Consider the following 72089-nt stretch of genomic DNA (forward strand, 5'->3'; position numbering starts at 1 on the left):
TTCCAGGAATGTTAAACACGGATCTCTAAAACCGACTGGAGTATATATGTAGTTCTAAAATGTCCAGAAATTTTCAGTAGAGATGCAAGAAGATGCAAAATTAAATTCAACAAGAGAAAACTTTGAAAAGTAAACAGATTCTATCAGTGTGTAGATGTTAGATTTTGAAGCTAAAATGTTTCAAATTAACTAATATGAGATTTTTAGACAATTAAAGAAAATTTATCCAAACGAGTAAATGAAAATATGATAACATTGACAAAACATGCAATTTCAATAAAGAAAAAGAGAGTAAAACAAAAATTCAAAATGGCATTGTAGCATTGTCAAAACAACATTCTAAATAATGTTTTCACTTGTAGACTCAGTAGACAAGAAGATGGAAAGTTGAATCTGTGAACTAGGAGAGAGATCAATGAAAAAATATCTAAAGCAGATAAGGTAAAAGTTGATAGCCACAAACTTGTGGGATAAAAAACAAGTTTGCTAACATACATCACAGAGGTCCTAAAAAGGAAAGAGAAAAGAGAAAAAAAGAAAAACTATTTGAAAGAACAATGGCTGAACATTTCAAATTTGATTAATAATGTTAATCGGCAAACTCAAGATCTCATGAACATGGCACAAGAAAAACACAGAGATAAACACTTAGCATTCTCTATGTAGCCACAAGCCATTGCAAAAGAAAGAAACATTTTAAATACAGGGAACATCATATTTATTATAAACAGAACAATAGAACATTTATATCAATGATGGCCAGAAATCAGTATGAAATCAGCTTTAAATATAGAAGGAAAGAAAGAAAAGAAGCAAAGGAAACAAACTATCTAACATGTGAAATAAAACATTGATATCAAGCAAAAAGCTGCCTTTAATGTTTATTTTTCAAGCTGACCTGCCTTTAAGAAAATCTGCAGGAAGTACTTTAGACTAAGGGGAAACGATTTCTGGTTGTCCCTCAAATCTGAGGAGTACTGGATATGATAAATATGCAGGCAAATATAAAAAGTCATGTAAGTCTGAATATGTCTCCTTGTTTTTTTGCTTTTTAAAAAATGTGGCGTTGTCTGGAGTGGTGACACAGTATTTTGGAGTATATGACATTAATATGTAATGTATGTGTGACTGTGTTACAAATGTTTTGTACATGACAATAGTATCATGAAAGGAAAGAAAAATGTAAATAGAACACATTTACTATCATTTTCTAGAATTAAATACCCTCTTGTTGATGAAGATTGTTATTGTAATCACTACACTATGGAAATAATATCTAATTGTGTTTAAAATGTCTTAAGAAACGAATAGTTGAGCCAGGAGTGGCGGCACACACCTTTAATCCCAGCTCTTGGTTGGGAGGCAGAGGCAGGCGAATCTCTCTGAATTCCAGGCCAGCCTGATCTACAAACTGAGTCTAGGACAGCCAAGGCTACACAGAGAAATTCAGTTTAGGGAAGGGGGGCGGAAATGGGAGACATGTGAAAGAAAACCAAAATGGTGGTTAATACAGAAATTCATGGTTTATCATAGTGGAGAGAAAGGGCGAGAATAAGGGTCAGTGACATGCTAGTCATATAGACATCTACTTTATTCCCTTTCCCAGAGGCCCAAGGGACTACTGGGAAAGAGGGAAAGTCAGAAGGAACCAGAGGTCTAGGAGGACTAGAACAAAACAGTGTCTTGTCTACATGGCTGATGGCTGCACTCACAAACTCATCCCCCCTTAAGATCTACACAAGACCAAGCCAGTCAGGGTTTCAACACAGAGAGCGTAGGTGCTCGGAAGTCCTCACAACTGAGGAGTCATTGACAGGTGATGGCTTCTAGTAGAGACAGAGGCAGTTCTCCTCAAGGGTGTGGTCTTGGTGGGTACACTGTGCTCCAGCATATAACATCACATTCAGGAGTATAGAGGCAGCACAAGTTGATTTAGATCCATTGTTTTTAAGAAAGTGGGAGGTGGGAGAGGTGGCTCGGCATTTGAGAGAACTTTATGTTCTTGCAGAGAACATGAGTTCAGTTCTCCGCACCAACATGATGGCTCACAAACATCTGTAACTTCAGTTCCAGGGTGTCTAACCCTCTTCTGGTCCATGGACACCAGGCACATGTGAGGTATACTCATGCAGGAAAACACTCGCTGACACTAAATAAAAATACATAAATCTACAAAAAGAGGACATGAATTTGAGCAGTGGGGAAGAGATGGATTGGGTCATGGAGGAGTTCAGGGGAAGAGTGAGGGGTATATATGATCATAATTGTATTAAACACTTAAAGAATTATAAGACTATTATATATAAAGAATAAAAGCTAGATGAACGATTCATAGACAGAGTCAGTTCTGGCCTCCGCAGGCATCTGTACACCCATGCACATACACATGAATAAATAGTAAAAGACCTTCCTGAAAAACAAAGTGAAGAAATGAAAATGAAACTAGCATGCAAACAGTACACATGAAAAATCTGCAGAGAATGGAGCTAAGAGTGGCCTGGAAGTGGAGTCAATACTGACAAACTAAAGAAAGAGCCATCGTGAAAATTTGAGTAACTGAGTGCAATCGTAGAAAATGACCAGGAATATAGAAAACCTGCACACTGTCAGTCAACTGCACCTGACTAATGTGTTCAGAGCCTTCCCAAAAAAACAGCAGAACACATATTCTTTTCAAATACAAATTGACTAACCTTTAGGACAAACCACAAGCTAACCGTAAAACACACTTTTGAGTCAACAGTTAAGTTAATGTCAATTTAAATTATGTTAAGTATATTCTCTGACCGAAATAAGATTAGACTGGAAATTAACAACAGAAAGAAATTTGGGGGAACCTTACTTGGAAATTAAACAACACACTTCAAATGATAATTTATGAGTCAATGAAGAAACCACAAATGAAAGCAGACCAGGCAAGATTTATGGCTGTATGCATGCAATGCTTAGCCATTGTTTTGTATGTGGTTTTTCTTCGTCCAGGACCTCATGTATGTCAGGCAAGTAGTCTAAGGGTGAGCTACATTCACAGATGGTATTGTATGATTATGTTGTTATACATCTGAAAGAAAATCAGAAAGGAAAAACTCTAAAAACAATAAACACAAAGTAGGAAAATAGTATAGAGAAAAAAAAACTCAGTAACCTGTTCTTTGATAAGATGAATAAAAATGATGGTTAGCTAGAAAAGAGAGGATACAATCATTTTTTAAAAGAAATGCAACAAAAGACATTATTACAGAACTTAGACTCTACAGAATGTTGTGAAGAGGTTGATGTCAACAAATAGACAAATTTCTCAAACAATATGTATTAACAAACTTTACACCAACATAAATTATACTAATTCTCTAAAAGTTAGGAAAATTAAATTTGTGATTGTATGAATTACTTTTCTTATTGCTGTGGACAAATAGCAGACAAGAGGCAAGGGAAGACAGTTTGTTTTGAGGGGACTTAGTATCACAGTGGGGAGAGTGCTGTAACAGAAACTTGATGTGGGACCGGTCACATTGCATGTGTAGTCAGGAAGCAGGAAGAGACCGGAAGGGCTGCTTGCTGGGTGAGGAAATTTCAGAGGGGTTGCCCTCTTGGTGCATGTGAGTCTCACAAAACCTCAACGCTCAGACCCAGTGACTCACTTCCTCCAGCAAGGCTCTGTCTCTCACCACTGAAAAAGGATAAACTTTGAAATCAGCACCACAGCCTGGGACCAACTGGTCAAACACTGGACCCCACTGAGACAGTTCAAGCCAGAACAGTGATGAAATAATGTCCTCGGAAAAGAAAAGATAAAGCTGTCCTGGCGAATTCTGTCACTAAGTTTAGAAAGCAGTACAGTAGTTCCCCCTTACTTGTGTAATAGATATTCTAAGACCCTCAGTGGATGTCTGACCAGAGGGCTAGGGTAATTAAGGCCTTTCCATCTCAATTAAGCACTTCCATGAAAACATGCTTTGGAGTTTAGGTTGCTACTTCAAAGACTACCATAAATTTTCTTTTTACTCTTAACAATTTCATAGATAGAATTTTTTTTCATAGCATAGTTCCTGACATACAATTGGATTTTCAAGAACTTTTCCTCTCTCCCTTCCTTTCTCCATTTCTTCCTGCCTCACTCTCTTTCTTCTTTCCTTCCTCCCTTCCTCCCCGTCTTCCACTCTTTCCCTTCATTTTTCTCTTCCCCTATCTCTCTTTCTTCCTTCCCTCCCTTTCTTTCTTTTTCTTTTTCTTATCTTATTTTGGATATCTGAACTGCCAGAGTCAGTATTTCCGTGCTTTGGGGAGGGCATTACTGTATAAAATCCAGGTTATTTGGACATAAGAGCCAGCTTCTGCAGATGACCTCATAACCCAGCAATTGAATAGCAAAGTGACCAGAGATACATAAGGAGGAAGTTGATTCACATCCTGGGTTGTAGAGAGTAGGGAGATGCAATATTTCATCACACCATTCAGAACAGTACACACTTTAGAAACTGTGAATTGTTTCTGAAGTTTTCTATTGTTTAATAAACATCTATGTAAATCCTACTGTTAATATATTTAATGGTGAACATTTTCCCCCTGAGATTGGAAAACAAACAATGACATCCATTTTCTGTATTTCTATTCAAATGTCCCGGAGTCTATGTGGGTTATTAAGGGAGTGTGGAAGGATAATATCATCACAAGACATAATGTTTTGTTTCTGTTTGTCCTTTTATTTTTTATAAACAAGGTCTTACTATGTAATTCAGGCTAGCCTTGAACTCCCTATGCACCCAAGCCTGGCCTCAAACTACCAAACCTGCTGCCTCAGCCTCCTGATGACCTACTAGAATCAAAGGTGTGTGACACCATTCCTACCACCCAGGTAAAGGTGGCCTCTAAATCATCACCATCATCATCATGTGCATGTGTGTGTATGTGTGCACATATGAATACTATGAGGCTCTAATCATCACTTTTACCCTTACTGTATTGTATTACATATAATATAATACATCCCTATTTAAGACAGTATCACACACTTCTTTTTTCACTTCATAATAATATTAGAATATAATTATATACTATATTAATATCATATCACACATCACCTATCACCCTATCACATATCATATATCAGATACATTACATAGTATAAAGTATATATATATATATATATATATATATATATAATACAATAGGATAGAAATGAACCCTAAAATTATGATGAATTAATTTTTAAAAATATTTCTAGACTATTCTAGGTAAGTACCGTTATTTTTTAACTAGTGGTAACAGTTGTGCATTAACAATGGATTTATGATAGGGCTAAAACTATATACACTTCCAGAAGGAAAAATTTCAGAGAACGTTAACACTTAACATAAGCAAACATTTCTATATATGGCATCCAAAGCACAATCCATTAAAGTTCATTAATTAAAATGTTACCACAATTTAAAAATATGATATTCTTCAATCTCACAATATAAATGACAGAATAAAGGAGCCACATATTCTGAAAACAAAACATGTATATGATAAGAGTTATATCCATGGTAAAGGCCCCTACAACTCAATAGTAAGAAGGCAATCCAACTGTAAAAGAAGGGAAAATTTAGTAAGTGTTTCACCAGGAAGCCACGTTAATGGCTAACGAACGAAATAACATGGGCAGCATTATAAACCATTGGCAAAAATGCTAATTAAAGTCAATGAGATGCCACCATATGGTGTGATATTAAAATGACTAAAAGAAGTTCACAATACTAACTTTTGAGGACATGGAGTGATTGGAAAACTTCTGCAGTGCTAGGTGGTGAGTAAAGCAGGTCAGCGACTTCAGACAAGACGAAGCATGGATCATGCAATTAGGTAACATCATTCCTATGTATCTGACCAAGCAAATGGCAACGTTTATCTACAAAGAGATCTGCACAGTAATATCTGAAGGGTCACTATTTATAATAGATCAAAACAGAAAATAATCCAGTGAGCTTTAACTGCTAAGTAGATCAAGAAAGGAAACACAGCCGCACTGCGGGATACAACTGAAAGTAAGAATGAGAAGCCTACAGATACACAGCTGTTTGTGAAAATTAAGCAGAAGCCATAGGAAAAGCCTCCGGCAGTGCATGACACCTTGTATCTGAAACGTCTAGAAAAGGCACAGCTTTAAGGTAGAAACTGTAGGACAGAGACTGGTCAAAGTTGGGTTTGCACCCACTGGGGAGGGGTGCTAAGTGCTTGAGGGAATGAGGACTTTTTGTGTTGATGGAGGTATTTTAAAACTAGAGTACTGAGTGTGACATAATTGTACATATTTATTAAAATTCATCAAATTGTACATCTACTATAAGTTTATTTTATATTTATTTTTAAATTGCATTAAAAAATAGATTCCTTAGTAAGTTTATTTTGTTTAGGTTAAAATTGCCAGTTTTGCCTTTCATTTTGGGTATGAACAACACTATATTTAAAATAATGACTAAAAATATTTATGTTTTTGTAATTGACTGGCAAAGTCAAGCAGCTTTGTTGAAACAAAGTAAGACAACTTTGAATAATTTTGTTTTTGTTTTAATTTTTTTTTCACCTGAAATAGCCATAGTTTCCCTGTGAATTCATTTGTAAAACATTTGTTTTTCTTTTTTGAACAAGGGATTACTTAATGTCAAAACATAATTTAATAATAAAATAAACCTTCTGAAAACATCTACAAAGATTTTTCCCTTTACTAACTATGATTATTTTGAAATTATCACTGGTGAAAGTGTTTCATTTATTTATACTCATCAATAATTAAATTTCAAAGGAAATAACACCCTAATTGTAAGTGGCCAGCTAATGCCTTGTTCTGACCACATTATACATCTTTGAAAGTTCAGTATTTTGCAGGAAAAGAAGCCTCATTTATGAAAAAGATTTGGGGGGGTGGGGCTAGACAGGAAATAATGTACCAATTAGTGAAAATAGCCACAGAAATTCCTGATTAAAAAAGGCACAGAGTGGACAAGAACCCGGCAGAAGATAAAATGGAAAATTAATGTACATTTCGGTGTCTGTGTTTCCAGAGCAGAGAGAAAGGGTAAGATCAGTCCTTCATTGTTAACCATCTACTTTTCAGTACTGAACCAGGAAAGGACAAACTGGTAAGGACCCACACTTAAGAGTACCATGTCTGTCTTTGAGGGTAGGTGTACATAAATGGGGTGCCTACATCATGCTGTAGAAATTTTTGTCATGGAGATAAAATGAAAGAGTTTTGCTGGCCTCAGGCAACCAATCTCCCTGCAATCTCCGTTGTTGTTTCCATTCCTGGATCCACATTCTTCCCTCAGGTTAAAAGCCCATTGATGCTCCTCACAGCCCTCCCTTTGCCTCAACTTAAAAACAATCAAAACCACTCTTATACATTCCTTTTTCTCCTTTGGCTTCTCTCTTTAAGATAAGTCTTGGGAGAGAAGCAACTAATCTCAGCCACTCATAATAAGACGATGGAATTTTGTGGTCCTCCACCGAGTGGACTCGGTATGCCTCAGCTTTCCTTAGATTTTTTCCATCTGAATTACCTCAACTGCCTTCAGAGAGATCCCATCCCTCCCTTTCTTCCTGTGTGTGCAAGCTGGTGTAAGGTTCGACACCTGCCTCCTCCACTCACTTTTCCAGGCTTCTCCTCTTAGGAACTACTGATAGGTTCAACATCATCCTCACTCCAGGGGTGAAACTGATCACAACTTGCTGTATGGATGAGAAGATTGGAGGGCAGGCCTTTTCATGATTCCCCAATGTCATTAAGTCCATTAGACTCATCCCTAAATCAGCTCTCTGTAACTCCTAGGCAAAACAAACCACAAACCTTCCCTGGGTGTAGTCCTGTGCTGTGTACCTGTTTCCCGCGGGTTTGGAGGTTGGGTGGTGATGATCTGTGTTAGGTTTGAATCAACATCCCCCAGAACCTTTAAGGGCCTCGGTTTGTTAGAGCAAAAGCCAGTGAAAGCAAAATCCTGTCCTGTGCAAACTCAACCCACTTTGGCTAGACTTTTTCTGTCATGTTCAGCTGGGGCAAATAGCAGTAACACAAGCAGGGCTAGCCTACCGGGTGCAGCAAAACACCATTCTGTGTTCAAGGTTTCCACCTATGCTCTCGATGAGTGAATTCAGAGCAGACCCAGAAAGACAAAGCCCTCAGACCAAGCTGCTGCCAGCAGCACGCTCCGCAGATCAACAGCAGCTTTTATTTAACCTGCCATTTTCTTAGCCATGTGAAAAGATAACCATTTTATTAATCATCTTAGACTTCGAAGTATAAGACAGATTAATGCTGCTATCTGCAGGAAATGAGATCTGAGACACAAAGGTCTAGTCCCCATTTTAAAATCTTTTTACTTCCTCCCGACAGCTGGGAAGTGAAAATTTTCTGAAAAATCTTACCTCCCCCAAATTCAAAAGCCCTTCCCCGCCACATAGAAATGGGCATGGGTGAGACAGCCCTAGGAATTTTGTTGTATTGATAGCATCTCAGGTAGCCAGGGCTGACCTCAAACCTGCAGTCCTGAAGACCTTGGACTTCAGGAACTGCTAGTGGGATTACATCATTGTTCCTGTTTTTGACGTGATACTGGAGATGGCGTGCAGGGCTTCCTGAGAGACAGATCAGCCCTTCACTGTGCTACATTCCTAGTCGAAGCCCGGACTTTTCATTGGGGGAAGATTTTTCTAAAAGTTCTGGATTCTATTCTCTCTCTCCCTCTCCCCACCTTCTCTCCTCCACTCACCCTCCCCCGCTGCTTCTTTGAAAGGTTGTTTTTATTTTAACAAATTCGCTGGGTCCGCCCCCATTTGGAATCACTCCGTGGGCCTCCAAAGGGGGGAGTTCTGGGCAGATGCTCGCGCGGGTCATATCAGGGTCCCTAGCCCCGCCTGCTGCTTGCTCTACAAGTAGCCCAAGATGGACAACTCTTTCCAGAAGTTCCCTCCTTCCCGGCGACAGAGCGGGGCTTTGATTGCAGGGATCTCCCTAGCAGAGCCCGGGTGCAGGTCCCAAGCCCGGCTCAGGCTCACGGTCCCTTGTCCCCAGGTGCCGCCTTGTGGGGAGCAGCTGCGCCAGCTGGCGCCCAGGTGGAGTCAATGAAGCGCAGCTTGAAGCGGATGCTGCGCCCGGAGGAGAGAAAGGAGCTCCAGGGCGTTGTCTACCGAGGAGTGGATGAAGACATGGGTTGCTCCAAGGAATCCTTTAAGGTACTGGGGAATCGGTGGTTTGGAGCATGCTGGGGCGTTGTGAAAAGTGGGAGGCTGGGTCGCCTTGCGTGTGGTATTCTAATACTTTTCCAGTGAGCAAAGTTTAGAAAACAGTGAGCGAGCACGGAAAAGGCAAGGGACAAGAGTATCAGGACACTGAGCGCCTGCAAGTGCTGCTTATGATCTCGGGAAGGTCCTTTGTTTCGCTTATTTGTTTGCTTAACTCCATCTCGCCAGGGGGTGCATTGATGCCAGAGGAAGTGTTCCCCTGAAGTACTTCGGCTAGTTTACAGTGTTGGAATCCAGGGAGTGCATAAAGCCAGGATGAATTAGGAGCTTGTGCAGTTCCGCCCTAAGGTTTAAGCAGATTTGTCGTTTGAACTGAAGCGCCACTGCTGCCGCTGAGGATCTGCTGGTCAGAGAGCCAACAAGTGTGTTGGGGTGGAGAAGCATTTCTATCTAAAAGTGGAATAGAGAACTCGGCGCTTGTAAACGGTGCCTAACAGAGACCAGGGAGGACGGGAGGACCTCTGTGGGGGGGGGCTTCTAGTCCTCAGTTCTCTGGATGTTCTGACCTACAAAAAAGTCACACTCCCTACCAAGTTGCTGTTGAGGCTGCCGCTCTGCTCTGAAGGGTAGAGGCTGGTTCTTGGACGCCCCGAAAGCCCAGCAGACTTGATAGCTTGATAGCAAGAAGGGAGGGGCTCTGAAATGTCAGGGTACGGGCTGGCTTTTCAGTTCCCACTGGGAATTCTTCTCCACCCTGGAACCATGTCAATAGTTTTGTTTTTTTTTTGCGGGGGGGGACGACGACGAAATGTTTATGCAGACACAAACTTTCATAGAGCTTTCTTTAACTTACAAGGGTTATGAGCATCCAGAGAGTGTGCTCTGATTCACACGTGAAGTAAACATTAGAATACTTTTCAATTCAGAACTTGAAAATGTACCTCTTTATATATACATAATATATTCATATATAATCTGTATTATATTATGTAAATATAATATATTTATATTCATATATCATATAAATATATTTATATGTTTATATAATAAATACATGTTAATATATAACATTTAATAAATATATAATAAATATGCAAATTCATCTAAATATATGATATGCATTACATATAAATATAGAACTATAAATGCATATATTTGCATACATATAAATATGTGAATATATGTATATAGATATATATGTGTATTATATATATCAACTTCACAGCAGACTGAAGTGCTGCAGCTGAAGATCTGCTGGTCAGAGAGCCAGCAAGTGTGTTGGGGGTGGAGAAGCATTTCTATCTAAAAGTGGATGTTTTAGATAGAAATTCCATGTGTGGACTGTGTCATCATTTATTTAACTACTTATGCACTGATACTCACTTAGGTCACGTTTGTTTGTTGGTTTTGCTGTTTTGTTTAGCTTTGATGTTTTTATCTATGACTGCAGATGTGGTTTCAGTCTCTGTGTGTGTGTTGGTAGCTCGGTCCTAACAGAAGCAAGAGGTATGCACAGCTTTAGTTTTGGAAGACAGTGTCCGTCTGCTCTTTATTCAGAAACCACTGTCAATGTGGAAGCGTCCTGCCTCCCAGGAACCCATGCACAAGGCCTCCAGGTTCAGCATTGTTCCCCATCCCCTTAAACTCAGCACATTAGCCTTGGCCCTTTGCTGGAGTAGGAAGAACACATCCTGAGTGATTTTCAGTACTAGGATGCTGTCATTACAATTAATGTGGGGCAGAAAGAAATGTTAAGATAAAAAACAAAACAAAACAAAAAAACTCATATAAGTTGTTTTCTACAGGTTTGTGGAAAAATTTCTAGCCATCCCAGGCCTAATAGTTTCTTTTTGTTTTTATGTTAGTGTCTTTGGTTTCATTGACTAAGTCAATGAATTAATTCAAGTTACTACTTTCAAAAAATACTTTGGCATTTAATCATTCTTTGGCTGTATATAGTCTTTCATTTTAGTTTTCTTTCCATTTTGATCATATTCTGATTAGACATATTTCATTCAAGTAAACTAAAAAGAGATGGGTCTGAAGTCTGTAATTCGAAGGGCTTAATTTAGAACTAACTTTTCTAAAAATGATCTCGTACCTGTTGTCTTGAATATAATCATAGAACTCAGAATTCAAAAAACTACACCAGATTCAATTTATATGTTAACCCACTAGCAATGTAAATATACAAAATAGTAGGAAACAATAAAACGACCACGAAGTTCTGAGATAACACTGATATTAGAATGATTTTTAAGTGTGCTTTCCAGATTTGAAACTATGCAACCAAGTAAAACATTTCCCTAAATTATTTTCAAGGATATTTCTTAAATAAATAAATAACTAGTGACCATGACAAAAATAAAAATAAAAATATACTGAAAGCCAGTTGCATTAAATGGTTTTATTTTATATAATAATTTATCTATGGGCATCCCAGGTCTGTCTTAAGAGCTTTCTTAAGGAATTTTCTCAATGCCTATGACATGTCAGGTTCTGAACAGAGACAGTGTAACAGGCTTTATGAGTTCATGTGACATGTTTGCAGGCTGTTTTACCACCATGAACTCAACAGCATCTTGTGTACCTCTGAACCTACTCTTTCCTCTAAAGAGTGGGGAAGGTTCATGTCAACTACTTATCTTTGAACAGACTTGTAAATTGCTTTTTTGGGCACTGGAGATGGGAGGGAGAACCACTAATTATCATCCAAAGGATATCAAATTCAAGTGGTAAAACGCTTTCAAATTGATTTAGGTGAGCACTTTCTTTGCTAAGGCAAGGCATTAAGGGTGGAAAAGTCCTAAATCTTAAAGCATCTCATTTTAATTATTGAATATGTGTAAATCTGAGAATGGCTGGATGCCTTTGTCCTATCCTGCAGTTACTAAAGGCGCATGGAATTGTTTTTAAGTGGGAAAGTGACACTTTTTTTTTTGTCACTGGCAACAGAAAGGTAGTTTTAAGTTCTATCCTGTGACAAAAGAAGTAAAATTCAAAGTTGGAAATTTAGAGATTTTAGTTTGTTCCATCCTCACATTTAGTGAATTAATCCTAATATGCTAATCCCTGCTCTGTCTGATAGTTGTTCCTTGCAATAGTGAGAAAGGCTGTAGTTTCCTTTAAAATAACATATGGGCTTTGGCAGCTATCTTTCATGGCAAAGTTATAGCCACAGGAGAATTCAAGCAACTTTCTTGATCTTTTGTTTGGGGACTATTTCTGTGGTTTGAGAAAACGCATTTATCATGCTGCCTTGGTTTTATGCAAAGCTACTGCCTTGTGGTACATTTCTGTTTGGGTCATTGTGATGAAGAAGTTATTGAGAAATAACTTTGAACACAATTTAGTCAAATGTTTTTACCTGGCTGTTGTTTGTAAGTCTGGAAGGTACAATGCTAAATAATAGAATCTCAGTACTGCCGCAGAACTGCAATAGACTTCTGTGGATTCTTCCTATTTTATACATTTAAGCTTCTAGCAAACTAAAAGTCACTAAGTAGCCTACTGCGTGTAAAGGTCTGTAGGGGGCTGAGATGTAGCTCCGCTGGTGGAGTACTTGCCTGGCATGGATGTAGACCTGGGTTTGAATCCCAGCATGGAAGGAATTTGAGTGGTTGTACCTGCCTGCAATCCTAGCACTCAATAAGTAGAAACAGGACAATCAGATGTTCAAGGTCAACCTCAGCTCTATAACAAGTTTGAGACTAACGATGGGGATACCTGAGACCCTGTCTTAAAGTCAAGCAAAAAATCTTTATGCCCTTCTATGTTCTGTATGAAAGCTTCTTTCTTCCATTCTTCTCTAGAAAACAAAAATTACACATATGACCATGTCATGGAAAATGAAGCATACATATGTGTAGCAAACAATGAACACGGTACATAAAATGAAAGAGGAGGAATGAACCAGAGTGTCAGATTTTATGTTTGAATTCATTTGAGCTTGAGCACTGCCCTGGAAAGGACCTGTTGTGTGAGCTACAGCTACTGTGTGTTGGGTTAAAAAGTGAAGTGGAAAAAAACCTAAAAGACATACCTGGTGTGGTGGCTCACACTTACAATCTGAAAACTAGGAAGATAGAAGCGGGAGGATCATGGGCTTGGGGCCATGCTGGGATGCCTGGGATTCTGTCTTAAAAATACAAAGCAATCCAGTAAACAAGAGCCTAAATTCTTATAACACACATTTCAGTCATACTGTCAGGCACATCACATGGAGTCCACTCCTCACTGTGGACACTAGAGAGCGGGAGGCTGGAGGAGAGGAGGATTTGCTCCTGACCTTGGCGTGGCCTGCAGGAAGCAGGACTTTAAGGTCTAAGGGAAGCTGGGTGATAATATCTAACCATTCACTTCCATGGACATCAGTTATTCTAGATGTCTGACTGAATGGAAATCTCATAAAACAATTGGAGATTGTTAACTTTCTGTAATTATTGACTTCAAAAGTGCTTTATATTTTGTGTGAGGCAGATGTGTGCAACTTTCAAATAGCTGAGTAAAGAAGTTGCTTATTGTGTCATGGATATTAAGTGAAAGTTCTTTAACTAGTTTTGTCAGGAGTTGCCTGTTTTCAGGGACAGAGCCGCTGTTTTAGATGCCTGAGCAAGCCTCTTAGGGACATTGCTTCAGGGTGATCCTGGCTCCCCTGTGCACGCATGGGCTGGGTGGAGGGTGACTGAAGGTAGGAGGGACCAAAAATACAGAACTTTAGATTCCCAGTCTTAGTAAACCGTACATTCAAAGACCCTTCCCCTTCTTACTGTTCTTGCCAGGAGTCTCCTAACTGTACACAATAAGGGCTTTCAGATGACATGTGCACATACGACTTTACTGTGCGTGCTTTGATTATTTTCAGTCCTTCTGTTACTGAGTCTATTATTGATTCCTCTTGCTGTAACTGAAATAAATACATTTCACCCGGCAGAGCAAAGCCTTCTGTGTTTTTAAATGTATTATTTATCGGAGCACTTCTGTCAATTCTCTCCAAAACTTTTCCTGAGGCTTTTTTCTTTGTGACACATGTAATATTATGGTCAAACCCCCAAAATATTTGCTTAATGTATTTAACAATGTGTAGCCATTTGCCTGCTTTGTGTTTTATATTGTGTTTTATACTATGATTTATATTTATACCGTGTTCTTTAAGAAAGCTATTTTCAGTAAGCATAGCAGTTTGAATGGCAGTGAAGGGTAAGGCTATTACATGACTAATTGCATATCTTTAAGCTTTACCCATGCTTGTTTTAGGTAATGAACTTTTTACATCCCTCCAGGTGGACATTGAAGGAGATATGTATAGATTAGAAGACTTCATGAAGAGCCGAAGAAAACTAAGCAAATGTGAGGATGAAAATATCTCCCCTTTGCATCATGCAGCAGCAGAAGGTCAAGTTGAACTGATGAAGTTGATCATCCAAGGTTCTTCTTGTGAAGGTAACCAAGTGTTACAGTAAGGAGTCATAGAACCATCATCTTCTTTGATTTTGAACAACTAGAAAATAGGTACCTCTGACACCAACAGTGCTTATGGGTACACTGAATACTGCATACTCCCCAGTATGTCTGGGGAGCTTGAGAGAAATTTGTGAGTTCTTCTTTAGGAGATTAGATGTAAAGCATAATCAGCCATACCAAAGAGGAACAAAGTCACTGAGAGAGAGTGAAGTTTGGATAGCTTGGACACGTCCTCTTGGAAATAGCACATACACAATCAGAACTGCAGAGGACAGATCCCCCCTCTAGACAATTGCCTAAGAAGAAATGAATGGACGTGGTTTAGGCTAAAAGAGATTGTCAATAAGAGGTAGCTAAGGGGACTGACAAAATGAAAATGGCAGAGGTGGAGTGGAGTGGACAAGAGAGTGGTGGGACACAGCCAGGGGAGAAGTCACTGGGAAGATAAATTAAGTAGATCATTTGCTACAAACACATCAAGTAGAAAGGAGGGCCCAAGAAAGTCTATGTTAGAAAGCCCCTGTGATTACAGAAAGATGAATTATAAAACATGGTCAAGATAACAGTCATTTTCAAGTTGTGTGCTGGAGCATCATGCTGCTTAACTGTTTTATGCTGAATAGAATTTTTGTCTTGCTTAAAGAGAATGGGGGTCAAACACATGTGTGTGTGGTGGGTTGCGATGTAAGAACTTGAATGAATGAAAAAATAGAGAAAGGAATTTTTAAAAGACAAAGAAACAGAAAACTTGCTGTCTTATGGCTCCCACTACTGTTGATAGCTACCAAGTCTGATTCAGGAGTACTTTTCCTTTTCCTCAGCCTTAGTGATATACACCAATATTAACTCGTCATAGCTAAAGTGCAATGCAGATCAAAGTGCATTCTATTCTCACACAGGATTCTCAAAGCAAACAATACCACATGTCATGGGGTTATCTTCTGAGCGATTGCAAGCTTGAGTGACATCACAGCCGCATGGAGCCTGGCTATGATCTGCTAATTCTGTATTATATCTGCTAATCAGCATTATATCACAGTAATAAAATTTAAATACAGATAAAAAGTATAGCAACAAAAGGATCTATTTTTTAGATACTATATAAAAATTTTTAACCCAATTTTTAAGATCTGAAAGTATTTTCACATAGTTTCAAATGGTGTCCGTTGGATAAATTTGAAGCTAAAACTATATCCTATTTCTACATTCCAAGACAATGTATCTGATTTTAAAAACACTTGACACTGAATTTTGAAGTGGGTAGTTACTCCAGAGGTATTAAATACACCCCCAACAAAATTTAATGTGTATTCTTTTATTTCCTTAGTGCTGAATATAATGGATGATTATGGAAATACCCCACTGCACTGGGCTGCAGAAAAAAATCAAGTCGAAAGTGTCAAGTTTCTCCTCAACCAAGGAGCAAATCCAAACCTCCGAAACAGAAACATGATGGCGCCCCTTCACATAGCTGTGCAGGGCATGAACAATGAAATGATCAAGGTGAGGCTGCTAGCCACCTGGCAGTGAGGCTGACCACGAAGAAGGGGCCAAAACCCACATCTGTCTCACTTCCTCTTTCAAAGTGGCCAACTGCAAGTGTCATGCAATGGCAAATGAAATGTAACAATTGTGTTTTTTCTTGTCAAATGATTGCGGTGAGGGTGATGAGGTGGAAGAGTGATGATAATGAGACAGAGAATAACAGATTGTGACGGTGGTGGTGGTGGTGACTCATGATTGATGGTGGTGATGATGATGATGATGTGAAGGCAATGGGGAGGAGGGTAGTGATAGGTGATTATCAATGAGGAAGATTGTGGTAATATTTGGTCATAGTACTCACAGATCAGCTTTTTGTGAGTTTTGATTTTTCAGGTATTTTTAAAAAGAGCTGTGTGCCTTTATTAAACTCTCACTTTAAAAGTATAAATTAAGACTATTTATTAGTATCTCCATGATATAGCTGAATCAGAAGAGGCACAGAGAGAATTAAATAACCAGCCTAAAAATGCACAACTCTTTAAAGAAAAGAGTTGTGTTTCTAGCTCCAGGCTTTGCTGTTTAGATTTCTTTGATTCTGAGACTAAAATGCAAAGGATGACTAGAACAGTAGTAAAGGTACAACCTGTTGTTATGGTGTCCCAGTTTGGTTATATGAATAGCCAGATACAGGGATCACACGGGAGAACTTTACTCTCTTCTTCTTCTTCTTCTTCTTCTTCTTCTTCTTCTTCTTCTTCTTCTTCTTCTTCTTCTTCTTCTTCTTCATTTTCTTTTTCTTCTTCAAGGCCTGGCATTCTTCAACTAGAGGAATCCCTGTTAATATTTAAAGGGCAGGTGTTAGCCCATAGCTTTTGACCACACCTCACAGATTCACAGACACATTGGAAAGCATATCTGCTTCCTCAAAGGGGAATGCCGATTTCAGATGAATTATGTTCTAAAACAGTGATTCTCAACCGGTGGGTTGCAACCCCCACGGGGTCCACCCTTTCACAGGGTTTACATATCATATATCTTACATTCCAGATCTTTACAGTATAATTCACAACAGTAGCAAAATTACAATTGTGAGGAAGCAACAAAATATTTTTTATGGTTTGGGTTCACCACGACATGAGGAACTATATTAAAGGGTCATGACATTAATAAGATTGAGAACCAGTGTGTTCTAGAAGGCCATTTTGAAGTTATGCTATTTGGAACTTCACAGTAGGTTTTCCTGTGGAACTGATATTTTTTTAAGCTACTATGCTAACTCTCACCTGAGCCCATTGTCAATAAGCCATTAAAGAGAGTTCCAAGGCCCCTTTGTTACAAAAAAAAGTTTCTTCTCAGCTCTTGGAAAGGTCTGAATTCTAGCAAATTCAGAGAAGACACGGAGCCCCTTTCGTCTTTTCCACTGTGCTTTGGTTTTGAAGTCTGCCCTAACTTTTATGACGTGATACCATCATTAAGTGTTGCTGTACACTTCCCAGCTAGCCAGCCATCTCTGAAGGAGACACAACGTTGTGTTTCCCTGAACAAAATTGTAGTTCTTGACAGTGTCCAGATACATGGTGGTTGTTTGAATGAAGTGGGACAATGCATGAGCTTAAAAGGTGGCTGAAGAATTGATAGCTGTGAAGACCGGAGAGGACAGGCCTGGGAAGGTGTTGGAAAAGGTTCATGCAAACAAGCTGTTTGCCTTCTTCCTAATGTCTGCATCATCCACCAGGCTGGCGCTGCTTCCATTAGGGTGGCTCATTAGTGATTGCAGCCAAGGCTCACTGGTGTCTTATATTTCCCCGGGGAGCCCTCCCGCTTTCTCTCAAGGCTCTTTTCGTCAATAAACGGTCATTAACTTCATTTATTTTAGCTCTAAAAGCACGTTTTGGGAATTTGTAGGCAGGTAGTAGTTGAAAAACTACAGTTAATTAGAAAACTCTTCAGACCAGCCATAGAAATAGAAGTTTAGAAATAAAGCCCATGAGTAATTTTGTTAAACCAATGTGTAACAAAAGCAAAAATTGACAATAAAAAGCCAGTTGTCCTGAGCACAAAACCAAGAAGAAAGCTAGGGTGTGAACAAGCTAAATTGTATCTGCCTCATGGTTTTTATTCTACAAACCACAACCATGTTTAATGTGTTCTTGAACTCCTCCATCATGACAATAGGAGGAAGAGAAGGAGGTTTGCTTATGGATGGCATTTCTGTCCCAGCTGCCCTCTCTAGCCATGCCCATGGTTTAGCCTGTATATTCAAACTTTCCCAGTTCAAATTGTTTGATTTATCAGCCTTCCTCTAGAATACCCATCATTATCTATACAGTTATAAAGGTTAAAAAGAACCAGTCATCTATGAATCACCACAAGTTCTTACATAGACGTAGTCTCTGGGGACCATTCACTTAAGGGCTAGGCCATGACCTTGTTTCTTGATGGTCTTTGTCCTTGAGGCTTAAGCTGGCTCAGTTGCCTGAGCCTTTCCTTAGAATTCCTAGAGAGCCTCTGGGCATGCCTGGGCATGACTGAACTGAAGTAGTACTCAGTCTGGTTGCTTTCACTGTGACCACTGCCACCTAGAATTTAACTCAGCCATTTGACAGATTATGCTTGTGACAGTACAAGTAATTCCGTGCTCTGTGGTTCCAAGGATAAGGGAGGGAGATGCTTCCAATAGACCTTTGTGGGTTCCTGTGCATGTGAATCTGGATTTGAAGAGTAGAACCTGAGGGTGCCTGAGGTCTGTGGAGTTATCTTTTGCTTCTAACTTCTCTTCACCTACAAAGTCTCCCTGTTTGTCTTTATGCAGTAAACTTCAGCTCAAGTTTTTTTTTCTATGAACAGAACTCACTAGGAAGCCTAATTCATCTATTGTTGGAACACATTCTGTTGGGAGGAGGCTCTGCTAGGAAGTTGTTATTTCTAATAAGTCTAGGATTTTAGGAAACAGCTGGGTGGATAAACATTACCAAATAAACAAACAACAATAACAAACCCAATTTACCTGCTAGGGCAGCACTGCAAGTTTGTAATTCAGCTGCACAGAGGCTAACAAAGAAGGACCATAAATTCAAGTCTTTCCTTTACATTAAAAAGTGAATGAAATTCTGGGCAACGAATGCCTGTTCCAATATTGACAATAAATCTACAAATAATGCTGAAAAATAACTCAGTGCTTGAACATTGCCCAAGAAGTATGAAACAATAGGTTTGGTTACCAGTACTGAAAAAAGACTATAAGTCCATGTTGAGTTTTATTGTAGTATGATATGCACAGGAAGCAGTTTATCAGATAACCTCACCTACTGGCTCAGGGGCATGTCAGTTATTTTACTCCAATCTTGCTTACCATTATTAACTCTAACATAATACAGTATATAGTATGCATAAATGTTGTTATTACCTATTATAAAATGAATACAAGTTAAAGAGGCAACAGACTTCAGGAGGTTTAGAAACTGTGTGTGTATATGTGTATATGTGTCTATGTGTGGGGAAAGAAAAAGAAAGACAGAGACAGAAAGAGACAGAGAGAGATGGAGAGACAGACACAAAGAGAGAACATCTGTACGAATAAGATAATGTTCGAACCAGGCCAGTGCTAGGGGGAGCTGTTGTTAAATCAGTGTTTGTGAAACTGCCAGGCGAAAGGCTAAGTCGTGGGACAGGAAATGGCAAGTTCAGATTTAGGCCCAGATAGGCAAAAAGGTGGACATCCATGAAGGCAAGGAGGCAGCATCAGCAGGGGGCCAAGCCATGCTGAAGCCTGAGGGGTGGTTGGGAATCCTCTGCTTGTCAGTTCTAGATGCTTGCCAGATATCAGGTGATATGGTGGGGTGGGGCATGCCATTGCAATGTTAGGTGTCCATCACTACAGGAGGTCCTGGAAAAGGAACTAGATCCTCTCCTTGGTCTCTTTGGGGTATCAGATAACTCCTGGGGCAGGACTTCACTGATGTGATTTAATATACTCATGTATGCCTACAGTCTGAATTCACCATGACAAGACCATCATCTTTTCTACTCCCAGATTCTACAATAATTATTCTACAATAATCTATCAGTCTGTGGTGGATGGATGGTTCTAGACAGCTGGACTAGCTTGTACGCCCAATCAGGGGCTATGGTCATCCTATTCTCTCAAAGGGGGGGGGGGGATTTCTTGCAAATTGGAGACTCCCAAAGCAAGGCACCCTGTGAAAAACAACACCACTACTTTATACAATGTGGAGTAGCTTGGGGGATAGGGAGGGCGAGTGATCTTAATACTCACAAAAGATAAACATTGTTAACTTTTATGTGAGACATCCTGGTAAAAGACAGCAGCCTTGGCCTTTAATGAGCTGGTGGTTACTGGTGAAGGCGTAACAAATTTTTGCTTAAATTTCATGAGAATCATTAATTGACATTTAATCAGAATGCTAATTTCTTCTATTCTAGACCAAGTCTGAATTAATTTATATCAGAGACAGGTCTACACAAAGCCAGCTTTTCTGCTAAAGAGAATAGGGTTGTCGTTGGCATTTCTTACAGTTTTTGCCTGCATTTTGCCTAACTGTATGTAGAAAGAGGTCATTTCCCCTTCTTCCCTTCTCTCTTCCTTTCCCCATATCTTTCCTATCTTCCTCCCTTCCCCCTGTGCACATATTTTGCATGTCTCCACACATTTATTTCTGAAGATGTTAGCTATGTAAATCCTTGAAAGTACTGACTTTTCAGTAAAATCACCATTGTGGTTCTGTTTCCAAATATACAATTCTAAATTCCACTGATTGTTGGCATTAGAAGCGTTCTCTATTTGATTCATTCATTTGACACCTACTTGTATAAAGTTTTATGACATAATGTTTGGATGAGGAATTAGAAAAGAGGAGTCAGACATGGTGTTTGGCTACCAAGTCTCCCGAGAGAAGTATCATTATTTGAAAATCAGTAGACTAGCTTTTTAACAATTATTTTTTCATTCTGTACAGGTCTTGACTGAGCACAGTGCCACTAACATCAATTTAGAAAGAGAGAATGGGAACACAGCTGTGATGTCCACATGTGCCAAAGACAACAGTGAAGCATTGAAAATTTTGGTTTGTAACCTAATCCCCTTCTGTTGCTTTCTTTCTGTGAATTGGACGCAAACTGTTATTTAAGATGTCCTTCATAGTATCCCCTTTGAAAAATGTGAACTATAGAAAACAGGTCTAAGGAACTTAGGTCTCTGTGCTTTCATGTGGACATACTCCTAGGATTCAGTGTGGACCCTAGATTGCACACAGAAGACTAAAAAGGAAGCATGAAGGAAAACACATGAAATGAAAAATCAAGGGGAAAAGATTGGCAGGTAGTAAGATGAATCTAGCAGTATATAAAACCAAAATACAACAACCTGTATGACATTAAAACCATTTAAATCTGGAGCTGACGAGCTGGCTCAGTGGTTAAGAGCACTGGCTGTTCTTCCAGAGAACACAGGATTGCTCCCATTCCCACAGGGTGGATTACAAGCATCTGTAATTCTAAAAGAGCTTATGCCCTCTTCTAGTCTCTGTGGGCATCAGGCACACACATGGTTCACAGACATGCATACAGATAGAACACCCATACACATAAAAAAAATTAAATTAAGCCATTTAATTCTGAGCTTTCAAGTAGCCAAAGACAAGAAAGTGAACACAGTCAGTTACTGAGTTATTTGACTTCTAAGATTAAGGAGAGCAACAGAACCAAAAAATCTGGGCCCAGGGGTCTTTTCTGAGACTGATACTCCAACCAAGGTCCATGCGTGGAGCTAACCTAGAACTCCTGCACGGATGTAGCCCATGGCAGCTCAGACTCCAAGTGGGTTTCCTAGTAAGGGGAAAAGGGACTGTCTCTGACATTAACTCAGTTCAGTGGCTGGCTCTTTGATCACCTCCCCCTGAGTGAGGATCAGCCTTACCAGGCCACAGCAGCCAGTCCTGATGTGACCTGATAGGCTAGGGTCAGAGGGAAGGGGAGGAGGACCTTCCCATCAGTGGACTTGGGGAGGGGCATGGAGGAGAAGAGGGAGGGAGAACGGGATTGGGAGGGGACAATGAAAGGGGCTACAACTGGGATACAAAGTGAATAAATTGTACTAAATGAAAATTTAAAAAAAAAGATTCAAGAGGAAAAGAAAGGCTCCATTTCCATCCACAAGATTGGTACTGTTATGGTTTCTCTACAATAGAGTCCTGCACTGATTAGCTGTCCTAAGCCACAGGTCTGAATCCAGAAAGAGAGCCATCTCTCTGGAAACTCACCCATGTGTGATGCTCCAAGACACTGGTGCTAGCTGGCTCAGGGATGGCTTCTGCTCTTGGTAGTGAGGGCACTTCTGGAATTTCACCAAATAGCTTTTTCAACCATTTCTGAGTTGCCTACTCTTAAGAAATAAGAGGAGATGTAAAAAAACTGCCAACGGTTACATATGCTCATATGTGTGACTATTTTGCTTTTACTTGAATATCAGGTACTAACAACAAAACACTGCAGGAAGTGAAAGAATGTCAGAGTTCCCCAGCCTCTGAAACTTTAATATGAGCTTCAGACTTTCCCCTAAGTGATGGTATCTAAATGTTCTTCTTCATCACACCTGGTACTTCTGAGGGCCATAAGCATCGATTGTAAACTCTAAAATATTTATATGGCTCAAATAGCTTTTGTTTTAAAATTAAATATTTCAAATGAAATTGGAAGAAAAATGTGTTCAGTTTGTTGGGGGATTGAGGTAGATTCGTGTGCATCAGGGAATATCTTCATTTCGGTAAGATGTGCCATGTCACCATTGTCTTATCCCAGCTCTAAAGTGACTGTCTTGGTTAGACTGCATATCCTCCAGTACCTTCCACATGTTTCCCCACAAGCCCTGGAGAAGGCACTGGGATGCTAGAAGCACAAAAATTCTCATCTACCTTTGTCACAATTTATGTAACTGATTTTCCCCCTCTTTCTCCAGCTAGAAAAAGGAGCTAAGTTGTGTAAATCAAATAAATGGGGAGATTACCCTGTTCACCAGGCTGCATTTTCGGGTGCCAAAAAATGCATGGAATTGATATTAGACTATGGTGAGTTGATGCTTTCTACATTCTACATAGTTAAGAAACTTTAGATACCAGATACCCTTCATCTGAAAGAATAATAGCATTTACGTGTGGGCCTTGGTGTATAGTTATGCATGTCCTTTCTTTTTAAAACTCATTTATTTTCATCTTAAATGGTGCTTTCTTCTAAAGGTGAAAAAACTGGCTACACCCGGGAGTCTCATATTAACTTTGTGAATCATAAGAAAGTCAGCCCACTCCACCTCGCAGTTCAAAGTGGTGACTTGGACATGATCAAAATGTGCCTGGACAACGGCGCACATATCGACATGAAGGAGGCAAGTGTTCTGTCTATGGTCACTCTGATTTGAGAATTTCCACATTTTGTTTCTCAAATTGTTTTTGTTGTTGTTGTTGTTGGTTCTTTTATGTTCAGGTAAATCTGGAAATGCATATAGCACAAAGGAATGTTATTCCTCTGTCCATGCCAAAGAAAATATTCTCTCTAATTTTATAAATTTTAATATTCCAAAGCAAGTGACAAAGTAGATTGCATTAATGAACATATCTCACTTAACTGCCCTAAGTTATAGTAAGGCCTAACCTCAAGGATAATAGTATTAATATTTCCAGCAAGGAACACTAAAGCCCACTTGTGAATGCCTTGGGTTACAGCGCTGGTCTTTATAGACTTGTAGCTTTTAACTAAGCATCACCTAATTTACTTGTAAGGATATATATGTAAGCGTTTTGGCTGAGCCTGGGTCCTGACCTGACGAGGAACATAGACTTCAGGGTCTTTTCTCTATAATGGTCTAGGGAAGGTCTTTCCTTTCTAGAGAAGGCAGAAATTGCCTATTTTTCGGTTATTAATCATGTGAAGCTTCTTCTTATTGCTTCTAAATTCTGTGAAATAGAAGCTACTCTTATGAAGTCATTTCATTCAGCTGTTTCAGTAGTGAAAAGGACTCATCCTCTGGCAAAGAATTGTAGTTCAAATGGTGTTCAAGTGTAGGTAAGGGGCACTTGGGTTGTTAGGGATTGCCCTTGTTAGAAAGGTCTACATACTCAACGGTTTTTGTAGATCAAACAGTGCAGTTCACAGCTTTGCCATCCCTAGCTCTGGGAAGAACTCACTGCTGAATTTATATGTATCAAATCTTTACGCTGGGATTTTACCACTGATGCTAACATCAATACTGTTTGCAGAATGCCAAATGCATGGCCCTCCATTTTGCTGCAACCCAGGGAGCCACTGACATCGTTAAGCTCATGATCTCATCCTACACTGGAAGCAGTGATATTGTGAATGCAGTTGATGGCAACGAGGAGACCCTGCTTCACAGGCCAGTGGCTTACATGTTAAGTCTACATTGCTAGAGAAATTAGCCAGTACGGCAGCAAAGGCTCTAGAGTTGAATCATTCTTCTCAAATGACCAGAAAGTGGAGGAGTTCTTCAACGGACCTATAGGAATTACCTTTGCAATAATTAAAGAAAAGTATAACTGTCATCATGAAAATATGCATATATATAAAACCTATACATGAAAGATAAAGAGTCAACCACAAAAGAAAGCCAGAAGACCCTATGAACAAATCCATAGTGGCAAGTTTCCAAAAACATACAAATCAATGGACAATAACCAGTCTATAACATGGAAAATCAGACCTAACAGTCTTGAGTAATAGATCAAATTTACCAAACAAATGACATCAACAGGATGAATCTTGAAGCAAGAGTCAACAACTATAATCAACTCCACAAGTAATGATACATAGAAACAAAAGTGGAAAAGTTGGGAAAAAAAAATGTGTCCTGTAATTAACATCAACACAGCTGCCATAGCTATATGCCTTTTAGATAAGTCAGGCTTGAAGTCAAACAGAAAAGGAACAAAAGTCAGGAGAGAATTAATCATGATATTGTGTTTCAACTAGAACCTTTAAAGACCCCGAGGAATCAAAAACAAATAGCAAATATAACTTTGCAGAACAAAAGTTCCCGTGACATTTTCATTGATCCATTGGCCTAGTCAGTGAGGAGCTTGGAAACTCTAGAGCTGGTTAACAGCCCAGATTCCATTAGAATCAATGGGGGTCAATTAGGATACTCTTTAGAATTCTTTGATTCAGTTAAGCTGGACATCCAGTGACTCTTCATAACTTAGTTTTAGAGTCCTAATTTGCCTAAGAAACAACTGTGCTAGGAAAATAGGACCCCTGTGCTATTTCTAGTGAACTTTTGGTGACACTCAAAAGCATGCGTAGGTGCTGCTAAGGAAGCTGGCATGTGTGACTCTCTAAGCCGTTTCTAAATTCCAGTTCTCCAGGTGCATTCCGCTGGTGGTTAGTGATGAATATGGGGCAGATCCACACAGGCTGTCCTCTCTTCCCCCTCTGATCTCTTCTGCCTTCACCCTTTTGAAACAGCTGTAGGAAATTCTCTAACCAAAATTCCAAATGAAGACAAGTGTTTCTGTGGTGTGTGCTTCCTGGATGCTGAGCAAGGGAGCACAAAGTGGGGAGTGGGACTCTAAGTCACTGTAGACTGGGACTGTAAGACCTTGGGAAGGCACGGATTATATATCCCTTGTCTGAGCTACAGGCTCTTTCCTCTGTATTTTTACCCTCTCCCTCTTCTCCTCCATAGCTATGATTAAGTAGAGGCATGAGATGGCAGAAGAGAGCTTGTAAATTCTCAGGAGGCCACTGGATCAGGAAAGCTACATTACCTCTTGGGGAAAGACGATTCAAGCCATCAATGTCACCCAAAGATCACAAGAAATAGCACGATGCCCTTCTGAGCTGGGAAGCTCATCAAAGCTACTAGGTCGGATTAGATCTAGATTTGCATTTTCCGACAGTTTCTCCCATAGGATGAATCTGCAAACTAAAAATTTCTATATATGTGGAAAATATTTAAAAAAGCAGCAGAACACGCAAACTAACAAAAGATTTATTTACTCTCAGGAACATATAAAATAAAGAGCAAGATGAAAATAATGACAATCAATATATTTCAGTTTTTCAAAAAAAAAAAACAAAAAACAAAGAAATGAATGATCGTTATACAAACATGAGCATATGATGACAACAGAAAATGGTGAAACTGAGTCAGCATGAATAGAGGAGAATGATCTAAAAGAATCTAACTAGTGATCCCCCAAACAAAAACTTAGCTCAAGTAAGATGGCCAAGTAGGTGAAGGTGCTTGCCACCAAAACTGGTGACCTGAGTTAAATCCTAGGAAGCATATAGTAGAAGGAAAAAACTGATGCCTGCAGATTGACTTGTAGCCTCTACATGAGCGCTACAGCAAGCACACACAGACACAGACACAGACACAGACACACAGACACACACACACACACACACACACACACACACACACAGATGGGCGGGGGTGGAAAGGAGGGAGAGAATGTATTAAATAAATAAATGAAACAAAAAGTACTGCAGAGACTCATTGAAGAACTTGGGAACTCCCAGAGCTGGTTAACAGCCCGGATTCTTCTACTGGAACACTGGGGTGAGTTGAGACAGTCTTTAGAATTCTTTGATTCAGTCAGTTTGAGCATCCAGTGACTCTTCATAGCATGGTTTTAGAATATTAATATGCCTAAGAAGCACTACATTAGGAAAATAGGGCCCCGTGCTATTTCTTGTGATCTTTGGGTGACACTCAAGAGAGTGTTTTGACATTCGATGTGTGTAGTCAAGAACAGCGGGGGGTGTTGGACAGAAACCGTGTGAGATTCGATAGAAAACATCGAGTTTCAAGTCATTTGTGTTAGCAACTGCACAGTGGTGTTTGAATGAATATTTAATGAATATTTGCAGCTTTCAGTTGTTTTATTAATTAGTATTTCTTGTGATTGGCCATAAGATAACCCTAAAGTGACTTAGGTTCTCTCCAAAGTAAGTTCAGGCTTCTTAAAACTCAGGAAGGCTCACCACTATAACACCACTGCAGAGACTGATGCATCAACTAAGGACCATGCACGGAGAAGACCTAGACCCCATGCTCAGACGTAGCCCATGGGCAGCTCAGGGGATGGAACAACAGCAGTCACTGGCATGAACTCAGTTGTTTGTCCTTTGATCACCTCCCTCTAGTGATCATACTAGGCCATACTTGGCCACAGAAAAAGAGGATCCAGACAGTCCTGATGAGCCCTGATAGGCTAGAGTCAGATAGAAGGGGAGGAGGCCCTCCCCTATCAATGGACTAGAGGAGAGACATGGGGATGGGGAAGAAGAGAGAGAGAGAGAGAGGGGTGACCAGGAGGAGATGATGGAGGAGGCTATAGCAGAGATAAAATTGGATAAATTGTAAATAATAATAATAAAGAAAAAGAACAATAACAACAAAAAGGGCTCAGGAAAACTTCCTCACTGGTTAGCGTTAGAGGAGCTCCACCCACCCATACTCCCAGGAGACTTTACCGTGCCACAGATGTTTTTTAGGCACATCTTGCATGATCCCTACAATCACAACAGGGCCCACCAGTCCGTCCATCCCAATTAAAAGACAAATCTTGCTCTCAACTTCAGAATGATGATTATGTAGGAGAGATCACACTTATTAGAACAAAAAAAAGAGTATGTTTGGGTTGTATTTTATTTTTCCTGATTTTTATTACTTTGACAGTATGCTACTGAGAATATTCATTCTTAAAAATATAACATTGTGCTGTTCTGTGTCCAGTTGAATTTATTTCTGAATAGAGCAACTTTGGTTTTCATGTTTATTTCAATTGGATCTTATTTCTTTTTTTTTTTTTTCTTTCAGAGCCTCATTGTTTGATCACCATGAGCTGGCAGACTACTTAATTTCAGTGGTAATTATTCAACTGACAAGCCTAGTTTACTTAAACTACTACTGACATTTAAAAACATCACTAAAATAGGTAGTATGGTATTTTTTTAATAAACCAGAATTACTAGTTAATAATCTCTCTATTTAAAATTTAATAGGAATGTCTGTGGAAATTAAAATTATTTTCATCTTAGTCTCAAACTTAAATATATAATTTTGAAGTGCTATTTTAAATCATGAGAATTTTGCTTGTTACATACAATTTATATATAAAAAAAAGAATGTGGGGTGGGGGTTAAGGACTTGCAAAGAAGGAAGTACAAAGAAACTATAGGCAGTTGTTTTGCTGCCAAAGTTCCCAGAAGCCTGATTTATACATTTTCAAGAGTGTGTTTCCTGTTGATGCACAGTACCCAGACTAGGACATTAGAAGAACTCTGTATTTTTAGGTCCTTTTTTAGTGATTTTTGTGCTTAGAGTTTATGAGTCTATTGTAAAGAAAACCCCTTTGTGGGCCTATGAATGGGTCCTCTTAGGACTGTTGGGTATAGACAAGTCACCTGATCCTTTATCAGCACTGATATGTATCTTGGGCAGGTGTAGAGCAGGCCACCGATTCACTTTTATCTTCCAAAAAAGCCCCACTTCCTCAGCTTCAACTTCCAAACCATTAAAAACAATGAAGTTAAAAAAATATGTTGAAGATTTGCTGCCAATGAAAGCATGAGATCTTGACCCAGAGAAGCAGACTCGGCTAGCTTTTGACTGACATTTTCGCAAGTTTGCTCACGGGTGGCTGTGTGGTGGTTCCGTTAGTCCCCACAAGTGGACAATCGCAAAGCTCCATTCATAGTAGTTAGCACTTTCCGTGTTGTCAGTAGTAGCTACTGGTAATCGTGATATTTACACAGAGGTATTGGGAAGAGCTTCACTGGCTACCATGTGTTTGCGCCATGTGTGCCTTCTGGCAAATGGCCTGTTGGGAGACTCATGGTGGACCCTGACCCATTGCCATCATCCTCCCATGAGGCTGTTACCGCTGCTATTAGCCATGCTCCACAAGAGCAAATGGAAATGCCTGATATTAAGTTTATGCTGTTTTTGCTTCTCTGACCAAAGTAGATAATTTGATCTATGAAAATATTAAAGGTAATTTGTTGCTTATCATGAGGAATATAGTCCTATAATACACAAAAAATACAAAAAGCAACTTTTTTTTTTCAATGCAGTTTATTCAGGAACCTTGAACAATCCTCGGACCCTGGGGAAAGCCAGCCCACAGCTTAAATAGCCTCTGGGTAGCCAACCCAGGCGTGCCACGTGGGCAATGCAGATAGGTCCACATACATGGAAGCAAGCCAGATCCTCAGCCTTAGCCAAATGTGGAATTGCACTCACCATCGGGAAGGTGGAAGGCGGAAACCAGCTCCATCTTTAAGGCATAGCATTCCGCAGCTCTCTACAGTTCCCCCTTTTTGTTTTAGACGCATCAGGCAAGAGTAGAGGTCTGATCTCTGATATTAGAAATAAATTGGGACATTGTACTGATGTTCATTTAGGTGTCATCCACCCAAAGAGCATCAGACCTGACCAATACCTTTTTCTCAGAGGCGGGACCTGGGGCATCAACCCGCATGCAATCAGACATGCTCTTCTCTGGGTCGAAAGCGGCTGACCCTGAGTGCAGTGCTTAGCCTCGCATCCTGAGCGTAACATTTTAGCTTTTTATGGTATCCAACCATGCTTGGGGAGACTGTCCTGCTTCAATGGCTGTAAAGGCCTGAATGATCATGGCTGCATCACACTGTTGTGAGACTCTAATCTTGCTTATATACTACAGGCAAACCAAGGAGACCAACACCAGAAGGCCTGCTAACGCTCCCATGCCTGCCCATTCCTTCAGATGATTCATGGTTGCAGCAATCCATGATGATAATCCTGTGGCTAGTCCTGCGTCCACTCTGGTAGAATTTACTGTGACAATGGCCACTCTCAGCTGCTCCATCGTAGTATCGAATTCTCCAGTTCAATTACCTAAAATATAGCTCGACAATTGTTTAGACAGATTTGCAGCACAGGAAAAATTCTCATGTTATATGCTAGTGACTCAAATCGCTCAACTTGGTTGTCAATGAAAAAGCAACTTTTAACGTCCATTTTTACATAGATGTTTGGCTAAACACTTACTGTCATAATTTCAATTCAGTTGGCTCAGTTTATCAAATAACGTATTTTTAGGTGGATGATTACTTACTATTGCTTTAAAATTTTCACAAGCAATAAATGTGAAAAAAAATCAAACTGAGAAACATTTAAAAATAATTTCTTATGGTAGGAACTAAAACAGTGTTTTAGGTGAGAAGGTTTGGTTTTTAAGGACTTGGTTAGGAATTGACCTATTGACAGATGTTAAGGGCTTAACTTGGGCCAAGAGCTTCATGGTTGAAATTAAAAGAGAGCGTCTTGGTTTCTAATGGTATTTGAAATTTAGAGAAATCTCATTACATTGTATGACTAGTCTTCAGATTGCGTGCTGGAGGAAAGTACTCCGGACGCTAGTTACGTATTGCAAGGTCAGCGGCTGCCTTCCCTACACATGCTCTGCTTGTTGAATGTCTTGCTCTGTTCTAGGGGGCAGACATCAACAGCACTGACTCTGAAGGACGCTCTCCACTCATTTTAGCAACTGCTTCGGCCTCTTGGAATATTGTGAATTTGCTCCTCTCTAAAGGTACCCAGCAGTAAGAAGCAAACCTATCTGCTAAGATGAATATCGGCTAGCCAGCTGTCTCACGCCCTGCATGGAACATACTCGGTGCACACAAAGGCTAACAGAATACTTTCCAAGACGACAATAGGGTTCAGTCCATTTAAAAACTATTGAAATGGTGACTTGTAGCCATAGCACATCCTATGTATGAGGCAGCTGTTAAACACCAGGAATTGGCTGAAGATGCTATGAGCTTTCTGTCTCGGCAGCTGTCACTGTCCCCGTTGCCGACTAACCTGGTGCTGAGGAAACAGAAGAGGCTGCTAACCTCTCCTTTTTTTTTTCTTTTAAATCTCTCCATGTTCACATTTTATGCTTAAAACTTAAAGATTCAAATAGAAATGTACTGTATCACAGATTTTTTTTACCATTTTTTGCCCTCACACATGAACACACACAGAGTAAAGTAAACCCATTTTAAGAAATATGTTCAATTTCCCCACCTAACTACAGCTGTCTGTCCATTAAAGATTTAGAAAGACATGGACCCACCGAAGACTGTGTTATAAACACCTGAGTATATTTTATATTTATACTGTGCTTTTTTTTTTTTTCAGGTGCCAAAGTAGACATAAAAGATCACCTTGGGCGTAACTTTTTGCATTTGACCGTCCAACAGCCTTATGGACTAAAAAATTTGCGACCTGAGTTTATGCAGGTATGGTATGTCCAAGAATGTTTGTAAACTGAGTTAGTATGTTCAATACAGAATAAACTGTTTCTGTTGCCATTTGTAGTATGAGAGGTCATTTAGGTTTTCAAAAACTGATTTAAAATAAAGCTACTTTATTTCCGTCGTAGAAGTGGGGACGTTAATAATTAGTTGAGGGTGACATTAATCCAGACTGAATTTTTTTAAGTTACGGGGGTTTTGTACTCTCATCTATAACTAAGACCCTCTGATAATCAGTTATTTTCCTTCACTGCATCACTTATTTGAATTCCGTGTGAATGGAGAACCCAAGTATGGAGGTGAATTAGGAATGTATCACCATCAGTTAAGAAAACCACTCAACACACTTTGTTCGTTGATGACAGGACCATGTTTGATGGGCCAGCTTGCATTTACTGCTTCACTATTAAATGCATCTGAAGTGTGTCATATTTCTTGCAATAAGTAGATTTTCATGCTGTTATTGTATTTAATAAAGAATAAATATGCATATGGGCTTAAAATTTTTAAACAAAAGTAAATGTTTACTACATGGATTGACCCAATGATTTGTCTTTCATATTCTCGTTTAAACTACTTAGGAAATTAAATAAACTGAGGTGCCCATCCGTTTTGTTTGGCTTCATATAACCATGTAGGAGCTCAAGTATGTTTTGTGGAAATAAGTGGCTGGGGAGCAAAAGGGAGGTCTTGGTCAAATGGTTCAGAGAATGCCACATTGTTCTTTCCCTAGTTGGAGGATCCCTCAAAGCCTTGACAGAAGGACAAATCATGAAACTTCATCTGTATTTATTTTTCTGTGGCTGCATCTAGGTTGTTTGGGGATTTGACTTCAAGGAAGAGATTACATAGTGATTCGCTGCAGAATAGTACGAAACATGGCCCATGAGCACACCGGCCATTGTATTAAAATACCCTTTTTCCACAGATGCAGCACATTAAGGAACTGGTGATGGATGAAGACAATGATGGGTGTACGCCTCTCCATTATGCGTGCAGGCAGGGCGTCCCTGTCTCTGTCAATAACCTCCTTGGATTCAATGTGTCCATTCATTCCAAAAGCAAGGATAAGAAATCGCCACTGCACTTTGCAGCCAGGTGAGGCTCAGACCCCCGACATTTGAGAGTGGCTGTGCCTCTTTCATATTTGTCTTATACGTATGAACCTGATCTTTTCAAGTTACGGACGCATCAATACATGCCAGAGGCTTCTGCAAGACATAAGTGACACGAGGCTTTTGAATGAGGGGGATCTCCATGGAATGACCCCTCTCCACCTGGCAGCAAAGAATGGACATGATAAAGTCGTTCAGCTTCTTCTAAAGAAAGGGGCGTTATTTCTCAGGTGAGGCACGAATGCGTGGAATTGTGCATATTTTAAATTTAGCCATTTTATATTTGTTTCTGTAATAATTAAAATGATGATATAAAACCTTAGGTCTCAATAAATATAAAAGCTATTTATCTTATTTAGTGTTCGAAACATATATAATTTCTCAAACACTAAAATGGAATGAAATATAATCCTCAAATGGCAAATGAAGTGTATAGGTTAATGAACCTTGTTGTTGCAGAATAAATGGCTTTGAGAGGAGTATGTCCCAAAACCTGAAAATTTTTTTTGTATCCCATATCATTATTCTTTCATCTTTTTGTGTAAATGCAGAGATATGTTTGTGTGTGTGAGTACATGTATGTGTACATTTGCACACAAACAATTAGAAAACCATCCAGGCCTAAAGGTCTTTCTCTTCAATCTAATAAATGAGGGATACAAAAAAGTGGTGACGGGAAACATTCAAACTGAACTGGACTATCTTATATTTAAGGAATGTTAACATGATTAACAGAACCATGTTAAAATATAAGACATGTTAAAATATAAGAACTGTGTTGACTATCATCTTTATAACAGGGAAAGAAAAGCTAGAGACACTCATACAGGTTCAATGCACCATCTTCAAGGGTCACCAAAGTGGCAAAGAAAAGTAGATCTTTGAGCTCAGAGTACCAATAGTGGTGTGTGAGTGACAGCCTTGAACTGAATGCTTTTCCTGGTCTCTTCCTGCTTCTAAGGGACACAGAACATCAGACCTGCAAAAGGAGACCCAGCTTCATAGCTCGTCCTTGATTACAGCATTACTGAAATAGCAGGGTGCCACACATAACCCAAAACGCTTACTTATTAGTACCAAAATCAACTTGTGTAATTTCTTTTCTATATGATATTTAGTAAAGTGTCATCAGTATGGCAAGTGTTCAAAAAATATTTGCATCTTTAATTTTTGTGGAAAAGGATAGACACCTTAGATTAAAAAAAAGAGAGAGTAGACATAAATACTTAGAAACAACATTAACTATCTTATAACTGCAATCACTAGTGACTGTAAAGACAAAGCAACTATTATGGAAAATTTTCTGATACAATGCTCAGGGAAACAAGATTGAAAATTATATTTAAAAACACACTTAGGCTTTGAAAAATAAGACGCAGAACACATTAGCTATCCTTTGCCCCACCCTCAAGAGTCTGATAGTATTCTTATATCTCTTATGCTTCACTATAAAGTGTACATGTGAGTCACAATAATAAGTAAATGAGTTATGACTACCATGCTTGAAACTATGTCACATTTTATAAATATTCACTAAATATTGAGTTGTTACACCTCATGCTTTGCCATCAGTTCAAGCCACACTGAGCTTAGTGGCACCACTTTCCACATTTGATCTGTAAGTGTGTTTGCATGTCTTTTCTTACCTCTCTAACAGTGACCACAATGGCTGGACTGCTTTGCATCACGCGTCCATGGGTGGGTACACTCAGACCATGAAGGTCATTCTTGATACTAACTTGAAGTGTACAGATCGACTAGATGAAGATGGGGTAGGTACTAGATTTCATTGACCAAATCAAAATATTGGCATAGAACAAACCCCCAAAATCGCAAGAAATCTTTCTTCAAAAGCTTTTTATTCCTTGCTCTGCTCTCAGCCTTTTGTAGGATTGTTTTAAAAAAGTAGTTTCTTGGAAAGAGGAATAAATAAAAAGAGAAAAGAACATTGGAAAACAGTAAGGGATGTCTGTGATTTAAAGCTACCCTTCATAGCTATAGAAGCCTGTGATTTCACCTTAAAATTTTATCTCCCCCTGATGAACCCTAAAGAGATGCATCTGACATAAAACACAGTGATGTGAAAGGATTGGCTTTGTTGTCTTGTATTGGGTGTTATTCTAGCTTTATTCCTGTTGTTTTGATAAAACAAAAAACAAAAAAACAAACAAACAAAAAACACCCTGACAAAGTAAGTTGGGGAGGAAGGGCTTTAATCTGACTCACAATCCTAAGTTACAGCCCATCACATAAGGCAGGGGCTCATACATCTGGACATCATCACATCCACAGACAAGAGCCAAGAGAAATGGACTCTTGCTGCTTGCTCTCTGTTCAGCAAGATTCTTCCAGCTTACAGTGGGTAGTGGCAATTGACAATCAGGAAAAAACTGTATAGGCACGCCTACAGGCTGATCAGATCCAGAGGAGTCCTTGAGGCTCTGCTCCTAAGTTGACCCTAGTTTGTGGCAAACTGACAATCAAAACCATCTTAATCCTCCTCTTGTCAACTTGACATACAGACACCTACATCACTTGTAAGCCATACCTTTCCTCACTTCCAAGGTCTCGCGTTAATATTATATACAAAATATAATCTAATTTAATGTCCCCAGTCCTAAAAAAAAACCAAAAGCCAACTCTTTAAAAATCCTCTTCAGTGTGGGCTCCTGTAAAAAGCAAATCACATAATTAAGCATTCATTCCAAGAAGGAATGTGCTGGCCAGTTTTATGTCAACTTGACCCAAGCTACAGTCATCTGAAAGGAGTGAATCTCAATTGAGAAAATGTCCCCGTAAGATTCAGCTGTAGAGCGATTTTTAAATTAGTAATTCATAGGGGAGGGCCTATTGCTTTGGGGATGGTGGTTCTGGGCTCTATAAGAGCAATTCTAAGCAAGCCGTGATGAGCAAGCCAGAAAGCAACACTTCCCCATGACCTCTGCTTTCCAGATCCTATTCTGCTTGAGTTCCTGTCTTGACGTCCTTCGATGATGTACAATGATATGGAAGCTTAAGTCAAATGAACATTTTCTTTTCCAAGTTGCTTTGCCCGCGGGGTTTTATCACAGCAATAGTAACCTCAACTAAGACAGGGAAGATCTGGACCACGGAATATAAATGAAACTAAAACCCACCACTGCAAATCACATCCTCTGAGGCTTGTCCTTACCTCTCCAGCTTGGGTATCCATAGCACAGGTTCCTTCACAGGCGTGGACCAGCTTTTCTTCATAGCTGCAGCCATCCATAGCGGGTGTCCCACAGCATTGGGCTTTCTAGAAAAGCCTGGAGTGCAGTGTTGCAGCAGACAGTTCACCTATACAAATGGCTGTTCAAGGTCCCTCTAGTGGAATTCCCATGCTATCACAGAGTGTCAAGCCTCAACCGCTCCCCACAATCGTCTGTCTGCCATTTTCCACATCTTTAAAATCCATACCCTAACAAACAATGTTTTCATTGCCAAGTTCTGCTGAGACGTAGCCTCAGCAGAACTGGGACTGCTGACGTAGCCTGCCCCCTGGGACACAATTGTATTGCCCTGAGGAAATGTCCTATTGTCCCAAGAAAGCACAGGCAGCTTCACTTTATTGCTCTCCGCTGATTCTTCAGCCCCAGCATGATCAACACTCACATGATCAACATACACAGTCAAAACAGCATTCAAATGGCCCCTATCCCTGTTATCAATAAAGTGTTTCCCCTTGGATCTGGAGACCTTGTAAGCATTCCTATCTTCCAAGCTACACAAGAACTTCCCCTTAAGCTCGCTGTACTCAATGGCTTTTCCAATCCAGAGTTCCAAAGTGCTCCACAGCCCTCCAACAAAATAACTCTATGACCTAAAAAGTCAGGAGATCAGGTTCATCACAGCAACAACTCTACTCCTCTGGCACCAATTTCTGTTCTGGTTTCATTTTTGTCTCCCTGATAAAGCATCTGGATGATATGCAGAGAGGGTTTATCAGGCTTACAGCTCTATGTTGCAGCCAATCGCTGAAGGGAAGTCAAGGCAGACGCTCAGGGCAGCTGGATGTACCACATACACAGCCAAGCACTGAGATGAATGAATGGATGCTGGGTTTCTTGCTCCTGTGTGGCCTTCACCTGTCTTTTCTACTTCAGGAACCCCTGCTGAAGAAATGAGGCTTTCCCCAGTTGGCTGGGTCCTTCTACGACAATCAGTAATCAGGACAATGTCCCACAGGCCAACCTGATCTAGACAGTTCCACTGAAATACACTTCTAGGTTGTGTCAAGATGTCAATTAAAACTTCCATCTCTTCTTATTGTTTGGAGAGTATTGAGTGTTAAAATGTACATTTCCTTAAGAAATGATTTGGACAGGCCATCATGAGTTCTGTTTTTATTTTTTAAAACCATTTTATATGGGAAAATGACAATTTGGCAAACTTATAGCAGTCTCTGTCTTCTTAATGTGCTTTTAGAACTCCAAGTCTGGAATCCACAGTTCTAATTGGTGCTAAGTGCTCAGGGTCATACCCTTCTGTGCTAACCGTAAGAGCTTTACCCTAAAGTTTCTCGTTTGTCTTTGTGGAGTCACCTTGCCACAGAACCAACACAGATCAACACAAAGGAACACAACACACACACACTATTTGGATGATAAAGCCATTGTTTAAAAGCTTCATTGTGAACATTTAAATTGGTATACTTTGCTATTAGGTAGTTAGCTTCATTGATCATTCTTTTAAGAAATTCAGCAATGAAACAAGGCAACAATTTCTCTTGTCACCCGACATCATCTGCTTTGTTTTTTGTCTGAAAGAACACAGCCCTCCACTTTGCAGCCCGGGAAGGCCATGCCAAGGCTGTCGCGATGCTCCTGAGCTACAATGCTGACATTCTCCTCAACAAGCAGCAAGCCTCCTTTCTGCACATTGCCCTGCACAATAAGCGCAAGGAAGTGGTTCTCACGACCATCAGGAGTAAAAGGTATGTGTCTTCCGTCTCCCTTGTGACCCCCATCCTCCAGTAACAGGGTGCACCCTTAGCCTGAGAAGAAGTGGGAGTGAAAGAACATGCTCCAGTTTTTAACCAACGTATGTAAATGCCTATTGTTCAGTTATTGCTGCAAGTGGGAGCATTGTTTCATGCTCAGTCTTCATTTCTACAGAATGTGTCATGATAGCCCAATACTACCTGGTTAGTCCTTTATGAGATGCCGGGAATCCAGGAACCTGAAACATTTGGCAGCAAGGTCACTGTCAAGCAAACTCTAGCCTGCCTTCCTGGACTTGCCTGATATATTCTTGCCAGCAACTCCCAAGCTGGAGGTTGATAGAGACAAGCCTAGGACTAGTGAGCTAGCACAACAGGCAGCCATGCTTGCCGCCCAGCCTGACTACCTGAGTTTGATTCTTAGAACTCATATGGTGGAAGGAGAGAACTGACTTCCACAGGTTGCCCTCTAACTTAACATGCACACTGTGGTGTGTGCTCCTCCACAGAAACACAATAAATAAATAAATAAATATGTGCAAATAATAACAATATAGAGAGCACAATTAAGATTACTAATGTCACTTAATGAAATGTTCCCTAACAACATGTGACCTTTTATGGATGTACATTTGTAAACCATTTTCTAAAAAGTGTACTCTTGTTTTTTAAAGTATTTATTCATTTCAATGTTTTTTTCTGCATGTGTGTACGTGTACCACATGTATGTCTGGAACCTGGAGAGGTCAGAAAACTGGAGTCATGGATGGTTGTGATCCACCATGTGGGTGCTGAAAATTGAACCCAAGTCTTCTGGAAGAGCAGCCACTGCTCTTAACCACTGAGCCATTGCCCCAGCCCCTTTAAGGAATTTGAGTGATTAGATTGTGGTTTTTCCACTGCTCAAAGAAAACTTCTCAATAGCACCACAGATAAATATTCAGACAACCCCTGTGTCACACAGTGGGAGACACAAAGTTGACCAATACTCATATCCAAGGTAGATGTAGCTTCCTTTAGAGCATATGGAGTCTCAAGAAATGTGTTTCCTTGGAAACACCAGTGTAGCCTTAGATTACACACCAGCGAACCAAAGTACCTAGCCTTCTTTTCTGACAACACTGCAGACATTCCACATGAGTTTTAGTCATAAACTATCTAGATTGACAGTAGTAGCCTCATTCTCATCCTACAGGTATTATCTTAAATTATCCCATCTTTGCTTCCTGTTAAAGATTTAATTTCTCTTTGGAATCATAAGTACCTTCCAATTCCATCTTTCCAGATGGTGCCAAAGAAAGAGACACACTCTGAAATGTTATGGCAGGATCTACACGCACTATTGTATTCAACATGTTATTTTCAATTCAACTCAATACATTACATGTGTACATATATATGAGTTGAATATGGACGCAATACCAACTTGTAGATTCTTGTATGTGAACTGGACTTTCTGTACCTAACATAATCACCTCTGAAAGTACTTGCCATGACATAATTTCAGGTGAGAAAGAAGACGAAGACTTATCTTCTTTAAAAGACAGTTAGAGAAAGAGACAGAGCAGTGAACATAACAGCCATTCTGGATCTCACCCCCATTCCTAATCCCTATTGATAGATTAGGGCCATATTGATGAACTGCTGCTGATTCACACGGCTTCACCACAAGCAGTGTCTGAACATGATACTTTCAGAATAAAATTAAAGTTGGGCTTCCACTAAAAGTACGTAATCTTCAGTTTGAACTGCAGTGCAAAACAGTGATGAATTACTGTGCTTCTTTTATATTATTTACAGATGGGATGAGTGTCTTCAAGTTTTTACTCATCATTCCACGAGCAATAGATGTCCAATCATGGAAATGGTAGAATATCTCCCTGAGTGCATGAAAGTAAGAGCCCAAAGCAAAAGTCTTTACGGGTATGTGCTTGGCACATCATTGTAGTAGGCGGACTTACCCTCATAATAATAGTGTCTATCTTCACAGTTTCTATGTCAAAGTCTATGAGGGAAATTAGCCACAAATGTTCATTGAGGACCTGTTTTGACAAAAGAATCCTCACAATTGTTGCATGTATTATGACAAAATATGGTGAACAGATTTTCCTTTTTCAAATAATTGAAGTTTTAGGCAAAGACACTCTTCACATTTGTTTCTAACGTTTATGCCCGAGATGCCTTCTTTAAAGACACAGGTACCTCACTTCCTGTAAAAATCAAAAGATCTAGGACTGCCTTCTCAGAAAGCAGCAATAACACCAGCTGCTTCTATGTGCAGAAGCCTCTTCCATGGAGAACAACCCCATTTCTTCCTTTTGCATACTTAGCTCTAATGTGAAGTGGTGGTGGTCATATATTGTCATTTTATGGAATTGCTTTCTTTGTACTAGGGAAGCAGTGTTTAATACATGTGTCTATTTGAACATGATGATAAGAGTTTATGCTTTGATGAGCAATGCAGAACCTGGTCATGAGTCTCCTGCACCCCAGATGAACATATAACCTAGAAGGACAATATTACTGACAGGAAGTAAATTCATGGTATTAACGTACTATGACCTCTCCTGGGGCAGTGATTCTATCAGGAGAAAATTTCCAATTCTTTGTTCTTCCTGAAGAAGGATTATGAGGCAAAGAAAGCAAGGGGATGGCTTGTATATTATTTTAGACATGGAATAAAGTTCCTTCTCATGTACTGTCTGCTGCTCCAATATCTCAGTTGGGTTTTCTTTCTCAAAGGTTCTTCTAGATTTCTGCATGATACCTTCTACAGAAGACAAGTCCTGTCAAGACTACCATGTAAGTTTATTTTATTATGATAATTGAAAGTATTTTTGTAACGCTTAAGTGAAAATATGAAAGTGTTGCTTCTGTATTTCTATAATCTATAGTAGTGGTGAGTATTGTCATCATAGTGCATTATTGATTTATGGGAAAATATTCTTCTTGCATTTGAAGTCTCCCTCAAATACTTTGTTTACTTCTAATTCCATCATTTGTTGTTATTTATAGTGTTTACACTTACTTAGGTATTTTAGGGGGGTGGTGAATGTCTAAAATAACTCATGTCCCATGGGGGTAGTTGGCCAGTTAACCATGAGAGCCTGCTGAATGTATGAGGCTACCTAGGACAACCTGTCCTTGCAGGTTCTAAGAGGACAGCATGGCAAGCAATCATTTTTCCTCAGGATTATGAATCCAGAGCACCAGGGTGACTTAAATAATTTATGTTCATGGGAGCCCTAATCATATAATTCTATTTTATTCATGGCTATGAGCTATAAAAAATGGAAAATATCTTTCCCATATATTTAGGCTTTTAATTTACCTGTAATAATTTCTTTCTCCATTTGAAATTACTCATAGTTACATCAGTTAACTTTCAGAAAAAAAATTAAACTTGTATGTTTGATTTACAAGAAGTGATGACAGGAATAGACAGACAGCTCAGTGCTTAAAAGCATTGGATGATCTTTCAGAAGACCCAGGTTCAATTCTCAGCAACATTGTGGTGGTTCATAATAGTCTGTAACTCTAGTTCCAGGAGATCAAATGCCCTCTCCTGGAATATGTGGGCACCAAATACCTATGTGGTATGCAGACATATATGCAGGCAAAACACCCATGCATGTAAGATAAAAAATAATATAAATCCCAAAAATAATTAAAAAAGAAATAGTTTGAGATCTTTATTAGACTAATGTTTTGAAATTTTCTCTTCCACAGATTGAGTATAATTTCAAATATCTTCAATGCCCATTGTCAATGACCAAAAAAATAACACCTACTCAAGATGTGGTATATGAGCCTCTTTCAATCCTCAATGTAAGTCTAGTGTTAGTAGTAATAGACTGCTTTCCAATTTAGCTCTGAATTTCATGGGTACAACATGCTTGATGGAAATGGAAGAGCTCTTGGGAGACAGTTTTATAGTTCAATGTCCATAACTGCCATGTTGCCCAAGCCTGTGTTTCTTCACTTTTGGCTTTTCTAGAACTCATCTCTGAGTTTATCTGGCTTGCAGGATCCTCCGAGCAGGGATCCCTCAGCAAGGTAGTGTGGTCCGTGCACTATGGTAATGCCAGTGGTTTTTGTGAATGAAAGAACATGTGGAAGATGCTGTCTTTTTTCCATTGAATGGATTTGGCTTCTTTGTCAAATATCGAGTATTCATAGGTGTGTGGGTTTATTTCTGGGTCTTCTATGCGGTTCCATTGATCCTCCTTTCTGTTTCTATGCCAATACCATGCAGTTTTTATTACTGTTGCCCTGTAGTACAGCTTGAGATCAGGAATGGAGATACCTCCAGATGATCTGTTGTCGTACAGGATCGTTTTGGAGATTCTGGGTTTTTGTTTCTCCATATGAAGCTGAGAATCTTTTTTTCAAGGTCTGTAAAGAATTGAGTTGGTATTTTGATGGGAATTGCATTGAATCTGTAGATTGCTTTTGGCAGTATGGCCATTTTCACAATGTTAATCCTACCAATCCATGAGCACGGGAGATCTTTCCATCTTCTGATATCTTCTTTGATTTCTTTCTTCAGAGACTTGAAGTTTTTCTCAAACAGGTCTTTCACTTGCTTGGTTAGAGTCACACCAAGGTATTTTATGTTATTAGTGGCTATTGTGAAGGGTGTTGTTTCCCTAATTTCTTTCTCAGCCTTTTTGTCTTTGGTATACAGGAGGGCTTCTGATTTTTTTGAGTTGATTTTGTATCCTGCCACTTTGCTCAATGACTGGCTCTTTGGCCTCCCCACCCCCGAAGGGAGGAGCAGTCCTGTTAGGCCACAGAGGAGGGCTTTGCAGCCAGTCCTGAAGATACCTGATAAAATAGGATCAGATGAATGGGGAGGAGGTCCCCCTATCAGTGGACTTGGAAAGGGGCATGGTGGAGATGAGGGAGGGAGGGAGGAACTGGGAGGGAATGAGGGATCGGGACACGGCTGGGGTACAGAGTTAATAAAATGTAACTGATAAGAAAAAATAAAATTAAAAAGAAAGAAAGAACATGTGGGAGTTCTCTGCTCCCCTCACCATCATTCATTTCTCATTATATGTTTCTGTGGTAATTAACATGTAGTTTTGAAATATTATTAAATATTATTAGATACTAATAACTATTAGTATCTATCCTTGAAGGCTTATAATGTACACATTATCTTTACTCCTTATATGTGCTTTACTGACAAAATTCCTCTAGAAAGGTAAGACGTTCTTCAACAACAAAGTGAGGGTAAACCCTTGCCAGTTTATCTATAATGTCTATTTCTGTTGTAACCCTCTTTAGGATTAACAAGGGAATGCCAGACTTTTGGGACAGAGATAGGAAGAGACAGACTGAATCAAGTGGTTGCATCTACATGAAAACAATCTCTCTCTTTCACTCCCTCCCCCCTTCTCTTTTGCATCTTTACTTCTTGTAAAAGTTTCAACTTCTCAAAAATTTTTAAATAAGAAAGTGTTACACTCATAAAACCATAATAATGTTACAAATGAGAAAACCAAATGCTCATTTCCTCCTCAGTTATTTAATAGCATTGTGCTTTTACTGCTTTTTCCTTGTTTTCAGGTCATGGTACAACATAACCGCATAGAGCTCCTCAACCACCCAGTGTGTAAGGAATACTTACTCATGAAATGGTGGGTGCCATTCCTTCTGTTTAATTCGATGTTACAATCATCTGTCAAAAGCCTATTAAATAATTTTATTGCAGTGGTATTTTGTTATTGTAGATTTTTACTGTAATATTTTAAAGGTTAGGAAAGACTAAGCATTCAAGAAAAATTTTGTCATTAAAATTATTGAGGTTCTCTTTGACACTTTTTCAATTTGAAATGTGTAAAAGGTAGGGAGGAATTGTTGTCGGACACAAAAGCCAGCACCCTGGGTCACAAAGTTTAATGAGCAGCGAGGTAATGGGGATGTAGCATTGATAGCCTCGATTTGGGCTAGGTTGCATAGATGGAAGATTCTGCTTTTCCATGAGTTGGTGAGATTTAGAGTGACATTTGCTCAGTGGCTGAGATTCCATCTCTGAAAACAAAGAAGGCAGATTAGAAGAATTTTTGGTTTGTAAAATGCAATGGATTTATGAAACAGATGTCTGAAATAGAGAATTGCTATTTTCTACAGATGCCTTTAAATACTTTTCTTGCGATGACTCAGTTGTGGTTTGCTCATCCCTTGGTAGGTGTGCCTATGGGTTTAGAGCCCACATGATGAACTTGGGATCTTACTGTCTTGGCCTCATACCCATGACCCTTCTTGTTGTCAGAATAAAGCCCGGACTGGCCTTCAACTCCACTGGAATCATCAATGAAACCAGTAATCATATGGAAACAGCGGACACTCTGGTATTTTGAAACGTCAACATTTTAACATCAAGGATTGTAAAAATTGTATTTCCTTAGAAATAAGAAGCCCATAAAAAAAGCTGACTTATCAGGACTTTGAACTTATATGTGATGCAAATTTCTTTCAAAATCTTTCTTGAAATGAGAACAATGTTAACAAATTGTCAATAAGAGAGTTTGAAGAGGCATCGCCATCTAGCTAAAACGCTAAATGTGGCAATTTACAAGTTCTCTGAAATAGTATGGATTTCTCATTATGGGGAATGCAGGGAAAGGGAAATAGGGAGAGATATTGCCTATTTGTAGGTTTATTTTTTAAATAGCATAATGTGAAAGCTTTGGAAAGAAAGAGTGGAGATGGTGATGTAATGATGTGAATGTGTTTAATGATAGGAATCATACATTTTATATTATAAAGGTGTATTTAAATGTAGAGTTTTTTAAGTGACAAATTGCGGGGGTCAGCAAGATGGATCAGAGGATCAAAGCACTTGTTGCCAAACCTGATGACCTGAGTTCAATACCTAGGACCCAGTTGATGGAGAGAACCCACTTCTTCAACTTGTTCTCTGATCTCCACCTTCATACTGTGACATGAGTACATGCACACATATGCACTATATAAGTAACAAACGCATGAAATGAAAATTATAGATCAGTCAATATTATGACATATGTACTTTATCACAATTTTTTAAATGCATGCAGGTCTGCAGATCTGGATACCTTTATAATGCACTTGACAGTGTTTGAGCATGCAATAATAGAGGTTTTAAGAAATGAGTATGTCATCTCTCTTAAATGAAATCAGTATTACTGTGACACTATTTTTCAGTTTAACGAAATTGTAGACAATGCATAAAATGAAGCAAAAGAAAAATAAAACTTACCAGTGGGATATTGTGATGCAAATAAATATTGTCTATTCTTAAACACCTCATAATCCTTCTGCCTTATACTTTCTGTTGCAGAATTCATTTCCAATAAAAATATGTATGATTCTAGTATTTTTATCAAGTATATTTGGATATTGCAAAGAAGTGGTCCAAATTTTCCAACAGGTACATAATTCAGTTTGTATTTCTAAGTCATAACTATTTTAATGTAGAGAGTATGAATTAATTAATAAACTGTTATTTGAAATGGTTTTGTCATATTAAATTCACATAGCTTAACTAATATAGAAACTTCAAAATGTAAAACATCACATGATTTTTGGTAAGTTCATTGTCTAGTTGAGAATATGAGATAGAGTTACTCCACCTTTATTGCTTTCATGTGGGTCTGTCTGTCCTCAGTGATCATTATGAATGACTTTGCTGTTTGCTCTTGTATTTAAGATATTTTGTTTATAGTCATTTTAACTCTAACACTATAAATTCAATTTCAAATTTGTAATATAAGCATTTTTAAAGAGCTTATCCAGATCCTGCTTCAAACAGGCCGTTCTTTGAATTGTTGCCATAAGATGAATGATTTTTCTTTTTATTGAGGAAAAGCCAAATTGTTCTTGCCATCACCTCTGGAACGCTGGGGTTATCTGTACTGCCACACAGGTGGCGTGAAAGTTTTTTTATGGCACTTTTTTCCCTTTATTCTTATTTTTAAGATAATTAGTTAGGTGCAGATTAGATCTATGAATTATACAAAGTATCCAAAGATCTTTTCTTTGACAAATGAGAGAGATCCTTTATCTCTAATATTACAATTTATTCAATTTGTATTTTGGCTGTGGCCCCCTCCCTCATCTTCTCCCAATCCCATCCTTCCTCCCTCCCTCTTCTTCCCTCTTGCCCCTCTTCTAGTCCACTGATAAGGGACTATTAAAAGGCTTAACAATGTAAAAATCATCCAAACCGGCCATACCTTTGAAGATACAGTAGGAAGTTCATCCAATAGAAGAATATTGCTCCCCTTCTATCTAACCCTAGCTTATCAGGTCTCATCAGGACTGGCTGCATTGTCTTCCTCTGTGCCCTGGCAAGGCTACCCCCCGCCCCCAGTAGAAGGGGATCAGAGAACCTGCCACTGAATTCATGCCAGAGAAAGCCCTTGCTCCCTTTACATACTATTACATTTTTGAAAAATTTCATTGTTAAATAATGTAAGAGCACGGATATTTGTATTCAATACTAAGGGTGTTGATTAAAAAATTATATTCATTTACTATTATGCATCACAAATACTTTCATGTGCATATATATTCAATTATTAGTAAAATGTTATAATCCTGAGGGTTAAGCTGCATTGCTGTTTTAACATTGTCTTTTAAATTCTCTCATTTTCCTAACTGAACAGTGCAAATGATAGCTTAATAACTATAACATTATAAAAATCCTCCATTAGAGTTGGTCTCCCTTAATCTGGTTTATATTTAAATGGTCTACAGTGTGGAATATTTAATGTCTCGAGCATTTTACTAAACACACCACCATGTTTTGGTTCTGTTCCCTGGTTAACTTTCACAACAGGTCTCAAACACTTTTGTAGCCAGGCTTGCTCACAATGCCTTACCAAAAATGTGTGTCCTTAGAGGCAGAAAGATCTCTGGAGGCCAACATGCAGTTTTTTAGAAGTTCCCTTAATAGGGAATGTTCTCTTTATATGGAAAACTAACCAACCAACCAACCAACCAACCAACCAACCAACCAACCAACAAAACAACAATAACAAAGCCATGTAGCATTTTACAATCCATAGACGCCAGATTTCTCTATGTGACAGTTCTCCTTGCTTCTCTATCCAGAAAAGGAATTACTTCCTGGATTACAACAATGCTCTGGAATGGGTTATCTACACAACCAGTATCGTTTTCGTATTGCCCTTGTTCCTCAACATTCCAGCCTATATGCAATGGCAATGTGGAGCAATAGCGATATTCTTCTACTGGATGAACTTCCTACTGTATCTTCAAAGGTATGGCCGGTTTGGATGATTTTTACCTTGGTAAGCCTTTTAAGAGAAAAGAAAGGGCTATTATAGTGATGTGCAATTATAACTTGTTTTTCACTGTTTCTAGTTGTTTTAAATGTATTTTAAGATCTTAATCCTGAAAGGTACAGGGCTCTGGAATTCTGTGTGTAGACCGAGACTTCAGCTCCTCCATTTGGTACCCATTGATTATTTCTGGTGTTTGTCAGCATGTGGAGGGGTCAGTTCTGCATACGCAGCCACATGTAGTACAGTTAGCACCATCCCTGACGTCTACCCACTAGACACCAACTGTAGATCTCCATCTTTAATATCGCAACCACAGTGCCCAGGCATGACCATAGCCACTTCAGTGCCAAATCCGCTTTCACCAACAAACCTAGATCAAATGTGGGCAGAAATGGAAATGAAAGTGTTAGCTACTCTTGTTTCCCCTGATTTATTTGATAAACACCTTACTTTGGGTTAAATAAATAAGACTACTAGAAAGATGGAATAAAATAATCTAATTTTTAAAAAGTAGTATGTAATTCAAGAGAGAGAAAGTAGGCTATGTTCACCTCCTAACAGTTGGTAGTCTTGAGTTCAATGTCTTTACGTGTATTTATAAAAACAAGAAATAAATTGCATGATCTGCATTGCATCAAAGAAGGAACTTAAGCACCGAGTAAAGATATCTTGCTGACAGCTTCAGCTAGTAAGTTGAGAAATAGGCTGGACTGGAGTCTTGGGCCTCAAGAATATGCTTACCGCACTTTAATCTGTACTGCCGTAGATAGTATAGCCATGCTGACTGAGGTGTGGACCCTTGGAGAAAGAGGACATGACTTTGGGAAAAACCTAAGGAATGCAGGTTCAAGTCAGGCACGACCACTGAGTGTGCTGTATTTCTAGTCCTTCAGTGATGTCATCTGTTAAGCCTTCTATCTGACTTACCTCATGATAAATACTGAAGGAAACAACCTTTGACACCAGAGCGAGCAACTGTTTTAATATTTTCACTCTTCTAGGTTTGAAAACTGCGGGATTTTCATTGTTATGTTGGAGGTGATTTTTAAAACGTTGTTGAGATCGACGGGAGTGTTTATCTTTCTCCTGCTGGCTTTTGGACTCAGCTTTTACGTTCTTCTGAATTTCCAGGTAAGATATTTGCATCTCTAGTTGACTTAATACTACTGGAAATACATATTTATACTTAAATATTGATGACCTAGTAAATTAGCAACTATATTTGAATAGATTTTATCTTATGTATATTTTAAATGATTTTATAGGAGAAAAATTATAATTTTATTAGATTTTCATCTGGTTAGAAAGCTTATATTTAAGCACCAAAATTTGGTTTCTGTTTCCTTTTGATGATTGTAGCTTATTAATACTTGTCATGACAGCATCCTACTAGCTACTTGAGTGAATTAAAAAAACTATTCTTAGCATATCTCATCATTTTGTCATCAAGAAACCCTTTTTCATGCTGTGCAATTTTCATTTCCTGTTTTCCATTCTCCTTTTTTTTTCAGGATGCCTTCAGCTCTCCATTGCTTTCCTTAATCCAAACTTTCAGTATGATGCTGGGAGACATCAATTATCGAGATGCCTTCCTAGAGCCATTCCTAAGAAAGGAGTTGGCATATCCAGTCCTGACCTTTGGGCAACTTATTGCCTTCACAATGTTTGTGCCAATTGTTCTCATGAATTTACTAGTAAGTAATGTAGCTTTGCTCACCACTTTAACTACCTAGAACCTTTAGAGAGGATGAAGATCCTTAACCCCTTTAACATCTCTCTATTTGAGGTGCGTCTTTATATTAGGAATAGAAACTACAGAAGGCAACAAACTTAGAAGATAAGGTTTTAATACCTCCTGGTTTTCATAGTCCAAAGATAGTATCCAGATCATCGAAAGTTTCCTGAATTCCTGCCTCCCTAACTTCACTCCTTCTCGACTCTCACATCTTCTTCTAGTTGGCTTACATCCCATGGCGCTTGATCTCTCTCACAGCGGTGGTTGCAGGAGCATACTCTCTCATTTCTCTGCCAAATTCTTCCTATCACTTTTTAAAAGCTGATCATTTTATTATAAAAGTGGGCCTGTTAAATTCATCTTCATGAATCTTTAGAAGCCTTAATCGAGTCCAGACCCATCTGTAGTACATGTTTTGTTCAATATCATTTTGATATAACTCAACTCCCATCTTCCCCAGGTCTGTTTCACCTTTCCTTTCTGCCTCTGAAACTCTTATTCAGGGTTTTCCTCTTTCCTGGAAAAGCCTCCAACCATAGGCTAACTCTTTCTGATCTTTCAAAGTTCAGTTGAAGTGTTGGATCCTCTGGGCAGGCTTCCTTCACCAATGGCTCCATCCCCATCACTTTAGTCTGAATTGGATGCTGCCTCCTTACCTTAGGCCACTCTTCCATTTTGTAGAAAGATCTTGGCACAGTTTGAATGTTTAATCAGCAAGATAATAAATAGTATTAAAAGTTAAGGTCTTTAAAGAACTCTATCATAAGGACAGAACACTTGTGGGCAGGATTCATACCTATGTATGCGGGAACCTTTTTTGCCTGCTGTTCCTTGAGAATGAATAGAAGATTCTATGTACAACACGGAATCTGCTAATATTATCTTTTTATATTTCCTGGTTCAGGAATTACTTTTGCTTTATTAAAAAATAATTTCTCTCATATATCACATCCCAACTGCAGTTTCCCCTCCCTCTCCTCTTCCCAGTCTCTCTATCCCACCTCACATCTTCCCCTAATCCACCTCCTCATCTCCTTCAGAAAAGGGCAGGCATTCCAGGGACATCAAGCAAATACACAAGCTACAATTCGACCAGCTGGCCCCAGAAACATAAAGAACAAATTCATGTTGCTTAGGCATCATTTGGTCCATGAAGTGTAGCTGCTTATACACCTTTTAGTTTAGTTTATACATAGTTTACTTTATGGTGTTGAGTTACTGAAGCTTGAGCAGAAAGGAAGACCGACCTTAACTGCATTTTTGATCTTTTCTCATACTACAGATTGGTTTGGCAGTTGGGGACATAGCTGAGGTCCAGAAGCATGCATCATTGAAGAGGATTGCTATGCAGGTAAGCAATATATGATTTTTGCTTTTTTGAGGCAGGGTTTCTCTGTATAGCCTTGGTTATCCTGGACTCACTTTGTAGACGAGGCTGGCCTCGAACTCACAGAGATCCACCTGTTTCTGCCTCCCTGAGGGCTAGGATTACAGGCGTGTGTCACCACGCCCAGGGGCAATGTGATCATTAAACACATATGGAAATCAACATTCTTATATTGACTTGTATTTAAGGATAGCTGATTTTCTAAGAACATGGTTGCTTAATTATGGTAGCTCTCCATGTTGACGAGGGCCAGTGGGGTCTGTTTGTGTTTTCTCTGGCATTCTTATTATAACCAAAAGATGAGAGATATGAAAAAACACCTTGGAGTAATCTCTTTAGAAAACTTGAGAAATTGTCTGCGACTTCTATCAGGTTAACTTATGGCCAACTGTGGACATCAGCTTAACTACCTGCTGGACCACAGGCAACTCCGGTGTGAGGGTGTGTACGTGTAGGTATGTATGGGTGTGTGTGTGTGTGTGTAGGTGTGTGTGTGTATCTGTGTATGTGTGGAGGTGTATGCATATGTGTGTGTATGTATATGTCTTAGGTATATGTATAGGTGTGTGTATGTATGTGTCTTTGTCGGTGTGTGCATAGGTGTGTGTATGTATGTGTAGGTGTGTATATATGTGCATATGTGTATATGAGTGTGTACATGTGTGGGGTGTGTATGTGTATAGGTAATGTATATATCTGTGTATGTGTGTGTCTCTGTGTGTGTGTGTATGTGTGTGAATGTTCTACCAGGTTGAACTTAAACTTAATTGGTTGCTCACTTTGGCCTTGAATTCAGGATCCTCCTGTCTCAGGCTACTGAGTGCTGGAATTCTAGGCCTGTGCCACCATAACCCAACTAATACAAGGCATTTTGTCTTTGTACAGAACAAGCGTTCAGTTCAGAAGTTCTCCTGATATTCTGACATATGATCACAGGGTCCCTACAGATGGCTTATCTGTAAAGTTTTAGCTACTCACATGAAGCTTTGCTCTGCTTTGCTGACTTCTTTTGTTAGGCATTTTATCCTAAAGCTCCCCAGACTCAAAGGTTCATGAATGAGTCTTTGGATATTGAATCTTGAAGTAGTTTTTTACCTATGCTCTAAATGGCATTGTCTTTAAATTTCAACTTTGAAACGAACCATTTGCTGCTTCAAGAATACTTGATCATCAGTTGAATATATGCAGTTAGAAACTTAAGTAGGCTCCAGGGAAAGAAAAGCCCATGCTATGGTATAATTTTCTGTTCTCTCTTCTCACATTTTGTACAGGCTGCATATTAGAAAACTGTTCTGTGAATAAATAAGCAGACAACAACAAAGAATGAACTGTGACAAAGAAAAGACAAGAGTGAAAACTATATAAATGCTAGAAGCATTTATAATTAAGCATTTATAATTTATAATTATAAGTTATAATTAAGCATTTGTAATTATAATTTATAATTAAATAATCAAGGTGTATATAATTAAGCATGTATACTTATGTGCTCATGGCCAAGGCGTATCCATCATTGACCTGTCATTGTCTTGGTTCCACACTGCCCTGAAAACTGGTCTTACATGTTAAAACCATGTGTAATCTCTTTCTAGCATTTACGTTGCTTCCCGCACTGCCAACAGGGCTGCAGATTTTCCCTTTCCTCAGAAAGTAAATTTACTCCAATGCTTGAACAGTCCAGTAGCCAAAGACGACTGGCTGGAGACAGTGTTTTAAATTCCTTCTCTTCTGCTAAGGTGTTTGAACTGCCTAGAGGAATGGGATGAGTTGTAAGTTGGTGGGTAGTGGATAGTGAGTTCTGTCTGAGCATGGGTAAGGCCCTGAGTTAGTTATCCAGTCCTGTCCCCCAAAACAGTAAGCTATGACAATTAAACTATATACAAGCTCAAGACAGAAATACTGTAAAGAGAAGAAATACTGTATCTCAAAATAGTTATATTCAATATATGTCATGGAAACTTCTAAACCTGCTAATATAATAAGAAAAACCCATGGAAGGATCATAAGCATGCTAGTTCCATCTTTTTGGTTTGTTTTCCTCTTGTTTTATTCATTTAACTACAATTGTATTCACTTTGTATCTCTTTTTGTTTTATGCTTTTGTGTTCACTTTATATCTTCTTTTGTTTTACCCATTTAACTGCATTTGTGTATTTACTTTGTATCTCGCCAGCTAAGCAATCCTTCCTCTCCTGTCCTGGGTACATCATACATTCAAACTTCTTAGTGGTGCTAGACTCTTGGTATTGTAACACCCCGAAGTGAGGCCATCTCATTCTTTGTGTCTCCAAGTGGACTACAGCACCTGGCCACTAAACTCCCGCTTGCTTACATGAAATGATTCAACCATTTGTTTCACTCTACTTGTGGACTGCTTTCTGGTCTCATGAGTGATGGGTGAGAGGAGGGAGGGATAACGAGGTGACTGGCTAAGGAAAGTGACAGGGAAAGGGGGGCTAGCCACCTCGGTCACTGCGAATCGATTGGGACACAGGAATCCATTTTTATTTTGCGCTAGTGGTGAATTGTTTCAGATACTAACTAAGGATTCTATCAATAAACCCAACATTCATTTCAGGTGGAACTTCATACCAACTTGGAAAAAAAGCTGCCACTCTGGTACTTACGCAAAGTTGATCAGAGATCCACCGTCGTGTATCCAAACAGACCCAGGCATGGCAGGATGTTAGTAAGTACTCTTAAGAAAGAGCATGCTAAATAATGCTATGTGACATCATTCATTGTGCTGTCCTCAGCAGTCCTCCAGAAGGCTTTGAATGTACTCAGCCCGTGAAAAGAAGTAGTTGTATTTTTGTATGCTCACAACATACTTTTGTAAGTATCAGGATGCTGGGAGGGAGACAGCTGTTCATGCCCAAAGGGACATTCCTCTAAGCCCAGGCAGGTAGTTAAGGTTGCTTGAACATTTTAGTAGCTGTCTAACAGGGTAGGCATTCTCCATTTTTTTAAATCACTTGCCACATACATTTATGTGTAGATTTATGTTCAGATATGTGCATCTAAGTGTAAATATACAATGCAGAATACAGAACACACACACAGGAGAATGTCTACTTTAAAGACATGTAAAATAATAAAAAAAAAAAAAATCCAAACCAGGCCAGTGCACCTGCACCATAGGAAAGTAGAGCCACACCAAAAGTCCTAAGTTCCAAATCCCATATCTGCCATGCCCTGGCTGCCAACATCTTTGTGACTCCTTTTCCTGAGTTCTTTGTAGGTTCTTTTATTTGTGTAGTCACAAAATCATGTGTCCATATCACTTTAGTTTTTCTTTTAACTCCATGCTATCCCCCAGCTTTGAACATGGTGGCAGTCACCAGCTAAGGCCAGAATATCCAGTATCTTGTTTCTCTAGCTAGGAGCTTACTTCTGAGGTCCAGGCCCCTGTGTTTAACTGATTACTTTATGTTTCCACCTGTCTGTCTCAAAGTTTCTTTAAATTTAGTGCACCCACTGGGGGAAGTGATCAAAAAGCTGGCAAGTGAATGTATGTCAGACACAGTCCCCTCTTCTCTTACTAGAGAAACCACATTAAGCCTAAGCTGCCCATCTGTTACACCTTTGTGGAGAACCTAGGTCCAGTTCATGCATGGTCATTGGTTGATGCTTCAGTCTCAGCAAGCCTCTCTGGGCCCTGGTTAGTTGGCTTTGTTGGTCTTCTTACGGAGCTCCTCACAGGAGCTCCCCTTTTCTGAGGAATCGGTGAGGGGGAAAAGAGAAGGGAGGTAGGATAGGAGTGGGAGGGGAGGGGGATGGGGCTACAACCATGATGTAAAGTGAATAAAAAGAATAAATTAATTAAGAATAAATAAATAAATCTAGCACACCCAAAGCCAGACTTCACTCTTCCACGCTTCTTCCTTTTCTTCCCACAGTGTAAGGTCCTAGTGTTTCCCTAACCTTCATCGCTGCAGTTCATATACTACTCATCGGCCTAGGTGGGCCAGCCATCCTGGTTTTATATAACATCCCCTTACCTCTTCCTCTCCCCTCTGGCTCACTCAATTTCCATACTTGGTCCACTTGAATTCCTTGGTGGCCTAGAATCCTAGAGTTATCTCATTCTTGGTCATTTCACATCTGACTTCCTCGAGTCAGCTACGCTTTAAAGGGCACTCATCCCTGACATCTGCATGCCCGTGTGGCCAGTTGCTGGTGACAGAAATAAAATATGGTGCTAAGTTAAAAAAAATATATTAGCATTTCGCCTCAGAAATGTCTGTATGTGAAATACTGTTGGTGGTTGAGTTGTGGTAGGTGATGAGGCAGAGCAGTTTCAAAAAACTAATAGCTTTAATTCAGATCTAGTAACTACTGTGTTTTACCCACAGCGATTTTTTCATTACTTTCTTTGTACGCAAGAAACACGACAGGAGGTGCCAAACACTGACACTTGTTTGGAAATGGAAATATTGAAACAGAAATACCGGTTTGTACTTTTCCCTCTACCCTCCTGTGAGAAACTGGATACAGTTATAGTAGGATGCTTGGTCTTTGTTTTGTGTATGAGATTAGGCCTTATTGACAGACATTGCTCACGCACTCAAAATCAAGAGACATGTTTTAGGACTCAATTTTATTTATGGCCATTCACCAACCAGTTTTCCCTCCAAGGAATAAGGGAATGAGATTTAAGAGCTGATTTCCTTATGCCCGGGCTTGTTATCATAGACTGTAGTCTTCATGAGCCATCTCAGGTCATATAACAGAACCCTAAAACAACTTGAAGAATCCCTGGAATAGCAAATATGCAAGAGGGCTCTACCATTTACCTGGGTTTAGACTCTCAATGTCCATGGGGAGACTGCTTAACCTTCCCCTGAATGCTTCCTATCAGTCACTGGAAAGAGGCACTAGTCCCAGACTAGAACTGTAGCCTAGGGAAATCATTCCAACCTAAGCAATGGGATGGCTAGCATGAGGCAACGAGCCGAGCACAGCTATCTGGTGCATACCATTTCTAGTCCCTAGTCCTTGCTGAATTAAAAGGGAGAGCGTTAAAAGGATTGGCAGTAAGCTCCTGACACATATGCATTCTTACAGGCTGAAAGACCTCACTTCTCTCTTGGAGAAGCAACATGAACTCATCAAGCTCATCATCCAGAAGATGGAAATCATCTCAGAGACAGAGGATGAAGACAACCACTGTTCTTTCCAAGACAGGTTCAAAAAGGAGCGGCTAGAACAAATGCATAGCAAGTGGAATTTTGTCTTAAATGCAGTTAAGACAAAAACATGTTATCCTAATTATTAGTTACCCAGACCTTTAGTGGGGTATCTTATGGGAGTGGGGGGCTGCTTGATTTACTTCCGTGAATGTCAGTTTTGAAAAGAACAAAGAGACTGAAGTTTGACTGATGCCACCGCATGGGAAACTGTAGTTCTTACAAGCTCTGTCTCTCTGTCTCTCTCAATCTCTGCCTGTCTCTGTCTCTCATACACACACATATATTTATATTTATGTATATTTAAACACACACATATATATGCTCATATTTTCTGCCAATCACTATGTGCTGGGACTATCCTTTTTGACATGTTGAAGTTGGATTTTAATGAAGGGTAATCTCGTTTGAGTGAATAAAAATCAAAGTTGTTAGAATACACATAATGAAGGACAAGACTAAATGGAAACAATAAATTGATATAAATGTCATAATAAATGTCAATAATAAATACCTATTCAATAACTATATAGCACGAGATGCCTATAGTCCCAAGTATTGGACTCAAACTTCTACAGTGTAAAGCCTTCCTGTGTTAGAACCTGGGACAGAACATGGTAATTTCTGTTCCCACTAAGATTATATCATAGTCCCATCCTTCTCCCTCTTCCCATATTTAGCATCACTTTGAGTCGTATAACTGAAGTCTTAATGAGTAGATTGTGATTAATATCAATATTCTAACAGATGTGTTCCCTCTGTATTCATGTTCATCAGTTGTGGTGGTTTAAATGAGAAATGTTGCCCACAAGCTCATGCATTTAAACTCCTTAACACTCCGTTGATGATGCTGTTTAGGAAGGTCACACAAATTTGCTTGTTCTCTATTTTATGGGTATGGACAGAAATGTGATCAGTCAGATTCCTGCTCTTGCTGCCACACTCTCTTCTCCATTATGGACTATCTCAAACTAAAAGCAAAAATAAACTATCTTTCCCTCAAATTTTCTTTTGGTCATGGTACTATATCATAGCAACAGAAAGTAACTTATACAAACGCTCTTAATAAAGGGTAAAGCCTATAGAGTCATTTGTCGGGGACAGCAGTATAAATTTTTATTGTGTTTAGCTTTTTGCAATTTGCAAATGTGCCTTCATCAGATCACCCACCCCCTTGGTTTTTTTCATATATGACACAAAGTGTGACTTCACCACATACCCCAGCACTGAGCTTCATAAACTCCCATGTTTATTCCCTCACCTCCAGGAGGTATCTACTGTATGAAAATGACATTTGCTATGCATGTCTTTATGTTATATGGATAGCATTCTTTTTAGTGTTTTTAGATACATAGATGTTATTGGTTGTGTCTATTTTTCTATTTGTTATACTTTTCCACTGGATGTTAGGTTTACAAGATAAATTGTGCCATATGTCTGTCCATCTAGTTTAGAGCCTAGTGACAGTCTATCTTATTTTGTACACTCTTAGACTTACCTTGTGTAAGGGATGAGTATCTTAATGATTTCCACCTTCTTGCTGCCACATACATTCAGTGCAAGTTCAGCACTCACGGTTACATAGCAACTTGTCATGGTATAAACCCAGACAGTTTTAAATTCATGGGCCAACAGAACACATACAATGGAGACAGTGTCCTTTGTGTCTTCATCTTTGATGTGAAGTTTTCTGCTTTTCTTTCAAGTCCAAAAGCTAGACATTCCCAATGAAAGAATAGCAACCAGGTTCCTACTGATGATAATCCTAAGTCCTTCCCTGTCCTCAAACATTCTCTCAGGCTCCTACATCTGAAATTGACATCCATCAATATATGTTGAGGTGCTCTTCCTAAAAGAGAAATTGAAGGCTTTATATATACACTGTGGTAGGTTCTACATAGAAAAAATCTTTCAAAGTATCCATATATATCACTGAGACCTTACCCACTATTACTAACTGAAAAACAGACATCATAACGAGTTCCTTTCTCTGCAGAAGTAACATAACCTTCCTAACCTAATTTAGCTGCTTCTTCTAAAGCTTTTGGTCCAAAATGTTCATGATTCCCCATCTCCCTCCTTCTACTGTCTTCTGTACATTTTATTCTCTCCCCAACTCTTTTGAAGCTTAGTTTACCTCTACAGAGAAATTCAGAATATATAAAGAATTCAAGAAGTTAAAAAGCAACAAATCAAGTAATCCAATTAAAATTTGGGGTACAGAGCTAAACAGAGAATTCCCAATAGAGGAATATCGAATGGCAGAGAAACACTTAAAGAAAGTTCAGTGTCCTTAGTCATCAGGGAAATGCAAATCAAAACAACCCTGAAATTTCACCTTACACCAATCAGAATGGCTAAGATCAAAGACTCAAGTGACAATACATGCTTGAGAGGATGTGATTAAAGGGGAACCCTCCTGCATTGCTAGTGAGAATGTAAACTTGTGTAACCACTTTGGAAATTAATCTAACTCTTTCTCAGGCAATTAGGAATAGTGCTTCCTCAAGATCCACCTATACCACTCCGAGGCATATATCCAAAAGGTGCTCAAGAATACAACAAGGACATTTGCTCAAACATGTTCATAGCAGCTTTATTCATAATAGCCAGAACCTGGAAACAACCCAGATGTCCCTCTTTTGAGGAATGCATACAGAAATTGTGGTACGTTTACATAATGGAATACTACTCAGATATTAAAAACAAAGAAATCATGAAATTTGCAGGCAAACGGTGGGACTACAGAAGATCATCCTGAGTGAGGTATCCCAGAAGCAGAAAGACACACAGGGTATATACTCACTCATAAGTGGATATTAGACATATAATATAGGATAAACATACTAAAATCTGTACACCTAAAGAAGCTAAGCAAGAAGATGCTCAGGCCTTATTCAGAAAGGCAAATGGGATGGACATCAGAAGACGGAGAAAACAGGAAACAGGAGAGGACCCTATCACAGAAGGCCTCTGAAAGACTCTACCCTGCAGAGTATCAAAGCAGATGCTGAGACTCATAAGCCAAACTTTGGGCAGAGTGCAGGGAATCTTATGAAAGAAGGGAGAGATGGAAAGACCTGGAGGAGACAGGAGCTCCAAAAGGAGAGCAACAGAACCAAAAAATCTGGGCATAAGGGTCTTTCTTGAGACTGATACTCCAACCAAGGGCCATGTATGGAGATAACTTAGAACCCCTGCTCAGATGAAGCCCATAGCAGCTCAGTGTCTAAGTGGGTTCTCTAGTAAGGGGAACAGGGACTGTCTCTGACATGAACTCAGTGGCTAGCTCTTTGACCACCTCCCCCTGAGGGGGGAGCAGCCTTACCAGGCTGCAGAGGAAGATAATGCAGCCATTCCTGATGAGACCTGATAGGATAGGGTCAGATGAAAAGGGAGGAGGACCTCCCCTATCAGTGGACTTGGGGAGGAGCATGGGAGAAAATGAGGGAGGGAGAGTGGGATTAGGAGGGAATGAGGGAGGGGCTACAAAGGGAGGGGATGCAAAGTGAATAAACTGTGATTAATATAAAAATAAAAATAATTTTAAAAACTATCTGAGACAGTTTTATCTGATCAGATTAAATAATGGTAACAAGAGTAAAGCTTGTGAAGGCTCATTTGTATGAGACACTGCTAGAAAACCCAAGCCTTAAGTATTCAGATTCTCAAAACCATACATAGGTGCTATGATGACCAGTCCTGCTTTATGAAAACAAAATCATGGTATGTCCAGGTTGGTCATCCTGGTTTAAGTTACATGACTGAGAGAGGAACAGAGCTACACCTTTCTAGATTCTGTGTTGTGATCATGCACCTACCTTCTCTTCTAAAACTGCAAACAGAAGAAAAGGACATCATTTCAAGAACGGTTTCATGCTTAGATTATTGCATGAACATATGTAGGGAAGCATTATAAATGTGGGTGTTGGTAGGCTAGGAGACATAGGACATGCAGACAATGAAAGCCAGCATGCAGGCTTGTCTGTTCAGAGGCTTCTTCGCACCTTCCATTCTGTAGCTTGCTGCTAGATTAAACAATAACATATATCTCACAGTTATCTGAAAGAGTAAATGAGTTAACACCATCCCAGTATATGGAGTGTGACTCGGCGCATAACACTCAATAAATACTAGCCAGTATGGAAATATATTATTTGCAAGATTTGAAAGATTACTTACTTATTTCAAGAATTTTTTTAAAAAAATATCTTTGTTCTAGACTAAGAAAAATAAGTTTCTATGCGAATTTGTCTTAGAAATTCAGTGCTCAAATCATAGTTCACCATGTTTTCCAGCTTGGTTCCAAATTGTATGTGTATGTATGTGTTCGTATGTGCCTGGGTACAAATGTATGTGGTTGCCTGTTGGGCCAGAACTGCAATTACAGTTAAGTGTGGTGTAACATAAGATCCAAGGGGAAATCCTTATAGAAATTGACTCACCACATTTACAAACTATCACCAGTGAAGCTTAAGTTCCAAAGCCTAAGGCAGCCTTCCTACCTGCAGATTATAGCTTCTGTATTGATCACTGACAGCTGCTCAAACAGTCAAGCTGTTAGCACTTCACAGTTACAAGTGCTGAAATGGGATGGTAAGCATATTAAGCCACCTGCTTGTCATTAAAAAAAAAAATCAATTTGATCAGGTCTCATCAGGCCTGGCTGCACTGTCTTCCTCTGTGACCTGATAGGCTACTTGTCAGGCAGAAGGGAAGGAGGAGCTCTCCTATCAGGGGACTAGGGAAGGGGCACAGGGCAAAAAGAGGGAGGGTGAGATTGGGAGGAGATGAGGAAAGGAGCTACAGCCATGATACAAAGTGAAAAGAAAAAAAAATCAATTCTACGGGAAGCAAAGTTAAGGACATAAATAAATATAGAGTAATGCTTTTAAAGTATTAGATAATCAAGAATATAATTTACACAGAATACACATCTACTCATACACAAATAAACATACTATAAAAACCTAAAATACTAAATAAACTAGGACCCTTAAGAGACCAAAAACATAATCAAGACTACATAAATTAGAAGATCATTTATAATAAAAAACAGAAAAAATTCAAAATAGAAGACGACAAACTATTCTCCATTTGGGTTAAGAAGCATAGTTTTCAGAGTCTGATTTAAACTATTAATGAAAGGTTTATAAACAAGGAAATGTACATACCAGAAGTAGAAAAGGGGATTTAGTGGAAAGGGCCTGAGGCAAAGTACAAACACAGATAAAAAATATATATATTACATACACCAATGAAGGTTTTGCTGACAACGAATTCATGCTATCAGCCTTTTGCTTTAAGTAAATTGTCAAAACATGGTAACTTAGTACTGGTAGAGATGAGTCATAGGTAGAAAAACATAGGTAGAAAAAAAAAGTCTTATCACAGCTGCAACAGTCTAACCCCAGCTCTATGCTTATGCACCATGTGACCTGCAAAGGTTATTAAAACAGAGTTGCCAAGGAACCAGGAGAGTGTACAAGGGGAGGCCATCAGCATAAGGTGACAGCTTCTAGGCTGATACATGTGTTCAAACTAGGCCAGCGCCTTGCCAGGAAGATACTGTCTTTGGGACGGCAGGGATTGTCATTACTAAGCAGCTGTATTTCCTAGATAAATGCCACCTCCTCACCTGATCTGGCTTTATCTCTTTTTATCCCTGTGTACATTTTGGCTCTTCCAATTTTTGTCACTTGTGTGCCATTTAGAGTAACTAAAGGGAGGTTTATTTTTTAGTCATAACTCATGGAATTTGTGCCTTGCAGATGACAGAGAAAATAGTAAGTATGAACCAATGCTTCATCTAACTTTTCTCTCCTTTTACCTGGGTGTTAGTCTCCAATGTGAAGCCACTTTAGGTCAAATGAAGGGCTATGACATCACCCTGAGTCCTTTGTGACTTAAGTCATCACCTAGACAGACTTCAGCTACATGAGATCTGTCCCGCTTAGCTATTTAAATGGAACCTTGTCACTATTTCGTTTCCATTGCCAAGGTGCCACATTTGATAATGTTCTGTTTACTACATCATGACATGGCAGGAGATGAGCATGTGAGAAAGAGGGCAAAAGGCAACAATTTATGTTGTAAGATGCATCCTTTTACAACAGAAACTATCCTACCCTGAAGGGTTGAGCCCTCCTGGACCAATCTCCTCTTTAAGATGGCCCCTCTTAGTGGTGTTACAAAGGAAATTAAATTAAATTAAATTTCAACATGAGCAAGAACTCATACCATAATAGATGGAAATCTTATCTTTACGAAGCATAAGACTGATTTCTAAGAAGCTAAAACATGGAGGAAGTTAGTTGAACAGAGAAAGAGTCTGTCCTGATCCAGTAAGTCTGTTAACAATAGAAAAGGTCCTTCTACCAAGTGATGGATTTCTTTTCTTCTGCTATGTACAGAGAAGGAAGTGGGCTCAATTTTGAACTTTCCAAAGGTCCAGAGGTATGGTGTAATTACCTTCATCTTTTATACACCATGGCATTGAGGGTCTCCTTAGTTTCACTTCTATGAAGTTTTTATACAGTTGCTCAAAATGAAGCAAGATAGTCCGCAGAAGACTACTTTACTAACGAAGATTACTTACATTAATTAGTATGAGTAAATTATTTTCTTTTGTCTGTTTCTGGGTACTTTCAATATAGTATTCTGCTCATATTTTCGTCCAATAGGTTCATTAAGACAACTATAGAGTATATGGGGAACTCAGGAACTAGAAAAGTTTGAAACAAAGTTCATTTCTTAATTATTTGATGTGAACATTACAGTTAAAGAAGACATTAAAAAAAGTATTCAGTATCCTTTCTCTAAGCTCATCCTGAGCTCAAATGTCCTTTTCAAAAAATCTCTCTGTCTGTGTGTGGATGTGTGTTAGAGCACGTTGTTGCATGTGGAAGTCAGAGGATAACCTCAAACATCAGTCTTGTTTGAGAAAAGGTCACTTCTTGTTCTGTTACACTCTGTATACCAGGCTCCCTGGCTAGTAGCTTCTAGGGACATTTGCACCTCTGCCTCCCTTCTTGCTCTAGGCACGCTGGGATTACATCTGCATAGAACTGTAGGCTGAACTCGGTTCTTGCACTTTCTCAGCAAGTACTTTACCCACTGAGCCATATCCCAGCTCCGAGAAGCTCAAACATTTTTAATATAAAATTAAAAATTTAATTTAATTTAGATTAATAAGAGTTGAATCTTATTTAAGCAAGTGTTTAATCTCTCTCACACACAGACACAAAAGAAAACAAAAAAGTACTTTTCTTAATTTTTTTTCTTAATTGTTTGAGCATATAAACTTTCCATGTGGCAGCTCATGGATTCGGTCCTGTGAGACTGTGTTGTCTGAAGGCAAAGGTCCTGAACCAGGCTCATACTAGTGACAACAGCCCAGGGGCCACAAAAGAAAAATAAATGGGGATCTTGAGCTACAAATTGTGTCTCGTTTAGCGTAAAATATATATTTTCAGGGTACAGATACCACAATACAACACTCAACAACCCAGAGAGATGGTTCATATATTACACTTAATCCAGATATGCAGCTCTGAAAAATGAATTGACAAAAATGAAATAATGTAGAAAAATCCATTCATCTGGTTAACACTAGGTGGCAGTGATTGATAATAATTATTTGGAAATGAATATTGGATTTCATTATAATGTCATCACAGATGGATACAAATCTCCTTACTTTGGATGCAGAAAAAAAAAGTTACCTAAACCATTTTTGCTGTTTTTTTTGCATTGGTTTAGCTATTACCTTAGTCTGTGTCTTGAAGGCTATTTCAGACCAGATCCACTGTCTCCTAGACCCCCAAGTATGACTATTTTAATAATACATATATTATTTCTTTTACTCCAAAGATCTTTTCTTTTCTAGCACTTCTCCAGCAGATGTCTATTACTATAGTTTAAATTCTGAATGTCTATGAGAGGCCAAGTTTGGTTCTATCCTGTGGTTCCATCAGGGGTGACAGAACTTGCAAAAGGTGAGGACTGGTGGGAGGAAGTTAGGTCATAGCAGATATGCTCTCTTGCTGTTGTGCCCTGCCCACCATGAAGTAAGTTCTTTCTCTTCCCAGCACTCCTCAGGTGTTCTTTCAACAGGGCCAGCTGGTCATGGGCTGGGGTCTCTGAAGCTATTAACCAAAATAATTCTTTCCTCAAGCAACAGAAAACCAGCTGGCAGAGATCTGAGGTCAAGTTCACAAGCAAAATCTTAGGAAGATAGCTCCAAGTTGGACTTGTTAGTTACTGGCAAAATTTTTCTCATATATATATATATATATATATATATATATATATATATGTAATATTTTATTACTTTGTTAAGAATTCTGCACAATTTACTTTGATCATCTTTGTCCCACTCCTTCTAACAAGTCCTCTGAGATAAACAAGCTTTTTCCTGCTAATCTCTACTTCCTGTCCTCTTTCTTAAAGAAGACACTATCTTTTAGAATGATTTTATTTCCCCCTTCTCTACATATACATTCCTATTTTCTCCCATTTTTAAGTGACACATTCTATACGGAACTCTCAAAACTTATCCTCCAGTGATATAGCGCCATCTATGAATAAGGCCTTTGAAAGACTTGAAAGTAGAAATCTAAAAGCTTTGTGGCTTCCAAACATCCAGAGAGAACAGTGTTTAGTGATTCTTCTCGTAATGATGGAAGATAGAAGGCGGTAATAAAAAGAAACAATATGCAAGGGCTGGGAACATACCTTCATTGATAGAGGGCTTGTCTACCATGCATGAGGTCCTTGGTCCAAGCTCCAGCAATGTAATCCTCCCATTTAAGATGTAGAGGCAGGAGGATCAGAAGTTCAGTTAGACAGTTAGACAGTTAGCCTGGGCTAGAGATCCTGTCTAAAAAAGAGAAGAAGGAAGAGGAAGAGATTGCCTAGTATGGACCATCTCTGCTGATGATCAATTTTTAAATCCAGTATTCTATATGAAGGCTTATGTTCATATTGGCTGCTTCACTACAAGTCTTCTTGGGAGGGAACTTTCTGGATAGAAGTGTCTCCTTCCCTTCTATAGCATTCATGTGTGTCCAATAGAAGTATATGCCTTTGGTCCCACATGTGGTTCTACTGTGCCCTTCGTGAGTCTATTTGAAAACAATGGTACTCAGTGGAGAGTAAAAGTGGAGGGCATTTGATTGTAATAAAAGAGGCAGTCTTCTGCAGCAGAGAACATTTAGCAGTGATGCCAATAGCTCCAAGTCTGACACAACTGGAGTAGAGAGAGGGGCAGCATTCAGGACTCATGCAAGTATGTTACACCATGCAAGGGTTATAACCAGATCACAGAAACAGAAACTGGAAGGGTCATCAGTTAACTGTTCTCTAGACTTTCCACCCAATCTGACCTATTTATCTCCTACCACTGTGCACCAGCCTGGCTTACTCATACATCTATCAGAAGATTGCAAGACACTCTCAGAATGTGTGGTAGTTGCTCACATCAGAATATCCTCCAGGCCAGGTCAAATTCTCCTCTGCTAATTCTTCAACGCTCTCCTTACTTTGCATTTCTGAAGGTCTGACCACTCTGACACCTGAAAATAGAAAAAAATGACTTGCCATCATGTCAAAAATAGGACGATTCGTCAGAAATGAAAGCAGAGCATTTCTTGAGTGGTTGCTTTGAAGACAAAGGGCTTCACTACTCATAGGTACATTCTGAAAGATACTGTAATAAAGTAATACACAGACCACTCTTTAGGCCCAAGCAAGGGGTGGGGGCTATGCTTATGGTGAGGGTATGAAGTTGCTGCAAGGCTCAGCACCCCCCCCCCCCCAGTTAATATTGCTAAAATGCTAGGACAACTGACATTTCTTTCGGTTTGACTAAATTTAGATTCAGGGATATGAGTCATAGATGTTAAAGTTGAGGAAGCAGAGAACTGTATTATTTATTTTATAAACTCAGACCTTGTCAACTTCATGCTTACCTCAGCTTAATAGCTATTCCTGGGTAATCAGAAGACAGTACACAGCAGAAAATGGGAGCAGAGGCACAATGTGACAGGCAAGGAGAAGGTACAGCAACATGATGAGTAGAGACAATGCAGGCAGATGTAGTCATAGGACCTGTGTTGGAAGAGATGTGTACATAGAGCAAAAGAGCACAAACATAATGAAGGACACCAGCAAGGTCAACCCTGAGGACATTAGAATAAACACAGCTTGTTTAAAACAGAGAAGGTCTCTTGGCACAAAAGTTCTTGTGGATGAAAACAGCTTAAGTTCTTAAGCTTAATTCCAGTCTGGGGTAGCAAGACTCTTACCTTGAATAAACAGGAAATTACAAACATGAAATGCACTGGAACACACTTCATGCTCCTTTTGAGACGACACACTACGAATTTGCCGGTGAATCTCTCACCACTTTAAACAGTCCACCAGTAAGGAGGTCTGTTTATGTCAGTGTTGTGTACTTGCGGATTAAGTCGAATGGAGGAAAAAACTTAGCATTATAGCCAAGACCTCCAGTGTAAATTTGGAATATCAAACTCCTTTCTTTGGGAACTGTAGGGATCTATATTATGTGAACTTCTAGGAAAACACTGAGTGCCTAGTCACACCGATTACAAACCTAAGAGTATACTGTACATTGTCATACCTGTGATTCTGATGACAATATCATGTCAAAGAAGCCAACTTGAAGAGAAGGCTTCTTCTCCAGGGCTCTTGATGCCTGGATTCCTTCAGAGATTCACTTTTTCATCTTAGATGAAGAATTTGTCTTTCTTCAGGAGCCAAACACTGGCCTGTACTTCTTTTGAGTTTTGTCTGGGGGAAACTGTCACCAGGGAAAGCTTGAGGAAATAAGGGCTTAAGGCGATCTCTAAAAGGTGCTTGGGATTCTTTCAGACCTGACTAACCAGGGTGGTCTAACATTCTGTGTTGCTGAATCCAGATTCAGGGTGTGACTGTTTTTCTATCTAAATGCTTGATGGTTCCTGATGTCAGCTGCATTCATAGGCCCCTGTGGAATCAAGATGCCCATTTCCACCAGCCTAATGCTTGAAACCATCAGCATGTGAAAACAAAGACTAAAGATATTCAATCTAAAGAAATGTCCACACATATATGACTTTTCGAAAGCCTGGAAAAATGGCGGACCAATCTCTCCAAATGAACTCTTCAATACAGCTTGCCATCACTTGTGACTACCACATTCAAAACAAGCAACTATGATCCAGGCATGGTGGCACACACCTTTAATCCCAGTACTCTGGGAGGCAGAGGCAGGTGGATCTCTCTGAGTTCAAGGCCAGCCTTGTCTACAAAGTGAGTCTAGGACAGCAAAGGCTACACAGAGAAACCCTGTCTCAAAACAAAACAAAACAAAACAAAAAGCAAAAAATAAACAAACAATTAAAAAAAATCAAGCAACACCCAACAAAAACAGCAACGTCAGACTGTTACCATCGAAATGCCTTGGGCACCACTCCTGGAAGAAATGAAGCAGTGCCTTTCTTTCTGGCCATGAAGACTCTGGATGCTGCCTCTGTTATTATTTTGCACCTTGTAGGCGTCAGCTCTCTTCTTCCTTGCTCCCATCTGGGACAGAATGACACTGTTTACCAGAGGTAAAATGATGAGGTCACTGAGTAATGTCAATCACGTACTGGATTACAAATGCAAGAGCACTCTGTGAACCTCTCAATTATTTTAACCTTTCCTCCTCCCCAAGATCCCCTTTAGGAGTGGACACTCTAAAACCATCGATTATAGATCACAGATGTTTGCCCATTGGCCCTTCTTCCAACATGGAAAACAGGAAAGCAATCGTAAATCTGAGTGCTCAGGCCCACCTTAGACAGCCCCTCTGCCATTGATGAATCGTTATGGAAGCCTTATCTTGGATTTCTAACAGCGAAGCTGGGGTCTGTTTTACTAAAGCTGTTTATATATCTAATCAGAGTGGATCAGGAAATGTGGGCCGAGACACGTAATATTTGTGGGCCAGCATTAAGGGGACCTTTCAGTGTGGAGGCATGATCGATGAAGTGTGTGTGAGTCTCTGTTTAGATTAGAAGAAGTAACACGCTGGTGGCCACATTCATCCCGGGCAAATCGGTTTCCCGCATGTGGCCTGCTATGGAAGGCTTTCCGACAGAGCCGATGAGAGGATTAAATAACCCATTCCTCCACACGCACCTCGCGTGTCTGTTGGCCACAGGCTGGGAGGGCTCCAGCGTGATAAGAAGAGGGGTCCAGGGCGCAAGGGCAGGCCATGCTCTGCCTACATCAGTGAGCCCAACACCACGGCACAGGATTTCACATCGGAGAGCCTTTGTGTCAGTGGTTCTAAATTGTTGTGTTAAGGCTCGAAAGAAAAACAAGAGCAATAGGAGGTGGCAATATAGATGATATACAGCTCTATAGAGTGAAATTATGTTAAGGAACCAGAGCTTGGAGTTGAGGGATCTGGCAAACCTGAAAATCTCAGAGCTGGCCTGCAGGCTGGAGAGTCAGGAAGAGCTGATGTGAGAGGGCAGGCCCACAGGCAGCACGAAGACAGAGTTCTTTCCTTTCTGAGGCATCTCAGTCCTGCCCACAGACCTGCCACTTGATTCGGAGAGGCTCACTACAAAACAGAGGATCGCCATTTTGTGACTTTGGCCTAGACTGATTTCAAGGCCTCTCTTAAAGTTTTTGTTCCTCACTTTTGTTTGTTTGGGTGATTAAGCCCAGGGATTTATATTCGATAAACAGGTGCTCTTTCCCACAGTTTCACTCCCAGCCCTTACTGACTAGAGTTTAATGTCTATAGCATTTCTGTGTGGCAAAATCTGAACTGACCTTTGACAAAGTGGGCACCATGGCTAGGCATTGTTGAAGAAGACAACAACTAACAAGGGGTTAAAATAGTTCACTTAGAGAAGTTTTGGGAAAATTAGGTAATAATATCAATAAAATATGAACACAACACATGATACCAAGATACTCCATGACTGACCCTATGCCCTAAGATTTTGGGTGGATCTGACTTTGAATTTAAGATTAAGTTTTAAAATACTGGAAGTCATGAGTTATCTTTGGACAGAATTCAATGTTGGCATCTATGTCAGATTCTTTCTCAACCACATGGTGGGAGCCTCCTCCAGTGACACTCATGTATCCCTGGAAACGGAAACAATTCATGCTTGCAGTGAATATATGTTCCTAAGTGGCCTAGGTTTTATTTGAAGCCCACCTTCTGCTCTTGAAAAATAACAAGTGACTTTGTGGATAGAGTCAGCCAAACTTTTCATGCGTGTTTTCATGACCTTTGTCCCCAGCAACAAGGAATGTGCAGTAAGCTGATGGTCCGTTTAAGGTTGTCTTGCAAAGTGCTTACACTAGGGTTAGGAAAGGCAATTTAAGAACGTGGCTTCCATGCATGTCTTTTTCTCCCTGGCATAAAATCCAGCCTTAAAGAGGACTTCATTGTTTCCGTCTGAAGGTCCTTTTGTGAGGGGAGAAAACTACCAGGCAGGGGTGAGTGCTACCTCTCTAAGATTTATTAGGAGTCCTGGAGGGCTCGGTAAACTAGGCAGGTAGCTGTGCTATCTTACAGCACTCAAGACTGATTCAGTTTCACGTCAGTTCTGGAACTGCAACCACAATATGAGCTGTAATGTTATGAATTGCCCCTTAAAGCAGCTGACCTTGCAGGCTGGGGAGTCGGAGGGGGGAAGAGTAGAGGAAGCCAAAGACCAACAATTGCTACACCCAACATATACATTTCACCGAAGCACTCAAGTACTTGTTTGTCCCCCAAAGCCCCATTCCTTTCTCTATGCCTCTTTTTTACCTAAACTACCCTTTCTTCTTCAAGGTAAAAACTGGATTATGCTACTACAGTGCATGAGGCTTTTGGCTGAGATGGTTGCATAAAGTTTGCCCATGTGAAACTCAAAATAAATCCAGGAAAGCCTAGTCACATCTCCTCTCACTGTAGAATCCCTGGTAGAAATGTTTAAAGAAGTCGAGGTCACTAAGGAAACAAAGCTAACACAGAAGTGCTGAGTTCTTAAAAGAGAGAGAGAGAGAATATGCTTCAGTTTCCCAGCACTGATTAGGTCATGCATTGCTAGGAACAAGTGCCACATCATGTTGTTGAAGGGAAATAACTCAGTATCAAAACTGCCTCCCCCTTGACGGTTTATTCCATGACAATAGAGTTTCATCTGTAGGGATGAGGAAAGCCTCTTGCACTCTTTTTTGTCTCTTGAAATCATATGGCACCAAGCATGTGTGGACAGTCTGAGGGCCGCCATACCTTGATGATATAGAACGGTCATGGTGGTGGCGAGAGGCCCAAACCTCAAGATGCAAAACTAGGGCGAATTCTTAAAAAAGAAAAGAGTGTAAGGTCTGGCAACGTTTCTCAGGGATAGGTATGCTTGCCACATGCTCCTAATGAGCTTAGTTTGATGGCCAGAACCCAGGAAAAAGCAGAAAAGACAAATCTTTTCTACAGAATTGCTCTCTGACCTCCACAGGCCCCCTCTACCCACATCATACACATATACACATACAATGACAATTAAAAAAGTTTGGATAAATTTCTTATGCAATAAATGGAATTCAAAATAAAGTCTAAAAGCAAAATGGTATTTTAATACCTTTAGTCAACGAGTGTATTTTTATATTTGATGTATGTTTTACTATTTCTTACACTCTCTACAGCGCAGCAAATAGTAATTAATTAATTACTAGAAATTAATAGCAATTAGTATTGACCCCATCCAGGCGATCTGAATATGTTAGAGAAATAAATTCTTTGGTTGCACAAATTACATTTAAGATGTTTATGCAGCAATAAACTGAAATCGATGAAAAGTAAATTAATTTTAAAAAAGATGTGTATGCGGAGTTCTCTACTGTCATGTTGTATGAGTATATTTGCCCCAGCAACTGAGGTCTCTGCCTGGCATGACGTTGGTCATTCCAACAATGGGAGGGCATGGCAAAGGCGAAATCAGCCACCTCTACACTTATTGCCAGTTACGCCCTTATAAAAAGAGCATAAAGGCATCATCCATGTCTATGAAATATCAACCCTTCCTTGCACATATAATGACTTTAATCAGAGAGGTTGTACTTTACTTAGGACAGTGCTAGGACTCTGACAGCTGCTGCCCATCACACAGACTATCCCTCCAAAGGAGAAAGAAAAATTGATGGCCTGGCTTCTTCGGCTGTTTGTTCTATGCACACGAGTGGGGACAAGGTATTACTGGCCTCCAACACTGAGATGAGAGGGTGAGGTTGTAAGTCAGATATGACATCAAAGGCTAAGTTGTCCCAACTGGACTGTAGTCAGCAGGGGCTCAAAGGTCAGAGGAAACTAGTGAGAGCCAGAGTATCAGGGTGGAACAGGCATATTGTATTGGTAAGATATTAATTTTCTGGATGGTGGCAACGGTTGACTTAGCAAATGAGACATTAATGAACTCAACCTTATTGTCTTAGTTTCTAGCACCATCCTCCTGTTCGTTTGCTGACAGTCCATTTCTAGACTAATATGGCATTTTCAACAGGCCTGTGTTTTCTCCACACGTTATCCATATCTCTCAATGACAATCTTAAAGAATAACCTTTCTCTATTCCTTCACTGCTAGCAGCTGTACAGGGAATCACCATTTCCACTTTATCAGCAGCTACAAATGGAGATCCCCTTGGTATCTGGTGGCTTCTCAAGTTTTGCTTTTTTTCTTTACCAGGTAAAGTTTCTCATTATTCTGTTTATTTTTAATGAATATTTAAACTTTCATGGAATACCTATTTTCACGGTTTTGAGAATCCAATAAGCCCATAAAATGTCACAAAAAGACCTGCAGCCCTGGCCTCACAGTTTATGCTGGCTTGAGCTTCTGCTTAGTGGCAGCACCTCCACTGTTTGTATGTGAGTTCCCATTCCCATTGCCTCATCAACAATAGTAATATGGGAACTCCTGACTCATTGGTGAGTGTGACACTCCATTTCACCCTTGTCTTAATTATATGTTCCTTATTACCAGTAAGAGAAGCTTATTTTAAGAGATTTCCTGGACTCTAACTTTGCCATTGTTCCATTATCTCGGGGAAGAACATAATTTCACCAAAACGCCCTCTCATCGGTAACTGACATCTGCCTGTGGAGCCTTGAAATCTCTGTTGAAAAGTGGGTCTGGATGTGGAGAACAAAGGTGAACTGGTATTTCTTGAGATGCTACCATGTGCAGGTACCTAGGCATGCACCATGCATGATGTCCTGTAGCCTGCTGCAACCTGCTCTCAGGAGAGCAGCAGATGGCCCCGGGAATGGGACATCTGTGATGGGGAATTGGCTATTGGCCCAGCTGGCACCTGGTTTATCACAGAACAAAATTTAAAAATTTCAGATCCTGGATGAAGAGAGTCTACCAGTAATTGTTTGTTTGCTTTTTATATATAGTTTATTACGTTTCCATTTACTTATTATTTATTATAATTTATTCACTTTGTATCCTGGCTGTATCCCCCTCCCTCATCTCCTCACAGTCCCACCCTCCCTCCCTCTTCTCCCCCTATGCCCCTCCCCTAGTCCACTGCCATTAACTGAAAAATAATTTCAAGGATCTCTTGATGATAAACAAAATTTATATTCTACAGTCCTCAAAAAATGTAATGGGATTATCTAGAGTGGCCTGCTATTTTTCTTAAAAAGACTCAAATGTGTTATTTTTAATTTTTATATTTTGGGAGATTATAATATAATTACATAATTTACCCCTTCCCTTTCTTTTCTCCAAGCCCTCCCTTGTACCATGCCTCCCTTTTCCTTTTTTAAAATTCATGATTTCTTTTTTTGTTTATTTTTATTACATGCACACACACACACATACACATATTTATTCCTAAGTACATCCTGCTCAGTT

The 72089-nt window shown here is 39.5% G+C and overlaps 1 protein-coding gene across 2 annotated transcripts; it reads left to right on the top strand.

Moving 5' to 3' along the window:
* Window positions 1-9099: 9099 nt before the first annotated feature.
* Trpa1 (transient receptor potential cation channel subfamily A member 1) lies at window positions 9100-56167 on the top strand. 2 transcript variants are annotated; one of them, XM_060384608.1, is made up of 27 exons: window positions 9100-9210; window positions 14502-14661; window positions 16010-16185; window positions 21144-21251; window positions 23141-23249; window positions 23418-23563; window positions 24435-24571; window positions 28019-28067; window positions 30677-30776; window positions 31373-31473; window positions 32417-32586; window positions 32669-32833; window positions 34261-34375; window positions 37391-37557; window positions 39364-39457; window positions 40306-40365; window positions 41293-41391; window positions 43138-43208; window positions 43760-43922; window positions 44894-44983; window positions 46669-46838; window positions 47864-47993; window positions 48374-48556; window positions 49880-49948; window positions 52563-52673; window positions 54340-54437; window positions 55052-56167. In XM_060384608.1, exons 1-27 carry the CDS (start codon window positions 9100-9102, stop codon window positions 55260-55262), a joined length of 3363 nt encoding a protein of 1120 aa, XP_060240591.1. In that variant the 3' UTR covers window positions 55263-56167. The 2 variants fall into 2 exon arrangements, with proteins under 2 accessions (XP_060240591.1, XP_060240592.1); XM_060384609.1 differs by lacking the exon at window positions 44894-44983.
* Window positions 56168-72089: the final 15922 nt, after the last annotated feature.

The sequence above is a fragment of the Meriones unguiculatus genome, chromosome 6 (assembly GCF_030254825.1).
Source record: "Meriones unguiculatus strain TT.TT164.6M chromosome 6, Bangor_MerUng_6.1, whole genome shotgun sequence".
Classification (NCBI taxonomy): Eukaryota; Metazoa; Chordata; class Mammalia; order Rodentia; family Muridae; genus Meriones; species Meriones unguiculatus.

Excerpts from the sequence above, each read along its gene's own strand:
- Trpa1 (XM_060384608.1), top strand. The coding sequence starts at position 9,100 with ATGAAGCGCAGCTTGAAGCGGATGCTGCGCCCGGAGGAGAGAAAGGAG. Across the intron at positions 24,572-28,018 it reads GAGGAGACCCTGCTTCACAG|AGCCTCATTGTTTGATCACC; the intron begins GCCAGTGGCTTA and ends TTTTTCTTTCAG. Across the intron at positions 44,984-46,668 it reads TGGTCCAAATTTTCCAACAG|AAAAGGAATTACTTCCTGGA; the intron begins GTACATAATTCA and ends TTCTCTATCCAG.